General features: G+C 36.4%; 2 pseudogenes across 1 annotated transcript; one reads left to right on the plus strand and one right to left on the minus strand.

Annotated features, from left to right (window-relative positions):
• The first annotated feature begins 3385 nt into the window (after positions 1-3385).
• Positions 3386-59825, plus strand: LOC147396254 (protein transport protein SEC23 A-like; annotated as a pseudogene).
• Positions 23700-29637, minus strand: LOC147396255 (DExH-box ATP-dependent RNA helicase DExH11-like; annotated as a pseudogene). The gene is made up of 10 exons (XR_015181023.1): positions 29219-29637; positions 29035-29117; positions 28850-28929; positions 27679-27805; positions 27182-27554; positions 26842-26997; positions 26640-26750; positions 25917-25970; positions 25239-25485; positions 23700-24004 (listed from the first exon to the last, which is right to left on the minus strand). The product of XR_015181023.1 is annotated as a DExH-box ATP-dependent RNA helicase DExH11-like (transcript).
• Positions 59826-60768: the final 943 nt, after the last annotated feature.

A 60768-nucleotide genomic window follows, 5' to 3' on the forward strand; every position in this document is an offset into this window, starting at 1 on the left:
ACATGGGGTTTAGGTTATTTCTTTTTGAATTTTCCATTTGTATGAGGGTAAAGATGACATTTGTGAAGAAACCCTAAAAGCATTCTTTGATCCTTGTTTTTTTGGTAAATGGAGGTGAGAGAACAAAAGTACTTTTGGGAGGGTGAATAAGGAAGTGACATGTGTAAAGGTGGAGTAGTAGGTAAAAAGTAAATCTTGGTTCATTTGTAAATAACAAATAAAGCAAGGGTGAAAGTATAATTTTGAAATGGGCCAATGGGAGAACAAAAGTACTTTTGGGAGGGTGAATAGGAGAATGACATGTGTAAAGGTGAAGTGGTAGGTGAAAAGTAGATCTTGGTTCATTTGTAAATAACAAATAAAGCAAGGGTGGAAGTATATTTTTTAAATGGACCAATGGGAGAACTCCATGTATGTACTTGAAGATTCCCACCTTTTGAGGGCATAATGGGAAGTTCTCTCACCTTTATGGATTATTACCAAAGAGCAAATAACCTTTTTGGTTTGACTAAACTTTTTGAGAAGGGCATTCTTGAGTTTTCACAAAAGAAAAGTTGACCCTCCAATTAGATGATGCATTGGGCATTGGGGGCTTATGAGGTATCAACATGTGTCATCTTATGAAAGGGTGAGAGAATGGACTTGGAGTGGGTTTGGTATTGGGCTTAGAGAATGGATTTTGTCTTGGGATTAGGTTGGGCTAGAAAATGGATTTAGGTTATGGGTTTAGAATGGCATTGGGTTTTGAACTTAGGTTGGGCTAGGTAATGGATTTAGGTAATTGGGTTTAGGACTAAGAGAATGGGCTTGAATTTAGGTTAAAAGACGGACTTTGTTTTGGGCTTAGATTTGATTAGGGAGTGGACCATGGTGAGGGTATGGGTGATGGATCGGTTAATGGAGAATGAATACGAATTGGGAGTGGGTTAGGGACAAGGTTGAGCATGCAAACTATATGACATGATGCATGTATGCATGTATGCATGAAAATGATGTCAAGTGGCAATGCGGGCCTTTTGAGAGGCTTAAGTCCTAAATTAAAACCAATTTGAAGAAATATGAATTTTCCTAATGCGTTCGTGTAAATTGGGGTGTCTATAGTAGGCTCAAACCGTCATGATGTTTTTGGTGAGAGATTAAAGGAAAGAAATAAAAGTGAAGATTTAATGGGGTGAAAACGTGGAATTCATCGATGTCGACGTTTTTTCCTCATTCGTCGATGATCAATACGGGCTTGATTGTGATGGAGGTTGGTGAGAATGGGTTGAAACCCTAGAATGGACAAAGGGCTGATTTGGGGTGCTTTAGAGAAGAAGTGAAGGAAGTGAAACAAAAAGAAAGTTATTTTTCTTTTAAATAAAGGCTGGGGGCATTCTTTACATTTCATGCTTGTTTCTATCTTTCACGATAACCTGACTATTTGGACTCGAAAAATGACAAATGAATATTCTATCTCGAATATTTTTTCGTTACGGACCTATTGATGATATCGAATTTTCCTAATTCTCACTCTAACAAAATTTCACTATCTTGGGTCCCACTTGACACGAAATTCGAGGATTTTCTAACTTTCTCATCTGAACTCTACTTTGAGCGTGCTTATATGCTAAAGTATATATTTCGATCATTTTGAACCTAATGACGAAGTCAAAATTCGTTAAAATGAAAGGACTAAAATTTGGGTATTCTACCCTAAGTCTTTCTTTTAGAATTTTATCGAAATTCACAATTTGATTTCCTCGAGATACAAATTAAAAACTCGGGGTGTTACATATTTTTCATTTCAAATTAGAAATACATCTAAATATGATTTGAATTATGTTCTAATTATCAAAACGAAATCATTCTACCTAATAGATATTAGGTATGTGTTGAATATTTAAATAACAAGCAAAGTCTTATCCTCAATTATATTCATTTCGCGTTAAGAAGGATTTTGACAAATAAATAATATGTCATGTGCTTGATGTCCTATAATGTTACCTAAAGACTTTATTCCATTTCACGAAACACAATAGAAAGTACCCATGTAGGAAGGAGAGCTAGAACATATGAACGATGTCTTTTACAAAAATTGATTGTTATTACAGCATTCAAGATTATTAGAAAATGATGACGTACCCCTTGATTTCGATCTTTGAAGAGCATAACAGAAAATAACTTGAATACCCTTCAACCTTTAATGAAATAACCTTGATTTTTCTCGCAACGATCTGTCTTCTCTAAACTTTTCATTAATTTCTATGGAATCTTTTTTAATCTATTTGATGTTATCTTAAATCTCTTGCCAAAAACTCCTGATTCCTTTGTAAAAACACTTAAATCTTTCAATTTGAAAAATTCATTGTTTCCACTTTTCAAATATTCTTGATGTTTGAAGGTTGAAAGAGATAAGATCTTGAAGTTGAAGAGATGGGGAAAAAAAATATAAGCTGTAAGATTTATTTTTGTTAGTGCCATGTGAGTTGAGGTATTTTAAGTAAAAGCTAGTGTACAATTTGGTAAGCTACCCACCTCTCCGGAGTGCAATCGTATAGTTCTTGGGCCATGAAGATATAAAGGGCCTTAAGATTTTTCAGCCCAAGAACATCATTATGCTACCCAAGTACAGACTTAAAAGGTCCATATTGCCAGGCTGGCCCATTGATGTTCTTACAACTTACAAGGTGTGTTTCCCTTTTTATCAGAAATCTCACAAGAACAGAGACTGAGAGAAAGGAAAGAAAGGAAAAAATCCATGGAAGTTCAAATTGAGAATCATTAAATTTTGTAACCCTAAAGGTAAGCCATTTCAAACCATTTTGGCTCAATTCGATCGTTTACACGGTCGAATTTGACACAATCTTCATTAAAATAAGCTCGATTCAAGTTCTTCGAAAGCCCTATTCGTTTTTTCCCTGATTGAAGGTCGACTCAGACCCCTAACTACTGAATTGGGTTACGATTTAATTCAATTCTGACATGCAGGAATTTCGATCGAGAAAATAGAAATATGGGTCTCTCTTGAAAGCTATTTCTTTTTGTCCGAATTTGATCTGAGAAGATGAAATTTCACATTTTTTACGGTTCTTGATAAATTTCTTAGTTGTATCTAGCAATCTTGAACTGGGTTTAACCAATTTTCTTAAAAATAAATTAGGTTGTAGGGTTTTTGATTGGTCTGATAGCTAATTAATGGTTCTCCCTTGGTTTATTTCTCTTCAAACTCAAAGATTTAGCTTGTTTTCTTGTAATTTTGTAAGTGGTGAGGTGTTGAGAATATGAGATGGTTTTTATTTGAATGATTTTACATCAGACATTCAAAATATTTATTTTATGTTTGCTTATCCAAATTGGGGTTTGATTCTTGAAATTTAGATTGTTTTTTAGGACAAATAGTATTATAATGGCTACTCCACCACCACAACCTCCTCCTGGTTACACAGTTACTGTTTCACCTCCACACCCCTTCACCCCAACTCCTCTCCCAGAGAAAAGACCAACCCCCTTATCCTCAACTGTATCAACCCCAACCCAATCCCTGGGTTTCCTGTCACCAACTGATCGTATTAAAACTGGAAGTCTAGCTCCTCAATTTAGTACTTCTCCCGGTCCCCCATTTTCTCGTCACCACTACAGCCTGCATCTGTGCCTTTCTGGTCTTCTTCTGCATCTCCTAAGCCATTCACTTTTTATTCGGGTTCATCTTTGCCTACATCTTCTCCTCATTATTTGAATGGATCGGTCAAGTTGCATCCACAAGCTTCCAATGGTATGTAGGAATCGATGCTCGTTGATGAATCACAATATGTCCTATTCTCCACTAGCAAGGTATCAATTTCTAACCCCCACCATTGGTTGTGTTTCTTGCTTGATAAATTTATGCAATGTTTATTCTTTTTTGCCGCTTTGCAAATGCTTAAATTTTGTAGTCAGGGCCTACTTATTTATATGTAGTACCGTTACTGTCTCGCTCAGGAGCGCTCTACTGATAGATAGTGTAGTACCGAACTTGAGTTTCATGTAGTTCCGTCAGTGTAGTCAGGCTCCCCCGGAGAAGCCTTAAAAAAAACACACACACAACGGACCGGACACAAACAAAAGAAACAAGAAGAGGGCCATGATGATGATCCTATGTTCGTTTTCGCCCTGCCCCGATGATGCGCTCCTAGCTCGCGGAGCTACATACCGGAAAAATAAAAAGACTCTCTCTCTCCATTACTTTGAGAAGAGAATCGTTGGTTTGACCGACGGACTACGTGGGAATACGAGATCTAGGCAAGCCGCTACATGTTCTCCCCTTACTTCAAAAATTCATTTGCTATAAGAATCTTATATTTATTTTGTTTTACTTAAAATGTTTAACTTTATCTTTTTATATTCTTGGTATTGTATCCTTCTGCCACTTATGCTTATGATCATAGTCTCCAAGTTGGGGTTCAAGAATAAGTCGACAAGGGGAAATTCGGTAAAATCGGGAAACATCGAAAAAAAGTTGGGAAAAAATAGAGCTAAGTTAGGGCTATGTAATCGTATCTACTAGCTGGTGTTTTCATATTATTTCATAAAGTTACATATTAAATTAGAATGATAAATCAAGAATTCCCATGTTAATATCATTTAGGCATCTATCCACAACAAGTAACCACAGATTCACAACATATTCAAGATTTATACTATTCAAAAAATAAAAAAGACCACAATCATGTGTCCAAATTAGGATTCATTAACACATCAAAAACATCAAATCAATGTCATTCTCATTTGTATTGTCATTATTTTACGCATTATTCGTGATTTAATTGTGAAGTTCATGATTTAATCAGGAATTTCATAAAAGTTACGTATTATTAAAAAAGTTGTGATTAAATCAGTGAAGGAAAAAGTCACTATTTAATTGCGATTATTTCAATAAGTTGGAGACTTTGGTGACTATGCTTATGATGCCTCTTATACTTTCTTGTTCAGAGGATTTTGTGGGTTATTTCTGCTCATAATTATATTGATTTTCTTTTTTACCTTTCAGGTATTGAAACAAAAAAATTAAGGTAATGTCCCAAGTTTGGGATTTGGTGCATTTGTTTCTCTTGGGAGGGAGATCTCACCAGGCCCTCAAATAGTACAAGATAATCCACATTGCTGCGAGGATTGTGGAGCTTATGCAAATATGTATTGCAACATTTTGCTTGGCTCTGGGCAATGGCAATGTGTAATTTGTGGGAAACGGAACGGAAGCAACGGTGAATACATAGCTTCAAGCAGGGAAGACCTTAGTAACTGGCCAGAACTGTCATCCTCATTGGTTGATTATGTTAAAACTGTTAATAGAATTCCTGGGTATATTCCAGTCTCTGATACATGTCTGTGCCGATTTTTCTTGTTATAGACGAATGCTTAGACGAAGCACACATGCAACATTTACAGAGTTCCTTGCATTCTTTTGTCAATTCCTTGCCCCAGACTACAAGAATTGGAATAATATCATATGGACGGACAATGTCGGTTTATGACTTCTCAGAGGGATCAATGGCTTCTGTTGATGTGCTTCCGGGCGACAAATCACTGACTCAGGAATCATTGAAATCATTGCTTTATGGGACTGGCATATATTTGTCACCTATTCATGCCTCACTTCCTGTTGCACACTCCATCTTCTCATCCTTGAGGCCTTACAAACTGTACTTTCCCGAAGCCTCAAAAGACCGGTACATGGGAGAACAGCAGTTGAAGTTGCTCTTGCAATAATTCAAGGACCATCAGCAGAAATGTCTGGAAGGATAGTTAAAAGGTTAGGAGGTAATTGTAGAATTATTGTTTGTGTTGGTGATCCTAACACTTATGGCCCGGGATCAGTCCCTCATTCATTCAGTCACCCAAATTATCCGTACATGGAGAAAACCGCATTGAAGTGGATGGAGAATCTTGGTCATAAGGCTCATCGTCATGATACGGTGGTTGACATTCTTTGTGCCGGAACATGTCCGGTGAGGGTTCCTGTTCTCCAACCCTTAGCAAAAACATATGGGGGTGTTATTGTTCTTCATGATGATTTCGGAGAAACTTTTGGTGTAAACTTGCTAAGAGCATCTATGAGGGTAACAGGGTCCCATGGGCTGTTTAAGATACATTGTTCTAATGATATTCTTGTCACTCAAATTATAGGGCCTGGCGAAGAGGCACATTTAGATGCTCAAGAAACCTTAAAAAATGAAGCTGTTATTGCTATCCGGATGCATAGCGTTGAAGAGACTCAAGGTTTCTCATTATCTATGGAAACAAAGAGAGACATCAAGAGTGATTATGTTTTCTTCCAGTTTTCCATTCGATATTTAAATGTCTATCAAGCAAGCATCTTGAGAGTGATTACTGTCAGATTGCCAACTGTGGATAGTGTGTCAGCTTATCTTGAGAGCATTAATGATGAAGTGGCTGCAGTTCTTATTGACAAGATGACCTTGTTACAAGCTAAAATATCTTCTGATGCAATTGATATGCGAGGAATGATTGAAAAAAGAGTTAAAGATATAGCTTTGAAATTCGGGTTCCAAGTACCCAAATCAAAGCTTCATCGGTTCCCCAAGGAGCTTTCCTCACTGCTGGAGAATTTATTTCATCTTAGAAGGGGCCCACTTTTGGGAAATATTATTGGTCATAAAGATGAAAGGTCTGTTTTACGTAATTTGTTCCTCAATGCAACTTTCGACTTGTCGCTTCGTATGATGGCTCCTCGCTGTCTAATGCATCGGGAAGGGGGCACTTTTGAGGAACCATCGGCGTATAATCTTACAATGCAGTCTGATGCAGCGGTCGTGCTTGACCATGGCACAGATGTCTTCATTTGGTTGGTATGCCACTCAGAACCATCACTGTTTTAGCGTTGGAATGTTAGTTTCCATTCATTATCTTCCACTGTCTATAAACATAAAAAACTATTACGAGCTCTATTGCAATTTGCTGGGTAGACCATAGGAAACCTCAATTGTCATGGTCGATTAGCCTCATCTTTGGTTGTACTCATGGGGACGTTAGTATCCTCCCATTCATTTTATTCATGTTAGATACCATTAAGAATGTTAAAACATTTTTCTTCCATGGGGGCAATTTGGTAATTTCAAATAAAAAGATAATTAAGATCTTTAGTTTTTTTTTCCTCTCAAATGAGCTGTTCAACGATTCAAGAATCTTCTTTCTCTTTATCTCTAACACGATCTCACGATCTTAATGCGCTTTCACACTAAATGGAATTTTTCAAACATTATTGGGAAATTATCTCGAATGACTTCATGAAAGTCATCAAAGAGTTACAAGAGAAGAATTTTCTTGACTACAGTCTTAACAACACCTTTGTGGCCTTGATTCCCAAGAAAGTCAGGGCGGATAAGCTAGGAGACTTCAGACCTATTAGCCTGGTGAGTTCAGTATACAAAATTATCTCCAAGGTGCTAGCTTCAAGATTGAAAGTGATTCTTCCTAATCTTATCAATGAAGAGCAAAGGGCTTTCATTAGGGGAAGACAAATTCTTGATGGAGTGTTGATGGCCAACGAATGTCTTGATCCGAGGATTAAGGACAAGAAAGAGGGGATGTTTGGGAAAATAGACTTACAAAAGGCTTATGATCATGTGAGTTGGGACTTCTTGAAATATATGATAGGGAGGATGGGTTTTGGAACGAAGTGGATCCGTTGGATCATGAAATGCGTACAACAGTGTCTTATTCAATTCTAGTTAATGGGAGTCCGGCTGTGTAACACCCCAATGAAAGCGCCCTCGATCCGCGGGGTGCGCGGATCCGCTTTTGACCCTTGAGGTTTGGGAGTCGCCACCTAGTTATTACGGTCTAGGAACCGATCAATGACTCTAAACGGATAAAAACTAATCTAAAACCAAAAAAAACTGAATTCGGGGATCAAGTTACGGGGTTGGAAGGTGTTAGGCACCAACCCCGCCCGGCCGAAGCCGGTCTCTACTAAATTCCCAAGTAAATTACATTGCTAAAACCTAGATAAGAAAATAAAAGGTTTACCTTTCCGATGGCAAGGACTTGGTTCCCTCAGATCTGACAAAAAGAACTCCTTGTACCGTGCTCCCTTGCTACGTTCTGCTTCCGGATTTGACTTCGGATCTCCTAGGCAAGGTATCTCCTTATTTTTGAATCTGAACTCTTCAAGTTCGTTGCGGATTTGGGGATGTTTTAGAAGGCTTTTGGGTGTTTTCTAGACTAAAATTGAAGGAGGGATGTTAGCTAAGGAGTTGGGGCTCCAAAACTAGGGTTTATGGGGGGCTAGGAGAGCTTCTAGACCTACTTCTCTTAGGGTTTATAATTTGATACGAAAATAGGGTGTGAGCACCTCTATTTATAGATGTTTTTAGGGGTTGATTTGGATAGAGTTAGTATTTAATTAGAGATCTTTTAATTAGAGTTGTGTTTTAATTTGACTTGTTTTAGGTAGAATTATGTTTTAATTAGAATTGTTTTAGGTAGAATTATTTTTAAGTTAAAACTCTATTAGATAGAGTTATTAATCAATTATAATTCTATTATGACTTTTGATCTTACTTGATTGACTTTTAATGTTTTGACTTTAGTCTTAATTGATTGACTTTTAATATTTTGACTTCAGTCTTGCTTAATTGACTTTAATTTTGACTTCAGTCTCACTTGATTGACTTTAATACCTTGACTTCAGTCTTGCTTGATTTACTTTTAATTTTGGGAGAACCCCCCTCTAAAATATCTTTAATTCTTTGGACCCCCAATGGAGGGGTCCTTAAAGAAATATCCCACGAACCCTCAACAATTTTACCCGAAAGTCCGATTGATCGATTTTTTAGATTCAAAATTTTAAATTAATTTCATTAATGTTTAAATTTAATAATTTAATATTTTATTTATTAATTTCAGAATTTTTTATCATGAGAATTGTGAAATTACCATTTTGCCCCCGGAGAGGACTTTTCATGTTTAAGTCTGTTTTTAATGTTCTAGGATGTTTTAGAATCGATTTTTCGTAAGGAATTCAATGGAAATATTAGTTTTTGTTATTTATGAAATTTTTTGTGTGAAATCGTTGTGAACTTTATGAGGGGCATTTTCGTAATTTTGTCAAATTCTATTAAAATTGGTGAAATGATTTATTTGGTTCCGATTTATCATTTTATGTGTTCGAATGGGTTTTCCTAAGCGTAACGTAGGCTCTAAGGTTGTTTTGAGGTTAGGGGTATTTTGGTAATTTGGTAATTTTTAGTGATTTTTATCGTGAAGCTTCTTTTTGGTCTGCAAGATGATGATTTCTATGTTTCTGGGGTCGTACTTTTCTAGCGTAGCGTGGTTTCTAAGGTTTTGTCAATTCGAGATACCTCATCTGGATTTCTGAAACAAATCTGGTAACAAAGTAAAGAAATGGAATACACATCCATCATTGGGAATCCTTGCGATCGGGTTGACGAGTTGATTAATCAGGCGGATGCAAAAATGGGGTGTCTACAGATGCCCCTCTTTGGCAGAGGGTTGAAGCAAACTAGATAGCAAATCTATTTTGATAGATAGTGCGATATCTGAATGCCAAAGCTAGTGACGGTTCATTTTGCAGCCTGATTTAGCAATTCGTCAAGGTGTTCGGATCCTTGAGGGTAAAGCTCTCCCCGAATTAAAAGGTTGTCAGGTCCTTGAGCGCAAACTCTCACTGACGGTGTCAGATCCTTAAATTTTAGAGAATTCTCCCTGACTAAAAAGTGCAAATGTGCAAGTGTGTGCATTGTGTGAAACTGAGTAAAACCTGAGCATAAATTGAGCATAGTCTGAGTATAAACTGAGCATAATTTGAATATAAACTGAACATAAACTGAACATAAACTGAGCATAATTTGAATATAATCTGAGCAAAGTTCCTGAGAAAACCCTCGGCGGTATCTGAGCATAATTCCGAGAAAACCCTCGGCGGTATCTGAGCATAGTTCCGAGAAAACCCTCGGCGGTATCTGAGCATAGTTCCGAGAAAACCCTCGGCGGTATCTGAGCATAATTCCGAGAAAAACCCTCGGCGGTATCTGAGCATAGTTCCAAGATAACCCTTGGCGGTATCTGAGCATAGTTCCGAGAAAACCCTCGGCGGTATCTGAGCATAATTCCGAAAAAACCCTCGGTGGTATCTGAGCATAATTCCGAGAAAACCCTCGGCGGTATCTGAGCATAGTTCCGAGAAAACCCTCGGCGGTATCTGAGCATAGTTCCGAGAAAACCCTCGGCGGTATCTGAGCATAATTCCGAGAAAACCCTCGGCGGTATCTGAGCATAGTTCCGAGAAAACCCTCGGCGGTATCTGAGCATAATCCAAGATAACCCTTGGCAGCATAGTTTCGAGAAAACCCTCGGCGGTATCTGAGCATAATTCCGAGAAAACCCTCGGCGGTATCTGAGCATAATTCCGAGAAAACCCTCGGCGGTATCTGAGCATAATCCAAGATAACCTTTGGCGGCAACTGAGCAAAATCCAAGATAACTGAAAGCGCCCTCGATCCGCGGGGTGCGCGGATCCGCTTTTGACTCTTGAGGTTTGGGAGTCGCCACCTAGTTATTGTGGTCTAAGAACCAAACTGACTCTAACATGGATAAAAAGAACTAATCTACCACAAAAAATCTGAATTCGGGGATCATGTTACGGGGTTGGAAGGTGTTAGGCACCAACCCCGCCCGGCCAAAGCCGGTCTCTACTAACTTTCCAAATATATCACATTGCTAAAAACCTAGATAAAAATAAAAAAAATTACATACCTTTCCGATAGCAAGGATTTTGTTCCCTCAGATCTAACAAAAAAAAATTCCTTGTACTGTACTCCTTTGCTTCGTTCTGTCTCCGGATTTGACTTCGGATCTCCTAGATCAAGGTATCTCTTTGTTTCTAAATCTGAACTCTTCAAGTTTGTTGCGGATTTAGGAGTGTTTTTGGAGGGATTTTGGGGGTTTTCTAGACTAAAATTGAAGGGGGGATGTTAGGTAAGGAGTTGGGGCTCCAAAACTAGGGTTTATGGGGGGCTAGGGGAGCTTCTAGACCTACTTCTCTTAGAGTTTATGATTTGATACGAAAATAGGGTGTGAGCACCTCTATTTATAGATGTTTTTTAGGGTTGATTTGGATAGAGTTAGTATTTAATTAGAGATCTTTTAATTAGAGTTGTGTTTTAGTTAAAGTTATTTTAGGTAGAATTGTGTTTTAATTAGAATTGTTTTAGGTAGAATTGTTTTTAAGTTAGAACTCTATTAGATAGAGTTATTATTTAATTAGAATTCTATTATGACTTTTGGTTTTATTTAATTGACTTTTAATGTTTTGACTTTAGTCTTAATTGATTGACTTTTAATATCTTGACTTCAATCTTGCTTAATTGACTTTAATTTTGACTTCAGTCTCACTTAATTGACTTTAATACCTTGACTTCAGTCTTGCTTGATTGACTTTAAATTTTTGGAGAACCCCCCTCTAAAATATCTTTAATTCTTTGGACCCCCAAATGGAGGGGTCCTTAAAGAAATATCTCACGAACCCTCAACAATTTTGCTTGAGAGCCCGATTGATCGATTTTTTGGTTCAAATTTTTAAATTAATTTCATCAATGTTTCACTTTAATTATTTAATATTTTATTTATTAATTTCAAATTTTTTAATTATGAAAATTATGAAATTATCGTTTTGCCCCCGGAGAGGACTTTTCACGTTTCAAGTCGGTTTTTAATGTTCTAGGATGTTTTAGAATCAGTTTTTCGTAAGGAATTCAATGAGAATGTTGGTTTGTGTCATTTATGAAAATTTTTATGAGAAATGATTGTGAACTTTATGAGGGGCATTTTCATAATTTTGTCAAATTATGTTAAAATTGGTGAAATGATTTATTTGGTTTCGATTTATTATTTTATGTGTTTGAATGGATTTTCCTAAGCGTAATGTAGGCTCTAGGGTTGTTTTGAGGTTAGGGGTATTTTGGTAATTCGGTCAATTTTTAGTGATTTTTATCGTGAAGCTTCTTTTTGGTCTGCAAGATGATGATTTCTATGTTTCTGGAGTCGTATTTTCCTAGCGTAGCGTGATTTCTAAGATTTTGTTAGTTTGAGATACCTCATCCGGATTTCTGAAACACATCTGGTAACAAAATAAAGCAATGGAATACATATCCATCATTGGGAATCATTGCGATCGGGTTGACGAGTTGATTAATCAGGAGAATGCAAAAATGGGGTGTCTACAGATGCCCCTCTTTGGCAGAGGGTTGAAGCAAACTAGATAGCAAATCTATTTTGGTAGATAGTGCGATATCCGAATGCCAAAGCTAGTGACAGTTCATTTTGCAGCCCTATTTAGCAATTCGTGAGGGTGTTCGGATCCTTGAGCGTAAAACTCTCCCCGAATTAAAAGGTTGTCAGGTCCTTGAGTGTGAGCTCTCACTGACAATGTCAGATCCTCGAATTTTAGAAAATTCTCCCTGACTAATGTAAAAGTGCACGTGTGTGTAATGGTGTGATGCTTACTGAGTAAAAATGTGTCAGGTCCTAGAGATCTTCTCTCACTGACAATAATGATTCAAAATTGAGATGCACTTATGCAATGAAAACAATCATGGCAAGGTTTAACAATGTGGTAATTGGAGTCATAACATTGTAGGAACTTCATTAAATCCTATTTGAAATTCTTTTTTAGAGTTTGAAAAAATGAGTTTCATTTATCGAATTCGAACCTATTGTAACCACGCTTCTCGGGCTAAAGGACTTAAATAATCTTGTTAATTCAATATGATTCAAACAAAGCTGGAGTCTCGTTTCTCGGACTCCGACTAAGGTTTAGAGGAACTTAAACAATCTTATTAAAATTGGAGTTTCGCTTCTCGCACTCGAACATAGTTTTGTAGGCACTTCAAAAAACCTACTCATTCTATGATTCAAAGAGTTGGAGTCTAGTTTCTGGACTCGCATTTAGGTTTGTAAGCACTTCCAAAAGCCTACTCATTCTATGATTCAAAAAGTTGGAGTCTCGTTTCTCGGGCTCGAACTTAGGTTTATAGGCACTTTGAAAAGCCTATTCATTCTATGATTCAAATAGTTGGAGTCTCGTTTCTCAGACTCGAAGTTAGGTTTGTAGGCACTTCAAAAAGCCTATTCATTCTATGATTCAAAAAGTTGGAGTCTCATTTCTCGGACTTGAACTTAGGTTTGTAGGCACTTCAAAAAACCTATTCATTCTATGATTCAAAAAGTTGGAGTTTCGTTTCTCAAACTCGAACTTGGGTTTATAGGCACTTCAAAAAGCCTATTCATTCTATGATTCAAAAAAATTGGAGTTTCGTTTCTCGGACTCAAACTTAGGTTTATAGGCACTTCAAAAAGCCTATTCATTCTATGATTCAAAAAGTTGGGGTCTCTTTTCTCGGACTCAAACTTAGGTTTGTAGGCACTTCAAAAAGCCTATTCATTCTATGATTCAAAAAGTTGGAGTTTCGTTTCTCGAATTCGAACTTGGGTTTATAGGCACTTCAAAAAGCCTATTCATTCTATGATTCAAAAAGTTGGAGTTTCGTTTCTTGGACTCAAACTTAGGTTTATAGGCACTTCAAAAAGCCTATTCATTTTATGATTCAAAAAGTTGGGGTCTCGTTTCTCGGACTCAAACTTAAGTTTGTAGACACTTCAAAAAGCCTATTCATTCTATGATTCAAAAAGTTGGAGTCTCGTTTCTCGGACTCGAACTTAGGTTTATAAGCACTTCAACAAGCCCATTCATTCTATGATTCAAAAAGTTGGAGTCTCGTTTCTCGGACTCGAACTTACTAAGCTATGTTTCTCGGGCTTAGATTTATAGGAACTTAAACAATCCTATTAATTCATTTTATGATTCAAAATCGAGTTCAAAGTTTGAAAGATCAAGCCTTTATTGGCTTATCATGCATCTGGATTCATAATTATCATTGGGTTTCACCAGACTTTTAAGCTTTTGTAAGATTTTCTTTTTATCATGTGATTAAGAACAAAAACTTTGAAATTAAATGACCTTAAAAAATGCCCCTAGTTTCAAGGTTGGCTTTAACTGGGACTTGACTACGAGACTGATGGAATGGATTACGCTTGAAAAATATGGACTCTGATGTATGATAGATAGAAGAACTGACATTCTCTTAAATTTAAGACTCTTAAGATTATCATATGTGCAATAAAGAATTGATCATTTTCTTTCGAATTTCTTTTGAAAAATGCTTGAGCTGGACTTAAAAAATCTTGATAAATATTAGAATAAAAGATCTTCCTCTTCAAAGTGGTTGATGATTCTACATCTTCCATTAGCGAACACTTGAACAAGTAAACATACTTTTGAAGATCCTACAATGTTCAAGATGGCTTCTGATTTTTTTCGACTTCAATATTGTCTTTGTCGGATGTGAGCTCTTGGCTAAAAGACAAATATCGTGGCTTGAATGGTTCTGCAGTTTCTGCACAAGCTTCCTTCTGAATTTTTCTTCTTGACGGGACCTTTCCTCCCATTTGATAATGCCCTAATTTTTGCCTAGATCGCCTCTTTAGGTTTTCAATCTAGTGGGCTTTGTTTTTCTTTTTCTAATGATGCCTTGATTTTTGCATAGGTCGCCTTTTCAGGTTTTCAACCTAGCAGGCTTTCTTTTTTATGGTTATGCCCTAAATTTTGCCTAAGCCGCCTTTTCAGGTTTTCGACTTAGCGGGCTTATCTTTTTTTCTTGATGATCTTGTATAACCAACTCGACAACTTCTCAGTTCCCTGCACCTTAACCGAGTCAATTAGCTTTTAGGAGGACTTAATAGGTGGGCTTAGGATATGGTTTAGAAAGAAAAGATATAAGGCTCAACTTCCCAAAATGCCCCTAGTTTGATATTCTCTCTTTTCTATCAATTATTTTGATTTTTTTTCTAAATGCCCCTAGTTTGGCATTCTTTTCTTTTTATCAATTCTTTTGATTCTTTTTTCTAATGCCCTTAGTTTGGCATTATTTTCTTTTGAACATTTCAATAGTAGATTTTTCTTTTGGATGACACTTTCCTTAAGAGAATACATTTTTCTTTTAATGACCGGGCCTGAAGTAACTTCTCAGGTTGCCTACGTACCCCAAATATATTTATTTTTTCTTTTAGGATCAGGTCAAAACGTAGTTCATACTAAGATTCCCTCCAAAGGTTGGTCGGTATGATTTAGAAAGAAGAGGCTATTTTATTTTTCTTTTAAAAGGCTGCGAGGGGCTAAAGAAGGTTTTTTTTTCTTTTTTGGTAAGATAGGATAATTGTTCGACCAAAGGAGGCCTCCTTTGATGAATGCTGCTCGACTTGGTCAAAGTTTCAAGAATCTGATATTTGGATTGCTCTGTCGAGTAAGGTCTTCTTTTGAGAATGAATATTCTTCAGTCTTCTTCTGAGAAGGAATAATCTTCGGTCTTTTTCTGATAAAGAGAAATCTTCTATCATTTTTTACAAAGTTGAGTGTGATTGACTTTTTTGTATTTGACGTTGACTCGTTCAATCCTTTCTAAACTTCAAAAAAAAAATTTATATTCTTTCGTGAATGAGAACTCTTCTTTCTTAAGTGAAAAACATGATGAATCCCTTCTTTGCAGATCTTAACACCTTTGTTGATGGTTTCAAATACATCATTCTTGATAATATTTGATTTTGAAATTCACCCTCAACTTTAGGATTTGATCTATTTTGGTGCAATCTATCCATATATTCTCACGAGACCATGCAGGAACGTTGTTGAATTTCTCAAGTAAATTTATTATTCTTCTCATGTTCCGCTAAGGAAAATGCAGTACCCAGTTGCACTTCTTGAGTGTACTATTTAATTCAAATATTTATCGAGTTTGATTAATGAGCTCTAAGTCAATCCTCATATTAGATATTATGCTCAAATCATTATTACACGCATGATAATCAGAAGCTTCTATATTTTATTGGAATTGAAAAACATAGATTGACAAACTCGACTAAAACTTGAAAATTGAAGAAAGACTAACGTAACTGAAACAACTAACTGGATTTAAAGACTAACAAAATGAATTGAAACTCAAAGAAAACTAGGGACAATTATCTACAAAGTGAGAAGGTCTTTCTGAGTGGATAGACTACTTGGATTGACATTAGTACTTTGACTAAACGACTCTTTTAAAGGACCCAAAATGACACAGATGAGGGTTTAAAACGTTTAAGGGCACCTATGATTAACCATCGATTCTGAAGGTTTGTCTCTTAACCACATGATTAAAATTTTGATATAAATTGGCCCTTCGGTGGAAAATATTGAATCCAAATGCAGTATAAGTCTATAGTGACCAAGAAAGTGAGAAAGGTTAGATGCGGGTCTACCCCTGATTGGGATTGAACCTTTGATCAGATAAATTAATTTGATCTTAAGATCGAATCTTTCTTGATAAAGTGGTCTGGATCTTTAAAAGTGAAACCAATTAGTCCAATGATTTGGTATCGATCAGTTTGATCCATTTGTCCATTGGGTCAACTGGTTTAAGTGGTTCAAATTAATCGGTACATTTCACCAATTGGGTCGGACCGATATTGCGGGTTTTGTTTGATTATTCTGGATCGGTCCGCCCATTTACCTGTTGGTTGGATTGAATAAAGCAACCCAGGAACACCCATAGTCAGTTCGGGTCGTGACCTATAGGAAGGCTTCTAGACTCTAGGTTTACTACGTGCAATGCAATTTTATCTAGCCACCCTTGCCCAAGCATACCTATATACCTTTCGATACGTGGTGACTTGGTTTGATATACCGTATAGGTGATAATCTAAACATCAATTCACTTCTCTGAAGTCAAAAACAGCCAGTTCGATCTCCAATTGAGAGGTGGCGCACAATGCTGAGCAAGGGCCCACTTAAATACCTCTTGTCTAGAATAGACGTAGTCTATCCCCCTCGTACAGTAGGGTACAGTGGGGCAAGATCTTGCTTAGGCACCGGTTTTGACCAAGAAGTACAATTGATATACTTAGACTATCTTTTATACCTACGGGTACGAGTCAAGAGTTGTAGCTTTCATAAATGGTTTGGCATCCCACGAGGGGACCGACCACGTACTAGTACTACGTTGGCAATTGGGACATGTGACTGTGTGACTTACAATAGGTTAAAGGCTCAGGTCGCTCCAGCCTGGGTGCATCAACATACTTCTCAGAATCACCTGATCAAATGGTATTGATGCCCCCAGTTTGATATACCCTAAGGTACGTGACTGGAGTTGTGGATTTCATGAATGACGTCGCATCTCCGAAGAAACCGGGCCACGCACTAGTGCCACGTTGGCTAAATGGGACGTGTAAGTGAGTAAAACAGTAAACGTGCATGTGGTGTGTGCAAAACAGGGTGGGGTGTGCCCGGGACCTTTTTCAAACAAATGGGCCCATGGATCCAATCAAACCAATCATACATTTAATCAAAACCAAATTCATTCAAATCATATGAATATTCAATTAAGATCACATTATTCCCATCACATAAGCACATTAACATTACGATCAACATCAATCATGTATTTCAAGCAAGATCATGGTAAATTAATCAATAAATATGGCATATGATAATGATCAAACAAACATTGCAATAGGCATAATTTTTATAATTTTTAAGGTCCAATCAATGATCACTTTTGGGTGATCCAAAATAAATCGAGATTCCAATAGGTGTTACATTGATGATAGAATGACAATGGTTGAGATGAGCTCACTCTCAAGAACATTAATTGTGCCAACATTAGATAAATTCAGATTTTCTGTAAATTAGGAAAATACAATCTGAACTTACATCGATGATATCTAAGGCTCCCGATAACGAAATCGAGTGAACTCAAGTTCTAAATTAATCTACTCGAGGAGATCTACATTTTATTAATAGGTGCCTAGACTTAATTCTCATCAGAATGTTCTGTAAAAAAGTTTTAACGTTGCTGTCCCAACTTTTATTCAGAAATAATTCCAGATTTACAGATTGAACTTGCATCGATGATATCTAAGGCTTTCGATAACGAAATTGAGTGAACTCAGATGCTAAATTAATCTACTCGACGAGATCTACATTTTATTAAGAGGTTCCCAGACTTAATTCTCACTAGAATATTCTGTAAAAAAGTTTTAACGTTGATGTCCCAACTTTCATTCAGAAATAATTCCAGATTTACAGATTGAACTTGCATCGATGATATCTAAGGCTTCCGATAACGAAATTGAGTGAACTCAGATACTAAATTAATCTAATCGACGAGATCTACATTTTATTAAGAGGTTTCCAGACTTAATTCTCACTAGAATATTCTGTAAAAAAGTTTTAACGTTGCTGTCCCAACTTTCATTCAGAAATAATTCCAGATTTACAGATTGAACTTGTATCGATGATATCTAAGGCTTCCGATAACGAAATTGAGTGAACTCAGATTCTAAATTAATCTACTCGATGAGATATACGTTTTATTAAAGGTTCCCAGACTTAGTTCTCACTAGAATATTCTGTAAAAAAGTTTTAACGTTGCTGTCCCAACTTTCATTCAGAAATAATTTCAAATTTACAGATTGAACTTGCATCGATGATATCTAAGGCTTCCGAAAACGAAATTGAGTGAAATCAGATTCTAAATTAATCTACTCGACGAGATCTATATTTTATTAATAGGCTCCCAGACTTAATTCTCGCTAAAATATTCTCTAAAAACGTTTTAATATTTCTGTCCAACCTCCATCATTCCATAATTTTCATAGGTTAATTTGAATCTTTCATTATTTAGGAGTCATCAAAAAGTGATCCTTAATTGGAAAAAAAATGCAATACCCAAAATCATCTACAATCAAGATAAAAAAATAAATAAAGAGAAAAAATAAATAAAATAAATCCAACTAAATAAAAACAAACTAGGTCATCTTTGCAATGCTCCCATACTTGGGGTTTTTCAAGTTTGATCCTCAATAGTCCCCAGCTGAGTCGCCACTGAAAGCGCCCTCGATCCGCGGGGTGCGCGGATCCACTTTTGACTCTTGAGGTTTGGGAGTCGCCACCTAGTTATTGTGGTCTAGGAACCAAACTGACTCTAACATGGATAAAAAGAACTAATCTACCACAAAAAATCTGAATTCGGGGATCATGTTACGGGGTTGGAAGGTGTTAGGCACCAACCCCGCCCGGTCAAAGCCGGTCTCTACTAACTTCCAAATATATCACATTGCTAAAAAACTAGATAAAAATAAAAAAAATTACATACCTTTCCGATAGCAAGGATTTTGTTCCCTCTCAGATCTAACAAAAAAAACTCCTTGTACTGTACTCCTTTGCTTCGTTCTGTCTCCGGATTTGACTTCGGATCTCCTAGATCAAGGTATCTCTTTGTTTCTAATCTGAACTCTTCAAGTTTGTTGCGGATTTAGGAGTGTTTTTTGGAGGGATTTTGGGGGTTTTCTAGACTAAAATTGAAGGGGGGATGTTAGGTAAGGAGTTGGGGCTCCAAAACTAGGGTTTATGGGGGGCTAGGGAGCTTCTAGACCTACTTCTCTTAGAGTTTATGATTTGATACGAAAATAGGGTGTGAGCACCTCTATTTATAGATGTTTTTTAGGGTTGATTGGATAGAGTTAGTGTTTAATAATTAGAGATCTTTTAATTAGAGTTGTGTTTTAGTTAAAGTTATTTTAGGTAGAATTGTGTTTTAATTAGAATTGTTTTAGGTAGAATTGTTTTTAAGTTAGAACTCTATTAGATAGAGTTATTATTTAATTAGAATTCTATTATGACTTTTGGTTTTATTTAATTGACTTTTAATGTTTTGACTTTAGTCTTAATTGATTGACTTTTAATATCTTGACTTCAATCTTGCTTAATTGACTTTAATTTTGACTTCAGTCTCACTTAATTGACTTTAATACCTTGACTTCAGTCTTGCTTGATTGACTTTAAATTTTTGGAGAACCCCCCTCTAAAATATCTTTAATTCTTTGGACCCCCAAATGGAGGGGTCCTTAAAGAAATATCTCACGAACCCTCAACAATTTTGCTTGAGAGCCCGATTGATCGATTTCTTTGGTTCAAATTTTTTAAATTAATTTCATCAATGTTTCACTTTAATTATTTAATATTTTATTTATTAATTTCGAATTTTTTAATTATGAAAATATGAAATTATCGTTTTGCCCCCAGAGAGGACTTTTCACGTTTCAAGTCGGTTTTTAATGTTCTAGGATGTTTTAGAATCGGTTTTTCGTAAGGAATTCAATGAGAATGTTGGTTTGTGTCATTTATGAAAATTTTTATGTGAAATGATTGTGAACTTTATGAGGGGCATTTTCGTAATTTTGTCAAATTATGTTAAAATTGGTGAAATGATTTATTTGGTTTCGATTTATTATTTTATGTGTTTGAATGGATTTTCCTAAGCGTAATGTAGGCTCTAGGGTTGTTTTGAGGTTAGGGGTATTTTGGTAATTCGGTCAATTTTTAGTGATTTTTATCGTGAAGCTTCTTTTTGGTCTGCAAGATGATGATTTCTATGTTTCTGGAGTCGTATTTTCCTAGCGTAGCGTGATTTCTAAGATTTTGTTAGTTTGAGATACCTCATCCGGATTTCTGAAACACATCTGGTAACAAAATAAAGCAATGGAATACATATCCATCATTGGGAATCATTGCGATCGGGTTGACGAGTTGATTAATCAGGAGGATGCAAAAATGGGGTGTCTACAATAACCCTTGGCGAGACTGAGCAAAATCCAAGATAACCCTTGGCGGACTGAGCAAAATCCAAGATACCCTTGGCGGCAACTGAGCAAAATCCAAGGTAACCCTTGGCGGAGACTGAGCAAAATCCAAGATACCCTTGGCGGCAACTGAGCAAAATCCAAGATAACCCTTGGCGGAAACTGAGCAAAATCCAAGATAACCCTTGGCGGCAACTGAGCAAAATCCAAGATAACCCTTGGCGGAGACTGAACAAAATCCAAGATAACCCTTGGCGGAGACTGAGCAAAATTGGCAAATGAATGAATGAATTTTGGAGAAAACTGATTAGAACGAATCGGAGAACGAATACATCTGGAAGATAATGAATCTGGAAGAGAAATGATTGATTCCAAGAATGATTGAATCTGGAAAAGAATCTGGAGAACGAAAGAATGTTATATCTCCTATGTGAGATCCAATATGCTTTTGTTTGAACCTCAAGGATTTATCAAAAAGTTTTATGAATTTAAAACCTGAGTTTTTATTTCTTTTGAACCTCAAAAGTTTTTCGAAAGAACTGTTATCAAGAGGGTAACCTTACTTTGGGGTTCCTATTATTTTTTTAGGATTAACATTGCTCGAAGACAAAATGCCCCTAGTTTGACAATGACCATGGCCTTGAAAATAATTGAACACATCATAAAAAAAAATGCCCCTAGTATAAGGGGGAAAAGTTACACTAAAAAAGAAAGAAAATGCCCTTTGTATGAAGGTTTGAAATAATTGATTACCACAAGCGCAATAAAGACTCAACTTTTAATTTTGATTAATTTTATTAAAGGTTTTGAGTCAGGCTCAAGAGTACAAAATTATTTTCTTTCGAGACTCATAATAGAATTCACCTTTATCTCCATTGGTTCACTTAGGGAAGTAAACATTTTCAGATCGATCGTAGACAAGATACTTGTGGCTTCTGAGTCTATGTCGGGTTTAAGATAAGTATTGAACTTGATTATTCGGACTTCTGATGTTTCAGCTTAGACTGCTCTCAGCTTAGGATTTTTTCTATTTTTTCTTTATTGCTCTAACTTTTACCTAGATCGCCTTTTCAGGTTTTCAATCTAGCGAGCTTGCTCTAGCTTTTGCCTAGATCGCCTTTTCAGGTTTTCGATCTAGCGAGCTTTTTTTTCTTCTTGGCTCTGATTGTTGCCAAAGTTGTCCTTTCAGATTTTCAACCTTGCGAGCTTGCCTTAATTTTTGCCTAAGTCGCCTTTTTCAGGTTTTCAACTTAGCAGGCTTTATCATTTTTTATCTTTTTAATTTTTTTTTTTGTCTCTGAACTTCTGGAGTTGCTGCCTGATCATGCTTTGCTATCTTCCTTGACTTTTCGCACGGTACTTAAGAGGACTTTTATAGGTAGGCTTAGGACTGGGTATAAAAAAGAAAGGGATTTTGAGGCTCAAAAACTCAAATGCCCCTTGTGTGGCATTTCATTTAAACTTTTTTCTTGAATTTTCTTTCCCATTTTGGATGATATTTCTTTCTCTTTTGAATTTTTTTTTTTTAATTTTTTTATTGTGTGGGGAACTAGATTTTTTTATTTTGATGTGGTCGGGCCTGAAGTGACTTCTCAGGTTGCCTACGTACCCCAAAATTTTGGGATCAGATCAAAACGTAGTTCGAAGCTTCCCTCCCCTAGGTTAGGTGATCGGGCTGAGAAAGAAAAAAAGCATCATTCATTTCTTTTTGAAAAGGCTACAAGGGGTCACTACAAAATATGAGTTTTTTAGAGGCGGTTTTAAAATCGCCACCAATTTTGAATAAACCGCCTCCAATATATTTAAGGGCGGTTTTGTTAAACCGCCCACTATAGTGGCGTCGCTGATTCTTTTTAGTGGCCGACTAAGGGCGGTTTTAAAACCGCCTCTAAATATTAATTTAAGGGCGTTTTTTAATATTTTAGAGGCTATTTGAAAACCGCCTTTAAAGAATATGATTTAATGGCGGTTTAAAAACCGCCTCTAAAGAATATGATTTAAGGGTGGTTATTATATTTTAGAGGCTATTTTAAAACCGCCTCCAATAATAATAATTTAATGGCAGTTTAAAAACCGCCTCTAAAGAATATGATTTAAGGGTGGTTATTATATTTTAGAGGCTATTTGAAAACCGCCTCTAATAATAATGAATTAAGGGCAATTTTAAAACCTCCTCTAAAGACAATGATTTAAGGGCGGTTCTTATACTTTAGAGGCAGTTTAAAAACCGCCCTTAATAATAAATTTAGTTTAAAAAAAAAACAACATTAGAGGCAGTTCAAAACCGCCTCTAATGTTGTAATAAAAATTTAATAAAATATTCATTCCAAAATAAAATCTGCAATTATATTTTAAAAAAAGAGCTACTATTAACACCCCACATTTCACTTATCACATGTTTATAAAACGATGCCAAAACCTGTAAATGTGCTGTGTGGAGGTCTCCACCACATAAACTACAATCTACCAAACATGCATTTGCGAAATTAAAAAATAAAGTACGCATTCACGAATATTTTCACTATAAAAAAAAAGACAACTCTATAAATTATAAACAAAATAAGTAACTCAAACATTGATCAATAGTATTTTAAAACCTAATAATTTGTATATGAATATCATCTCTTCTAGTCCATATTTTTTACCTTAGCTGCATTTTAAGTTGTTAAGTGGATTGTTCATGCATTAAAGAGTACTCAATGAAAATTCATTAATACATTACCTATAGTTATAAATAAAAAAATTGGTAATGGTAATTTAATTTTTTTTAAGGAAAAAAAAAAAGAAAAAACAAATTGCTGGTCACCTTGTAGATTTAATTATAAGTGCAACAAGAAGTTGGTGAAGCTACTCTCTTAACTGCTCGAAGCTTGAACCACCTGGTAAACACAGCGACAGAGCCTTATAATCCTTAAATGTCCAGCTTTGAGAACCCCAATGGCTGCTGCAATTTCAAAACAAAGGTCGAACATGAGACAATGGGGATGTCGAGGTGAAGATCAAGGATGATTAATAAATGTCTAGGCTCTAACCAAGCACCTCAATCAACAAGGAGGCATTTGAGGAAAGAGAATCACCGACAATAGTTTGATACAATAAAATTGAATTACTAATTCTAAAATGAAGAATTATAAATCTAATTGGGGAAAATTTGAGAAACTCACTCAATAGTTACTGTAGGTTGAGCAAGCTTTAGCATGAGTTTTTGTTGTTGTTCTGGAAGTTTCTTTTGAGCATGGAATTCAGCAAAGCTTCTCTTCAACATGTCCTCCACCTGCAATGACGATTATCTATCAGAAAGCATTTCAACCAACTTGATCATCCAGCTTCAAAAGTGTGTCATTCTTATTAATAACTTTTTCACCTATAAAAAATTCATTGCAAGTACAAGGACATAAAAATCCATCTATGGACAAAAAGATTACAGCTTCAATTACTAACAATCTTAACTTCCAACACAAGATGAGAGAATGGTCACTAAGCCTGACATGTTCATAATTAGGAGAAATATGAGATAACTTATGAAACTAATTTTTAATTATAGGTTCCACATGTTGCATTCAGTGGCTAACATTGCACAAGCTACAGAAAATGAGTCAAATGCATTAATGTTCTTTCTAATCCAAAACTGCTCTCTGTCCAGCATCAAAACCAAGGGGGTTCCATGAGCAGATAAAGTGGAATAGATATTTAAATTAGTTCCAAAATCATTATAAAGGATCTCTCTCGCACAACCATTTCATATTGGAATGTAGAAAAGGCAACATATATATGACCCATAGCAACCAACACTAAGACCCTTGATCATGACCCTATAGACTACAGTTGATAGAACAAATGGATATAACACTGCATGTCTTACAATAAATAAAAAATCTATATCGTAGACTACATTTAAGCTACTAAGAAAGAACTACAAGATCATTGTTAAATTGCACATAGATATTTGATGCTAAGTCATTTATAGAAATGGATTACAACAAACATTAAAAAAAAACCTTCTTCCTCAATTACTCGTCAAAAGCATAAATGTAAAATCAATATATGTCCGCAGTCAGCTTTTTGATGATACGTTAAGAAAAGGAGGTCCACGTGGTTAAATTGAACCCATCATGAAATCAGTTTCTACCATAACCGTAAGAAATCCAGCCTGACATTTAAGAACTTGATTACAACTGAACCTGAATGATCTAACTTGTATTGACATTGAATAAAGCTGATGCATGAGCCCTTGGACCCCTTGAAAGAGGATGATTACATAGACATGCATTTGTAATCATGGAGCAATCACAATTACTAAAATCAAGGAAACCACAGTGAAACTCATTTGTACACAAAGTACAATATAGAGAATGAAGAAGCCAAGAATATGCCACTTGATTTATAATTATGAATCACAACACAAACACTAGATAACTAATTTTAGACAGTAGGAGATGCATCAATTTTTAAGAATAAAATTACAGGTAGCATAACTTTTATGCAAACATAACTGAGTTTTGAAGTACCTTCAACTCTTCGACACGAAGGAGATGAAGAGGTCAATCGAAATTGAGATTCAAGCTTCGTTGCACTACCAACCATGACATGTTTCAAATCAATCTCGCCTAAGATTTCATCACGACACATGACAACTACTGTACCAATCTTATCAAGTCCCCGCCTGCCAGCACGACCAGCCATTTGAGTGTATTCTCCAGGGAGTAATTGTCTAAATTCTTTCCCATCAAACTTCCTCAAAGAATCAAAGACAACCTGGAAGAAAATTGGTAAAAAGGAATGGAGATTAAAGTCATACAATCTCTCCTTATAATACAGTAAGTTGTAACATATTAAAAAAAATGGATACTTTTTTTTGGGTAAGGATGAACATTAATGCATTATAAGAATGAAGAGCATTGCACATGGTTTAAAATTAGTTCAGTCTATCAATTTCCTATTTTTTCCCTTGTCCAAGAGTACAAATTTTTTTGTAGGGACAATTAAGAGTGCAAAAAAAATAGTTGTGGGGGCAACTAAGAGTCGAAAAAAATAATTGGGGAGGGCTGGGGGGGCAATGGTGGCAGATTTTTTTATCCACCACTGCGAACTTGTAAGGTTAGAAAATATATACAATAAAAGCAAGTAGAAGTGTAATACAAGGAAAATATTAACATATCCATGCTGTCAAACAAGAAAAGACTTACGGTGCTGGCTGGGGCATTCACCCCCATGGCAAATGTCTACGTTGAAAATAACACCTACATAAAGCACAAAAGCAAATAATAATTAATTGAGAACCTGCCAACAATGACAACAACTCAACTGCATGCCAAAACAAAATCAATGGACCTTTAAATGTAAACTCTTCAGGGCATTACCAGTAAGATTGAAATTGTTCATAAAAGATAAACAGAGATGCTCAATGTAGAGACCCCAAATAGCACAAACAATGTCCATATCAGGTAAAATCTCAGGAAATGGCAAGATTCGAGAAGGATAGGACCAATTGACCAAAATACAAAGGGATGTGTATGGGGCAAGGGTAAGGCAGCAAACTGTGATAAATGTCGACATTCAGAATGCCTACCAATTTTTGGTATTATGGTTAACCAAGGTAGGTACTCTCAATAAGCGGCTAGCTTTATATGATATCCATATCCTACAAATTTGAGTGTTTGTAAATATGCAAAAATTCAATTTATAGGAAGAACAGCAATCTGTTCATTTTGTAATATTTTGGAACCGTAAATCTGTTTTAAGTTCTTTCATTTTGCAGAAACATCCTCTTGGACATCCTATTGGGAGTTTCAGACATCTTCCCATATATATTGTTTGCTGGATTAGAGAGTGTGAATGAAAAGAAAAGAATCCACATGCAACCAAAAAATTTCAGTCAGCTATGGCATGCAATTTGTATAGAGAAGTACCTTAATCACACCACGGTAAAAGAGCATCTCAACTACTTCTTTAACAATTAGAAGCAGTCCCGCATGGTGCACACCGATCCCTCTAAGTAGAAGGTTTTGAACTCTGACAACCTGTAGCAAATATTCATATACTGTATCTGTCTCCTGAAGTTTATTAAATTAATAAGACTAGAAAAGTGAACTAGTCTGAGCACTAGAAAACCTGTGGAAGGTTCCTGTCCGAACCCTTCAGGTGAGAAAAGGCTTTGTCACAGAATACACGAATATCACTTTTCTCAGACCTACTTGTAAGGTCTGTCCCAGTCAAATTATCTGCTGATTTGTCACAACGATTCTTTGAGAAGCAAAAAATAATCACCTAGGGTCACAAGCCATGGCAGAACTATGTAAGTTATAACATCGTACAAATAACCGATATATCGATGTGGTAATTTCCAGTACGCAGCATGAGTCATGCATTTCAGAAAAACAAAATATCATTCATGGAAGAAATAGAAAGTACAGGGATGGCACACATCCATCTCAAGAAGATCTTTCCTTACAGGTAAAAGGGACTTCTTTGAAAGCTTGTTTATAAGCAACAGCCACAAAGAAGCTTCTGATCTCCATGATCCCCAATTGTTTTGGTTCGCCCCATTTGTCCCTGAAAAATTGCCTACAGTTTGGGGTCCAGAATGTTTCTGCTGTTTATCACGACTAGGATTTTGCCGAGCTTGTGCAGATCCTGAATATGTTCCAAACCACTTCCAGCTGTACTTGGATTTTTCTTCTTGTAAGCATCTTTAACCGCTCTAAATCCTAGAGGCTGAAAATTTTCATTCTCGCATACTTTGTATAGTTCTCCAGAATAGAATAGACAATGTTCCAGAGGAACAGGTCTTTTTGTGGTCCTGACAACCAACGCAAACCAACATGCTGGAAAAATGAGTTTAAAAAAATTATGACAATGTCAAAAAAAACATCCACTGTAGTTCTTCAAATGGGGAATATGAGCAGCACCTTAGCAAAAAAATAAAACTGTGAATATAGTAAAATTAACAGGATTTCATTGTTATTGAGGATGGTAAAAGACTTTTTGGTACCATAAATGGCTTCTTACCAGTGACACGAATTTTCTTTTGCTTCATCCGACCAATCCAGTCGGCAAATTCTACTGTGTTCGGTACCTATAAAACATCAACACCCCAGTTGATATACCAGCAAACTCAATAAACAATAAAACATATATATATATATATATAGGGGCGTTCAATGGCTAACTTTTTGGCAAAACTTTTTTCAAAACATGAGTTAGAGGTTTTGGAATGGGCTGATTTTTGGTGAGGATGATCTCTACGGTGAGGAGATCATCATCACCAAAAATCAGCCCATTCCAAAACTTCTAACCCCATCAAAAACAGTTTACAAAAAATGGACGGTCCACGATTTTTCAGCTTGTAAACATGGTTAGAAGTTTTGGAATGGGCTGATTTTTGGTGAGGATGATCTCATTACCGTAGAGATCATCCTTACCAAAAATCAACCCATTCCAAAACTTCTAACTCATGTATTGAAAAATGTTTTGCCAAAAAGTTTGCCATTGAACGCTACCCATATATATATAGGGTCGGGTTCCTTGGACAAAGTTCTAGACAAAGTGTTTTGTCCTACATGGGCTAAAATTTTTGGAATGACCTGATTTTTTGTGAGGATGATCTCTATGGTGAGGAAATCATCCTCACAAAAAGTCAGCCAATAATTAAGCTCATGACTGCTAAGTTCATGGGATGTAGAGCTGTATCTATGGTGCTGAACTTGGAACTGCAAATTTTGTTTATATATAAGTTAACAGTGGAATGGATTTAGTCATTAAATTAATCTATTTGAAGAACTGACTAGGAATCAAATAACAGAATATAAGCACAATAAAAGAGTTTAGGTTAGTAAACATGCATATCTTTAATATCTAATTTACAATAGGTATGAAATCGAATGAATCTTGCAGAATCAACTCATTCATAATAGTAGGTCATTCTTTATCAAATAGTTACATTTTTTTTTTCTGATAGACAAAGATAATTTTACAGAAAACTTCTTCCGTAAAGGCAACCCTATGACAGTAATCCGGACTATTCAGTTGACCATCAAACATAAACAAATTATAATAAATATTTAAATTTTTTTTGAAAAATACAGCAACAAAGGACTTGAGAAGAGGGGTGACTACTTACATGATTTAGAGAGAATAATACAACAAAAATTTTGGAGATTTGGTTCTCTCGGATCAACCAAATACTGTAAATAAAATTTTCTGAAAAAAAAAATTAAATTAATTCGAATTAATGTTGTACCTAACGATTAAAAAAAAATTCATACAAAATCAATTGATACAGAGAAAATGAGAAAAAAAAAATACCTGTTCCAACTATCGACAGATTGGGGTTTTGAAATTTCTTCGTATTTTTCTTTTTCTTCTTCTTCTTCTTCTTCTTCTTCAACCTTGATAAATCATTAGAGAATTGGAGAATTACAGAATGGGATAGAAATAAATAGTGGGAGTGGGACATAGTGAGAGAGGAGAAGAGGAAACGAAAATTTACCGCCAAATTGGAACCCGCGAAGAATCTATGTTGAAAATGCCTCGATTCGTCGTCTCTGTAATGGCGGAGCATCGATTTGGGGTTTCTAATGGCGGTTCACTAAATGGCCGTTGGAAACACCTCGATGATTGAAGAAAATCACAAGCCCTAGGTTCTTCCTTCTTCAGAGGCGTTTCCGTTGGAAACGCCTCCAATCGATCGGCCATTATCTCTGAATCTATAAAATTTCCGGCGGTTTTTGAAATATCGCCTCCCATCACTCTTGATTTCGTGGCTGTTAGGAGAAGACGCCATTAAAAATCGATCAGATTTACAGAGAAAAAAAAAAAAAATCGTGGGTTTTGGAGGCGTTTTTCTGTAAAACGCAGGCAAATCCCTCATTTTTATGGCTTTTTACATAAACGCCCTTATTTTTAGCCTCTAATTCTTGTCTTTTTTGTAGTGGGTTGAGAAAGGATATGTTGAACAGGGTAACTAACTGGGTATATGAGGATTGATTCGGCCAAAGATGGCCTCCTTAAATGTGTAAACCACCGCTTGATCTGGTCAAGTTGGTTGGTTCTGGTAGTTCACCTCCATCATGATCTTGAAGTCTGACGACTTTTCTAGACAGTATTTCCTTAATGAATGAATTTCTCCAATTTAGACTTTCTCCTATAGTCGATGAGGAGTGTTCAATTTTCTTTGAAGTCTGATAGTTAAATCTTTGACTTGTAAATGATGAGCTTTGACCTTCTTGTCAAATGCACAAGTGACTCTTCTTAGATAAGCTTGCACGTGGTACAGGGCTTTAACTCGTTTTCTTCGATCAAGTTTAATTCTTCATACTGCTGACGAACCCAATCTGTTTCTAACAAATGATTTTCCAATAAGACCCTGAGAGACGGAATTTTCATTTCAACTGGCAAGACTGCTTCCATGCCATACACTAAAGAGTAGGGAGTAGCTCCAATAGAGGATCGAATTAGGGTTCGATATGTCCACAGCGTGAATGATAATTTTTCTGACCAATCTCGATGTTATTGACTCATTTTCCTGATGATAGTCTTGATACTCTTACTAACTGCTTCAACCGTTCCATTGATCTGAGGACGGTAGGAGGATGATTTGTGATTTCGGATCTTCAACTTTGAACACGGAGTAATGATTTAAGCTTTGAAGTACGACCCATTATCAGAGATCAGTTCAAAAGGTATCCCCATATCGATTGATAATATGTGATTTGCAACTCAAGATGTAGTAAGGATAGTGCTGATGTATTTTATAACGTCTTCTTTGATTCCATCGATATAGACGAGTCAATATATAATCCGTGTTAGACAACACCCAAACTTGCACCTAACATATCCTCATAGGCCCACGTGAACAAGTCTTCGAAATTTCTAAGAAAATTCATTATCCCCTTGTGTTCTTCTGGAGATAAGATGGTTTCTATTTGAATCTCTTTAGGAATTTATTTCTGTTCCGAGGTCAATAACCTTTGCTTTCTTGAGCCCGACTCTTATCTTTTTTGTTCAGAAGAAAAATATATCCTTGAAGCTAGATTATTAGTTAATTCATTAATGCGCTCGAGATATTCAAAAATTTCTTTTGTACTATCAATTCAGAAGGGGCGACAGACACCTCTATAAACTCGACGAACTAACTTGACTCAATAAGAAAGAGTAGGCTCAATCTAAGGAAGACATGACGTTGCTAGAAAAAAGGATTCGAGCTAACCCAAATGACCCATGAAAACTCAAGATTACCCAAAACGGGCTTGATGAGAACTGAGACATTACTTACAACAGGTAGGATTGAAGCACTATGATTTTCAAAGAACAATTGGATGATGTTGAGAAATTTTGAGGTCATTTCTGACTGTTGACTTGATATTGACGTTTACTCTAACTGATCGGATTTACAACCCTACCTAGACGATGGACGATTGAGCTTAGATACAATGATAACCCTTAAACCCCTTTGAAGATGAATTTACCAATTTCAGTGTCACCCCCTTGATAACATTTTAAATGAACCCTGAGATTTTATTGAATTTTGTGCACCAATCCATTAAAAAGTTCATCCATTTAATGATTATTCAGAAGAAAAATAATTTTACTGCACTCTTGAAAAATATTGACAAATAATGTTTTCATTGAATAACAACTTCAAACATATTTCAATAATTTTTCATGCAAATATATATCTTTTGTAAATCATTTTTCCTTCATTTTCTTTTCTTTTGGAAAATATTTTCTTCTGGAAAACATTTTTTCTTTGAAAAATAATTTTTATTTGGAAAACATTTTCTCTTGGAAAATCTTGTTCTTATGGAAAATATTTTCTAGAAAACATTTTTTTTTCCTAGAAAACATTTTTCTAGAGAATAACACTTTTTCTAGAAAACACTTCTTTTGGAAAACATTTTTTCCTAGAAAATACTTTCTTTTTCTTCTTTGAAAATTCGATTTCCATTTTGATTTAAATGGCCTGGTCCATCATGATTATTGGATCGGGATGGACTGGGTCATTATTGTAAAAGAATGGATTTTTTTATTGGATCGGTGCACCCATTTTACTTTTCAAAGCAACATTTTTATCCTTGAGATCAATTATGCACTCGGATCTCATCACTCACATCACACTTACATACATTCATCAATCAACGGACTCCACTCAATAAACAACCCGGGAACACCCACGATAAGTTCGAGTCGTGACCTACTGGGAAGGTTTCTAGACTCTAAGCTTACCACGTGCAATGCATTTTCATCTAGCCACCCTTGCCCAAGCACACCTATATACCTTTCGATATGTGGTGACTTGGTTTGATATACCGTATAGGTGATAATCTAAAACCTCAATTCACTTCTCTGAAGCCAAAAACAGCCAGTTTGATCTCCAGTTGAGAGGTGGCGCACAATGCTGAGCAAGGGCCCACTTAAATACCTCTCGTCTAGAATAGACGTAATCTATCCCCCTCGTACAGTAGGGTACAGCGGGGCAAGATCTTGCTTAGGCATCGGTTTTGACCAAGAAGTGCAATTGATATACTTAGATTATCTTTTTATACCTATGGGTACGAGTCAAGAGTTGTAGCTTTCATAAATGGTTTGGCATCCCACGAGGGGACCGACCACGTACTAGTACTACGTTGGCAATCGGGACATGTGACTGTGTGGCTCACAATAGGACAAAGGCTCAGGTCGCCCCAGCCTGGGTGCATCAATATGTCTCTCAGAATCACCTGATCAGACGGTATTGATGCCCCAGTTCGATATACCCTAAGGTACGTGACTGGAGTTGTGGGTTTCATGAATGACGTCGCATCTCCGAAGAGACCGGGCCACGCACTAGTGCCACGTTGGCTAAATGGGACGTGTAAGTGAGTAAAGCGGTAAACGTGCATGTGGTGTGTGCAAAACAGGGTGGGGTGTGCCCGGGGCCTTTTCCAAACAAGTGGGCCCATGGGAATCAAATCAATCAAACCATCAACATATGGATATCGAATAAATATTGATAAAAAATACAGAAATATCCACAATATCCAATTTGAAATCAAAGCATGTATATATCCATTAAGATCATGGTATTTCAGATAATCAATCAATGAACATAACACAGAATAATCGATCAGATCCAATATTGAAACATGCACACAAAAATTCTCTTTTTTTTATTTTTTTTTCCTTGGAATTTTTTTTTCATTTTTGAACTTAGGACTCAACAAATTTCTCAATGAGAACTTGGGTTATCTCGACTAACACATTAAGATTTCAAAATTGCTAAGGTTCATTAGGCCACGTGGTTCCCTCATTGATAATCTAATTCCATGGCTTTTACAATTTTGATTAGAAAAAATTTGGATCCGAAAATAAAATTCACTTTATTTTTAAATCCAAGGTTTTGAAAATGGGTGACATTGAAATTTCAAATTTAAAATTAAAGTTCAAAGAAATTTTTTTTTTTAATTTTCCTTTAAAGTTTTTCATAATTTCATCCGCCACAAGCACACGGCGTTAGATCATCTTTTCGGAGTGCCACGTGGTGAAATCAATGACTCTTAGTAAGAAAGAAATCTTACTAAGTTAGTAAAACTAACCCATTTTTTTTTTTAATATTTCATGTTGCTGCCACCCCAAAGACAATCAGTTTTTTTTATGCAACTTGTAACACGTACACAAAAAGCTAACTCATTTTTTTTCATTATTATGTTGCTGCCACAACATGCTACCAACACCAACAACTCAATTTTTTTTTTTAAAAAAATTTCATTTATATGTTGCTGCCAGCACCTCAACTCACACATCCCTTTTTCCCCTTTTTTTTTATATAAAACAAATTTTTTTTTTAATTTTATGTTGCTGCCAGCACCTCGCAAAACAATGCATTCTTGTGTTTTACTTCTGCCAGCACAACACAGCACTCACAAAATTTGTTTTTTTTTTTCAAATCCTTTTAAGAATTACCAAATTAAATACCTCAAGACATTCAATGGCTGCTAGTCATCAAAGTGCGTGGGGGTGGTGCACTCTCAGCTGAAACTAAGAATAGATTTTGAACACGTCACATTCATTAACCATGAACCAGTTTTGATTAAAAAGGTTAAAAATAGAATCACTTTAAACCGACGCTTTGATTCTTGTTCTTCAAAATCTCCCTCCCTCTAGACTCCACCAAAATCAAGAATAAACACTAGTGGCAAGTAGCAAGATTAAATATTGAAAACTCAGGAAAAAAAAAATGCCATTGCTCAGTAAGCTTCTCGGCTATGCTGCAGCTTTGTCTGGACAACGTAGCTTCATAGATGAAGAATGAAGAGGAGACGACAAGACTGATTACAAGCATAAGAATAACTAGAGATGGAAACCAAGAAATAGGACAGAACTCGCGATGGGTTTCGTTGCTAAAGCCATCTCTTATGCTGAGTGCGGAGACGAAGAAGATAGATGAAGATCTATCATAGCAGTTGCGTTGCCCGTCTATTCTTCTTCAATCTGGTCATCTCTCTCTCTCTATTTGGTATGTCTGGAGATTAGAGAGGAGTCTGAATTGTATCTGACCATTTCCCATTTTCTGATTTGGGTTTCGGATCTAAATCTCTTGTTGCACATGAAAGACTAAAGCTTGTTTTCAGTTCGACAGAGAGATCCGAAACGTTTCGAAGTGCAGAAAAAGAAAGTGATTTCGGTTGGTGTCAAGAAAGAGAGGATACAAAGCTGAACGTCTTCGGGGAACACTCTTAAAACACAATTGAAGAAGAAGATGATGATGACAAGAGAGTTTCTTCTACGATGCTGATAGTAGAGAGTGAGAGAGAGAATTGAGAGAGAGAGAGAGGGACGTCTCTCTCTCTTGCTGGTTTTTTAGTGCGGAGAAGAAGATGGATTCTTTTAAATAAAAACTATTTTAAAAAGGGTGAAAAAGAAATAAGTAAAAAACCTTTCTACTAACAGCACCCCGTTGAAATCATTAGTTGATTCACTACGCACACACCACCAAAAGCTTCTGCCGGCAGAAATTTTTTTTTTTTTTTTTTAATGTTTTTTGATTGCTGTCAACAGACAGCACCATTATCTGATTAACACAAACTAACAAACCAATCAACAAAAAAAATAAAAATAAAAATTTTATCAACCAAAGGATCGACCACACCCCTACAAATAAAAACAAATTAAAAGCGTATCTCCCTTTCAAGATAAACGTCCGAGGATAGATCGAAGTATGCCTAATCCAAAAAAAAAATCAGCAATCTCTCTGCTCCAATAACCATTAATTCATTAATAACTTTTCAGAATTTTGCATTATCTAGGATCACCCTAATATGACCCTCAATTGGACATAGAAATAATAAATAATGCTTGATCGAACCATACCAAATACTATGTCAAGATATCAAAGCCCAAATACATACTCAATAATCAAAAAAATAAAATAAAATAGAACGAAATAATAAAAAAAATGAAATAAAAAAAACTACCCAAACTAAAAACATTCTAGGTCTCTCTTAACAATGCTCCCATACTTGGGGTTTTTCAAGTTTGATCCTCAATGTCCCCAGTGGAGTCGCCACTGAAAGCGCCCTCGATCCGCGGGGTGCGCGGATCCGCTTTTGACCCTTGAGGTTTGGGAGTCGCCACCTAGTTATTACGGTCTAGGAACCGATCAATGACTCTAAACGGATAAAAACTAATCTAAAATAAAAAAAAAACTGAATTCGGGGATCAAGTTACGGGGTTGGAAGGTGTTAGGCACCAATCCCGCCCGGCCGAAGCCGGTCTCTACTAAATTCCCAAGTAAATTACATTGCTAAAACCTAGATAAGAAAATAAAAGGTTTACCTTTCCGATGGCAAGGACTTGGTTCCCTCAGATCTGACAAAAAGAACTCCTTGTACCGTGCTCCCTTGTTACGTTCTGCTTCCGGATTTGACTTCGGATCTCCGAGGCAAGGTATCTCCTTGTTTTTGAATCTGAACTCTTCAAGTTCGTTGCGGATTTGGGGATGTTTTTAGAAGGCTTTTGGGTGTTTTCTAGACTAAAATTGAAGGATGGATGTTAGCTAAGGAGTTGGGGCTCCAACACTAGGGTTTATGGGGGGCTAGGAGAGCTTCTAGACCTACTTCTCTTAGGGTTTATAATTTGATACGAAAATAGGGTGTGAGCACCTCTATTTATAGATGTTTTTAGGGGTTGATTTGGATAGAGTTAGTATTTAATTAGAGATCTTTTCATTAGAGTTGTGTTATAATTTGACTTGTTTTAGGTAGAATTATGTTTTAATTAGAATTGTTTTAGGTAGAATTATTTTTAAGTTAGAACTCTATTAGATAGAGTTATTAATCAATTATAATTCTATTATGACTTTTGGTCTTACTTGATTGACTTTTAATGTTTTGACTTTAGTCTTAATTGATTGACTTTTAATATTTTGACTTCAGTCTTGCTTAATTGACTTTAATTTTGACTTCAGTCTCACTTGATTGACTTTAATACCTTGACTTCAGTCTTGCTTGATTTACTTTTAATTTTGGGAGAACCCCCCTCTAAAATATCTTTAATTCTTTGGACCCCCAAATGGAGGGGTCCTTAAAGAAATATCCCACGAACCCTCAACAATTTTACCCGAAAGTCCGATTGATCGATTTTTTAGATTCAAAATTTTAAATTAATTTCATTAATGTTTAAATTTAATAATTTAATGTTTTATTTATTAATTTCGGAATTTTTTATCATGAGAATTGTGAAATTACCGTTTTACCCCCGGAGAGGACTTTTCATGTTTTAAGTCGGTTTTTAATGTTCTAGGATGTTTTAGAATCGATTTTTCGTAAGGAATTCAATGGAAATATTAGTTTTTGTTATTTATGAAATTTTTTGTGTGAAATCGTTGTGAACTTTATGAGGGGCATTTTCGTAATTTTGTCAAATTCTATTAAAATTGGTGAAATGATTTATTTGGTTCCGATTTATCATTTTATGTGTTCGAATGGGTTTTCCTAAGCGTAACGTAGGCTCTAAGGTTGTTTTGAGGTTAGGGGTATTTTGGTAATTTGGTAATTTTTAGTGATTTTTATCGTGAAGCTTTTTTTTTATCTGCAAGATGATGATTTCTATGTTTCTGGGGTCGTACTTTCCTTGCGTAGCGTGGTTTCTAAGGTTTTGTCAATTCGAGATACCTCATCTGGATTTCTGAAACAAATCTGGTACCAAAGTAAAGCAATGGAATACACATCCATCATTGGGAATCCTTGCGATCGGGTTGACGAGTTGATTAATCAGGCGGATGCAAAAAAGGGGTGTCTACACCCAAATTTTTAATTATATCTCAACGAAAAAATAAATAGTGAAATTTTAAGAAAATCTTGAAAGTGGGATTTAGGGGTAAAACTTTAGAATGTTTTTGATTATTTTTAATGGAATCTGACCTCATTATTAGATTCAAAATGATCGAAAAACATAGTTTAACCTGTAAGCACGCTCAAATGCGAGTCCGAATATAAAAGTTGCAAAATCCTCGATTACCGGGTCGGACCAGGCTAAAACAGTGACTTTTTATTAGAATAATAATTTTTAAAATTTGATCATACCATTGGGTTCATAACAAAAAATTATTCAACATGGACTATTTATTTGTCATTTTTAGAGATCAGGAAGTCGAATTATCGTCAAAAACGAAAACGACATCAAGTTTAGGGGTCACCTCAGGCCAAAAATGTAAATTTCTGTTAGAGACATAATTTGTAGAAATTGACTATACCATTAGATCCGGAACAAAAAATTAGGTGAAATAGAGTATTCATTTGTCAGTTTTGGAGTCCAGATGATCAAGTTATCATCGATCGAAACAATTGACAAAATACCGAATTCGTCCCACATTTTATTTAAATAATATTTTTAATTTTTTTTTATATATGTCATCTTCCCCAACGCGTCCATACGACCGAGACATATAAAAAACAAATTTTTTTTTTCTGTTCGATCTTCCATCTCAGATCTCTCACAAACGGCTCGCCGTCGACGATCGACGTAGAAGGGAGAAATGTCCGCAGCTTCGACATCTACAAAACCCACCCAACCTTCCTTCGTTTCACTTTCTATTTCACCCGATATCGTCAAAAATCAGCCGTATTTAGATACGGAAATTTCAAAACTTTGACCTCGGATTTCGTCCGTTTCGGGGTCAAACCGTCTTCCGACGCAGAAGGGAGAAACGTCCGTAGCCTCATTCTCTACACAACCCAATCAAATTCCTTCCATTTTCTCGTCTTTTCACCCCGTATAGTCAAAAATCAGCTGTATTTTTATACGGAGATTTCGTAACTTCAACCTCGATTTCCATCAATTTCGGGGTCAAACCGTCTTTCATCGTAGAAGGGAGAAGAGACGAGCACATCGAGATCTTCAAAATCACCGGGCCGGTTTCGAAAATCAGCCGCTTCGAAGTTTGGTCCGTCTCGATTTCCGCGCCGTTCTCCTCGATTTCCGCGCACGTGCTTCAATTCTGTCGCCTAGTGATAGTAAGGAACTCTCAATTTCTATTAGTAATCTAGATTGTGAAAATTGCATTTAGGATTTTATCGAAAAATTTGGATGTATTTTTAAAATATAAAATTATTTTGTTATTTCAAAAATTCACGCCAGAAATTGCATATTTGATATGTTTAATTGTATTTTTAATAAAAATAACGTGGGGGTAGGGTGTTTTAACGGGTTATTGCCATAAATTGGGTCTTGTGCACTGCTCGAACCCCGTTTTGATATGAAATTTGTATTTTTTTTCAATATATTGATTGATAGAAATAAATTCTAAGTTGAAAAATGTGATTTAATATTCAATGAACTCATATTGAGTTGATGAATATCAGAAAATGGATATTTTATGAAGAGATTGAAAACTGTAAAAGTCGAAAAAAGGGAAAAAGGGTATGAAACGGTAAAATGTCAGAGTCACACCCGAGGGGTGATGTCTGCATTTTACGTTGTTGTGTTGTGTGCAGGTTGGTGAACAGATATCCAGGGATAATATTATTGGTTGCATGTTTATTTCCTTTCTGTTAGCGCGAGGCGCTGTTTACGTTTCCGTTATGTTATTTATTTTAGGCCGGGTGGCCACACTTGCATGGTAGGAAACTGGATATCTATTCTCAACCTTGTATTGTTAATTTCTCTTTTGTTTTCAAATGAAAATAATATATATGTAGCTATTTTGTGAGCTGTTAAAGAGTCTGTGAATGCCTGAAGGGATAGTGCGTCATATCATCCGGAGTGGTGTACTATCCTGGGATGTACGGTAGGGACCACCAAGCTCATACGTGGTATGGGACGCGTATGAGAGTGGAGTCACAACTGGAATCCGGATTTATTCCTCTCTATCTTTACCAGTGAACTTGTAATGTAAAGGTGGTCGTATACGAATGGTTTGTATATTTGGGAATCACATGCACGCCTGATAGGCATAGACGAAGATGATTAGTCAGTGATCACTAACAATCTATAGTAGTCGAACGTTCTGACACATCGAAAAGAGACCCATTGCTTACGGTCACGTCAAACGGCCAGCCTGAGCCGGATAAATGGTCAACCAAGCGTGGTAAACAGCGACCAGCCACAAAATCAGGAACTAAAAGCCCGAGAAGAATTGTAACATCATGTCCCGACTGGGAGCGATCCAGTCATGAATCCCAACTCTCTAATTCCAATACTCCACCATTGTGTATTATGTATTTGTTGTTTATTTTGATATATAAAATGAAATCCATGTTTATTATTTCCCTTTGATCAATTAGATTTGTATAAAAAGATAATGTTATAGTGAGTACTGCTGATCGATGTAATGTGAGTTTTAAAATGTTTAGTTGTTCATCCCTGGCTATATGTACCAGTTAATTATAATTTCTTCTGTAAAACTTTGACTATTTTAAAATGATTCAGTATGCTTATTCGTTCATGTTAGGAGGGGTTATTGGCAGAAATTGTTTGTTTCCCTACTGGGTAACCATTGTTACTCACCCTTTCTTTCTCCATTTTTAGTTTCAGATCCGAAGTTTGGCGAGGCAGATATAGAGCACGAGTGAGAATCATCTGGTGGGTCAGATAGACAGCCAGAGTTCGTCACTTGGTGAATATTGGGGTTATTACCCCTAGTGGTGTCGATTTATCCGAGAGTATTATACATGTTGTTCTGAGTGTTAGGATTTCTGTTAGAGAGAAATTTTGTATAATCCTGTATCCCGGTTATTCTTCCGCACTCTGATCTTTCGTACGTTATTAGACTTATATAGGCTTCCGCTAGTATTATACTTTATATCTGTATGCAGGATTGTATGCCGTTTATCAGGTGCTGATTAAACGCCTTGGAATGCTAACATAAACAGAGGAGACCATGCCGAAATTTTGAGGTGCCACTTAGTACCTCGAGATCTGACATGGGGATTTGTGTTAGCGTTCGGCGGGACGTCACAGATGGTATCAGAGCATAGTATTAGATCCGTATGGGATACAGATTTGCTATGTTTATTGGATTTGGCTGATACCACAGATATTAGAGCGATAATCATAGAGTGTCACTAGGAATTCGGTATCCGAGCTCATTAGTAATTCAATATTGGAATTACGAGTTCTTCCGTGTTTAGATGTCTATAGAGCCTAGTAAGCCTTGGATAGGATTCTAGGTTTGTTCTGTTAGTAATGGAAATGGAGTCCATTACTAAGTTCAAGATTGCGGTAGTAATTCTTGGTTGCGTAAGAGCAGTTTTGGCCTTATTCTGATAAGTTTCTTGTTATGGATAAACACAAGCGAGAGAAGTGGACGAGGTGTAGGCCAAAACGCAACAGAGACAAGATAGAATCTGGATCAGACATTTGACCTGATATCTCAACTAATGTCATTCATCGGATAGGTGGCTGAGTCTCATGACAAGTTTAGAGAAGAAATATGAATAATACAACCACCACCACCTCGAAGCCAAGTGGAAATAACGCAATTAGTATGTAATAAGATAAACAATTACGAAATTAGCAAATTCTTATAAAAATAACAATACGTGAGAAGTGATATTATAGACATACCAACTCAATGGATGGAAGAATTTCATAAGAAAGCAACAACATATACTACTAAATTCATCAAAAGAAAGAGTTTTGGTATATTATGAATGTGGCAAATCGGGATATAAAAGGGAACAATGTTCGGGTCGACGTCAACTAATTAAGGATGTGTGGCTAAAAAAGATGCTAGGCAAACCAATTCAGTAAACAATAAGGCCACAAAATTTTAATAAAGTTGATAATGTACTCGTGCCACCCCGAACAGACAAGATTAGCGATTGGAAACGAGAAATGGTACAAAACTTACCACAATTGCAATGTGCACCACTAAATCTAAGAAATGAGGGAGCGTTAGACTTCTTCGCAAGTGGCTAATATTATTCCACCTCAGGAATCACTACGACAAGTCGTGCCTTTGAAGAATGAGAGAATTCCCCAGTCCAAAGGACATGTAAATCCAAGGATGTGGTAGTAGAATTTTCAACGATTACGTCTATCAAGATTTGGGGACTTTTCCGATCCGATTGAAGTCAATGAGTGGATTTTAAAGACCTGAAAGATTTTGAGTGTCATGTAGTGCCGGAGAGATCAGTTGGTGATGGTGACTACATTCCAATTGGATGGGGATGCCAATCATTAGTAAGATGTTGAGATGAATGTATTGGAAGATGGATCGTTTGAGTGGGTAGACTTCGAAAGGATATTTCTCAATAGATTTATATCCGGGATTGCTCGAGATATCAAGCACTAGGAGTTTTTGAGATTAGTGCAGAGTAATCTATCGATTACAGACACTATGATATGATGTTTATTAAGTTGTCACGATATGCGCCCGAGCTTATCCTGACAGATTTGTAGAAGATTCGTAGATTCATTAGAAGACTATAACCCTACCTAAGGGTAAAGAGGTCGATAATTGAGACTACCAATTATAGAGATACAGTCAATCGAGCTTAAAGGATAAAACAAGAGGAGATAGAGTTTCAGACCTCCAAGGGGCAAATGAGTTGACCTTAGATTTCTTTTCTTCCCAGATCAGATTCGGCTAAGAGGCCGATTTATTCGAGGTTAATCTTCCCCGGATCCGTGTATCCACAATATAGAACTCCTCCACTATCAAGTTGTAGAGTTGCCCAATCGCCGAGTTTTAGAGCACTTGGAACTCCAATGATACCAAGAGGGCCAAAGGAATCAACAAGGCATGTTCAAAGTCTATAGACCCTAGTCTACTAACTGCCTACTCCATAAAGATCTACGAAGACAAGATTGTTAACATGTTACGCGTGTGGTCAGGTGGAAAATATTAGGAAATAATGCCCTTTATCACAGTCGCGAGCAAGGATTGTGACCCAGGAGAAAGTACCTATCTCCAACGAAGTTTTGGAAGGTACAGTTTCTAATTATAATGTTAGAACGTGGAGTTTTACTCAATATTGATTCTTCTAGATTATATGATTCTGTGAAGAGTTTGCACACTTGCTAGAGCTAGAAACCACTGACACAGGTCAAGTAATGAAATTATTTATACCATTGGGAGGCCTTGCGAAAAATGAATAAGATTTTTGGAAGATCATTTAAGAATTTGCAAAATAGGTATTAGAATAATTGTAAAGTGTGAAAAGACAAGTGATGTTCAATTGGTACGTTAGTCTTTATATCAATAGTTTAGTCAATTACTTATATATTACGTTAGTAGATAAGTAGGTGTTTCTTGTATATCCTTCATATTGAGAGCTACTTCCTCGAATATCAACACAGGGAGTTGCGTATCTCTCTTTTCGATTGAAGATGGCTTAACTTTGGGAGGCCTAACGACTGAACTATTAGATAAAGCAGCTCTTGCTTTACAACTTCTTGAATCGATTCTCCTCCTTTGAAAAGATAGATCATCTTTTTTCCTTTTATCTTTCTATCCTCGGTGTCGATTCTAACTCTTCTTTTGCTTTCTCTTTTCACGATCGCTTTCCAGTAAAAGAATTCATTATTATCGTTCTCGTTATGTGATCAATGCCTTCTATAGACAAGCGCTCACTTCAAAACTTCGATCGTGGTTCCTTTTCACTCCTTGAAACGAAAGAGTTATAAGTAATGATTATGATTCCGTAGAAGCAGCGGCTACTACCTACCTGTGCCCACATCCATCCTAAAGAGATTTAGTAGAGTATAAGTTAGGAGGTGGGTCGATGTCAAATGTGAGAAAGAATAATCTTGTGACAATGTTGCATTAATGATGACTTAATGGAATTGTGAGAAAATAGATGTATGATTTGTCCCCTCGAGTAAGATCTTAAATTATAAAGGTTATGACAGAGGTTTTGAGGAAATATCATAATAAGTAGAAAATATAATATTGAATTAAATATAAAGATAATGGTGTGTTTGCGGTAAGACTATGCATTGAGGAGTAATATTCATAGCAATTAAGAGTAAAATATAATAGACGGTGTAATTGGTGAGAGAAGTAAAGATAAGGATAGAGAAAACGTGAAAAGATTGTTGTTGATAGACATTGGTGGGGAAGTGATACAAGGCAAATTGATTGTTATCTTAGGGTTAACAAATACTGGATTTGTTGGAGTATGAATTTGAATTAGAGTAATAAATTAATGAATATACGGAATATGGGAGACATAAGTCTACGAGTTATAAATGAGATTGGCTTGGGACTAAGAATAGATAGTAATCGAAATAAGTAGTGTTTATTATACATGTCGTGTTAGTGGAATCGCGACAAAGTTTGATAAGTATGATTCCAATTTCGAGGACGAAATTTTTATTAAGGGGGGGGGAGAATGTAACACCCCGAATTTTTAATTCATATCTCGAGGAAAAAATAAACAGTGAAATTTTAAAAAGATCTTGAAAGTGGGATTTAGGGGTAAAACTTTAGGATGTTTTTGATTATTTTTAATGGAATCTGGCCTCATTATTAGATTCAAAATGATCGAAAAACATAGTTTAACCTGTAAGCACGCTCAAATGCGAGTCCGAATATAAAAGTTGTAAAATCCTCGATTATCGGGTCGGACCAGGCTAAAACAGTGACTTTTTATTAGAATAATAATTTTTAAAATTTGATCATACCATTGGGTTCATAACAAAAAATTATTCAACATGGACTATTTATTTATCATTTTTAATGATCAGGAAGTCGAATTATCGTCAAAAACGAAAACGACATCAAGTTTAGGAGTCACCTCAGGCCAAAAATGTAAATTTCTGTTAGAGACATAATTTGTAGAAATTGACTATACCATTAGATCCGGAACAAAAATTAGGTGAAATAGAGTATTCATTTGTCAGTTTTGGAGTCCGGATGATCAAGTTATCATCGATCGAAACAATTGACAAAATACCGAATTCGTCCCACATTTTATTTAAATAATATTTTTAATTTTTTTTTTTATATATGTCATCTTCCCCAACGCGTCCGTATGGCCGAGACATATAAAAAACAAATTTTTTTTTTTATTTTCGATATTCCATCTCAGATCTCTCACAAATGGTTCGCCGTCGACGATCGACGCAGAAGGGAGAAATGTCCGCAGCTTCGACATCTACAAAACCCACCCAATCTTTCTTCGTTTCACTTTCTATTTCACCCGATATCGTCAAAAATCAGTCGTATTTGGATACGGAAATTTCGAAACTTTGACCTCGGATTTCGTCCGTTTCGGGGTCAAACCGTCTTCCGACGCAGAAGGGAGAAATGTCCGCAGCCTCATTCTCTACACAACCCAATCAAATTCCTTCCGTTTTCTCGTCTTTTCACCCCGTATAGTAAAAAATCAGCCGTATTTTTATACGGAGATTTCAAAAATCCACGCCATTCTCCTCGATTTCCGTGCACGTGCTTCAATTCCGTCGCCTAGTGATAGTAAGGAACTCTCAATTTCTATTAGTAATCTAGATTGTGAAAATTGCATTTAGGATTTTATCGAAAAATTTAGATGTATTTTTAAAATATAGAATTATTTTGTTATTTCAAAAATTTACGTCAGAAATTGCATGTTTGATATGTTTAATTGTATTTTTAATAAATTATACGTGGGTAGGGTGTTTTAACGGGTTATTACCATAAATTGGGTCTTGTGCACTGCTCGGACCCCGTTTTGATATGAAATTTGTATTTTTTTTCAATATTATTGATAGAAATAAATTCTATAATTGAAAAATGTGATTTAATATTCAATGAACTCATATTGAGTTGATGAATATCAGAAAATGGATATTTTATGAAGAGATTGACAACTGTAAAGGTCGAAAAAAGGGAAAAAGGGTATGAAACGGTAAAATGTCAGAGTCACACCCGAGGGGTGATGTCTGCATTTTACGTTGTTGTGTTGTGTGCAGGTTGGTGAACAGATATCCAGGGATAATATTATTGGTTGCATGTTTATTTCCTTTCTGTTAGCGCGAGGCGCTGTTTACGTTTCCGTTATATTATTTATTTTAGGCCGGATGGCCACACTTGCATGGTAGGAAACTGGATATCTATTCTCAACCTTGTATTGTTAATTTCTCTTTTGTTTTCAAATGAAAATAATATATATGTAGCTATTTTGTGAGCTGTTAAAGAGTCTGTGAATACTTGAAGGGATAGTGCGTCATATCATCCGGAGTGGTGTACTATCCTGGGATGTACGGTAGGGACCACCAAGCTCATACGTGGTATGGGACGCGTATGAGAGTGGAGTCACAACTAGAATCCGGGTTTATTCCTCTCTATCTTTACTAGTGAACTTGTAATGTAAAGGTGGTCGTATACGAATGGTTTGTATATTTGGGAATCACATGCACGCCTGATAGGCATAGACGAAGATGATTAGTCAGTGATCACTAACAATCTATAGTAGTCGAACGTTCTGACACATCGAAAAGAGACCCATTGCTTACGGTCACGTCAAACGGCCAGTCTTAGCCGGATAAATGGTCAACCAAGCGTGGTAAACAGCGACCAGTCCACAAAATCAGGAACTAAAAGTCTGAGAAGAATTGTAACATCATGTCCCGACTGGGAGCGATCCAGTCATGAATCCCAACTCTCTAATTCCAATACTCCACCATTGTGTATTATGTATCTGTTGTTTATTTTGATATATAAAATGAAATCCATGTTTATTATTTCCCTTTGATCAATTAGATTTGTATAAAAAGATAATGTTATAGTGAGTACTGCTGATCGATGTAATGTGAGTTTTAAAATGTTTAGTTGTTCATCCCTGGCTATATGTACCAGTTAATTATAATTTTTTCTCTAAAACTTTGACTATTTTAAAATGATTCAGTATGCTTATTCGTTCATGTTAGGAGGGGTTATTGGCAGAAATTGTTTGTTTCCCTACTGGGTAACCATTGTTACTCACCATTTCCTTCTCCATTTTTTAGTTTCAGATCTGAAGCTTAGCGAGGCAAGTATAGAGCACGAGTGAGAATCATCTGGTGGGTCAGATAGATAGCCAGAGTTCGTCACTTGGTGAGTATTGGGGTTATTACCCCTAGTGGTGTCGATTTATCCGAGAGTATTATACATGTTGTTCTGAGTGTTAGGATTTCTGTTAGAGTGAGAAATTTTGTATAATCCTGTATCCTGGTTATTCTTCCGCACTCTGATCTTTCGTACGTTATTAGACTTATATAGGCTTCTGCTAGTATTATACTTTATATCTGTATGCAGGATTGTATGCCGTTTATCAGGTGCTGATTAAACGCTTTGGAATGCTAACATAAACAGAGGAGACCATGTCGAAATTTTGAGGTGCCACTTAGTACCTCGAGATCTGACATGGGGATTTGTGTTAGCGTTCGGCGGGGCGCCACAAGCTGGCTTCTTTAGGGGTTTGAGAGGGTTGAGGCAAATGGACCATTTATCTCTGTTCTTGTTTCTTATAGTAGCAGAGGCCTTGTGTAAATTGTTTAGAAGAGTGGTTGATTTAGGAAAGCTATCGAGGTTTAGGGTGAACATTGATGGTCCTCTGATTTTCCACTTACAATTTGCAGATGATACATTGGTGTTTCTGGACCATTCGAGAGATCAGGTGAGAGTGTTGCGTGTCTTATTGTGTTGTTTTGAGGCTATTTCAGGATTACATATCAACCTGCAAAAGAGTAAACTTTTTAGGGTTGGAGATGTGAATGATAATCATTTGATGGCCGCAACTTTGGGTTGTGGGCATGATATTTTACCCACATCTTACCATTGGGAGCTCCCTACAATAGTAATAGAATTTGGGAAGGTGTGATTGAGAGATTGGAGAAAAGATTGAGCTTGTGAAAGGCCAAATATTTATCAAAATGAGGGAAAGTTACTTTAATCAAATGCACACTGACAAGTATCCCGATTTACTTCATCTCCCATTCTCACTTCCTAAGTCCATAGAAATCAGATTGGAAAGGCTTATGAGAAGTTTTTTGTAGAATGATAAGAATGGTAGGAGGAAGTACCACCTGATAAAATGGAAGTTGATATGCATGCCTAAGAAGAATGGAGGGGTGGGAATTAGGGGTCTGAGATGGGTGAATAGAGCGCTTTTAGAGAAATGACTTTGGAGGTTCGGTGAGGAGAGGGGTAGTCTGTGAAGGAGGGTCATTATGGCTAAGTATGGGGTGAAGAGGTTAGGTTGGTATAGCGGTGAGGCTAAAGGCTCGTATCGGTGCAGTGTGTGGAAGGGGATCCTCAAAGTAAACGAGGACTTTGAAAGTGGAATTAGATTCAGAGCGGGCACAGGCGACAAAATCAGATTCTAGGAAGATATTTGGTGTGGCACACCGTCTCTGGCAACTCAATTTACATCCTTGTACGCCTGTTCTCTTAAGAAGAACTGTCTGATCTAACAGTGTTTGATTCGCAACAACTCCACTTCTACTTGGAAATTGGGTTTAGAAGAAACTTTAATGATTGGGAGTTAACAGAGGTGACATTTTTCCTTGATCTCTTGTATTCTTTTCATCTCAACGAAAGCGTTCAGGATAGGTGAGAATGGACGAGGGTGAAGGATCTGAAATTCTCTATCCACTCTTTCCATAGGTGATTAATCCCTTTCGCTGAGCAATTCTTCTCGGAGTCCATCATTTGGTCCAAGTTAGTTCCTTCTAAAATCTCATTTTTTTTGCTAGCTTCCTTAGGGAGGGTTCTTACGATGGACAATTTGATTCCTCGGGGATGGATCACTCACAACTGTTGTCCCCTTTGTTGGAGGGATAGGGAATCGATTGACCATATTTTGATTCACTACTCTTTTTTCATAATATTTGGTCCCTTTCCTTAGGCTTTTTTGTATTAACTGGGTCTTACCTTGGAAGTTCTTCTTGTTGTTAGTAGAATGGGCTTTCTCTTCCAAAAGAAGACTCCTCTGGGCCATGCTTCCCTCGGCTATTGCTTGGGGGTTGTAGAACGAGAGAAATAACAAAGTGTTCAAAAGTAAGGCAAGAAATTCCCATGGCGTTTTCTTAGAGATCTTGGACTTTTTGTACCTTTGGTCAAATCTGAATATAGAGTTTGTGGGAACTACTTTCGATGACTTTGTTTTTAGATAGAATTCCCTATGTAATCTTTGATGTTTTAATTTCTTTTTTGTTTGTTTTTACTATCTTTGAGGGGATACCTCGACCTTCTCTTCTTGTATCTTGTTCTTCTCTTTTCTTTAATATATTTTATACTTATAAAAAAAAAATTCTTTTTCACTCTAACTTGATGCCCAATTTCACAAGCCCAATATCTGCTGTACAAGTTTGTGAGCAGATATGAACAGCCAAGCTAGATGTAGCCATAGGTAGCCCTAGGGCTGTCAATGATCCTACCTTTATCTAATATCTGATCCGAAAAACAGGATTCGAATTTAGATTTTGGATATTTAGATCGGATTTGGATTACAATTTAAAGATTCGATAAATTTCATATCAACGTTAATTCGATCCGTTAAAAATCTAAACCGATTATTGCCTTCTTTAAACAAAACCCACCCATCTCCTTCTTTATACAAAACCCCCTCATCTACCTCTTTGTTAAAGAAAAGATGTTCCATTCAGGTACTCTCTCTATCTCTCTATCTCTCTTTCTCTCTGTATTTTAGAATCAGAGATGAATGTTTAGCTGATGAGTGGGAATTAGGGTTTGAAGGAACTTATAGAATTTAGGATTTTTTAGTTTAGTCGAGAGATGAATGTTAGTTAAAGAGTTGGCAACACTACCACCAACTGCAGCGCCCATAGTGACCCATGCAAGGTAGCCATCCCTACCCATCTCTCTTTCTTCACAGAAAACCATGAAGGATCTCAACTTCAATATTTACTGATATACCTCTCTCTCCCTCATCTGAATCTGACATGGTTCTAAAACTCGACCATACGAGTTAACTCAGGTGGTGGAAAAGTTGGTTGAGTCTACTAATCTCTAGCTATTTTCTCCTCTCCTCTCCCCTCTCTCTTTAATCAATGGCAATTTCAAAACCCTAATTTTTCAATTAGATCAGTTCGGATCGGTTTTGGCCTAGGTTGATTGAAAACTTAACTGGATTTGATTTGGTTCATAGGGTATAGTTTTCAGATTGGCAACGGTTCAATATTGATTCGGTACCAAACCAATCCATTGCCAGCCCTGGGTGGTCCCTATCCAATCTGTCCATAAGTTGTTTTAACTTTTATATATGCAATAAATTTAATCATTTTTATACATGAATCCATGGTTGAAGCCATGAATACTTAAATCCATTGGACAATTTAATAATTTTTTCAAATAAAAAACATGTTTAGTCCATGGTTGAAGCCTTTGATCCAATTTTTTTCAGAAGAACTTACCTCTATACCCCAAATCCAAATTCCAACATGTTCTATTTTCCTCTCTTCCGTTCTTCTTTCTCTGAAATTTCTGAGTTTTCCTCTCACGATTGCATCCCACTCTCTCTTTAGGTTGAATTACAAAAGAAATATCTTAAAATAGAGTTACATCGGTTCTCTCTAAGAAAATTGTTGAGCATTGCGAGATTGTGTTAAAGAGAGAGAGGATTCTCTTATTGATGTTGAACAACTCATTTGAGATAAAATAGGAAACTAAATATCTTAATTATCTTTTTATTTGAAAAGACCGCGTCAACCCCGTGAAAGAAAAATGTTTTAACATTATTTAGGGCATCTAATATGAATAAAATGAATGGGAGGATCCTCACATCCCCATGAGTGCTTGGATGTTAGCATTCCCCTATATGTATATTTGAATATTATTATATAATTAAAACAAAAATTATAGTTGCTTCGGGCAATCTCTGACTCCATCATTTGCCGATAGATCCAAGTATTTACATGATTTTCTTACTCCTAAAATAGAACTTATGTTATTTTACTTTTATAACAAAGACAAACTCCCAAGAGCTTTATGAAAATCATTGAGAAAACATATCGAATCCCAGGCTAAATGACTTGAAATGGTTCCGATCCAAAAAAAAATAGGAAAAATCAGATTTTCGGATTCGGATTGAAATCTTAGATCCGAAATAATTTCGGATCAGCTTTGGATCTACCCCAATCCGATCCGAACATATTTTAATAATTTCTTTTATTATTCTTAACTTCATATAAATACATATAGATAAAATGTTTTAGTATTTTTGATTTCCCTCTATGTTTGTAGTAGGAAAGTAGATTTTTTAAAAAAATTGAACATTGATAAATTGAACTTTGACCTATTGTAAGCCACACAGTCACATGTCCCGATTGCCAATGTAGTACTAGTACGTGGTCGGTCCCCTCGTGGGATGCCAAACCATTTATGAAAGCTACAACTCTTGACTCGTACCCGTGGGTATAAAAGGTAATCTAAGTATATCAATTGCACTTTTTGGTCAAAACCGGTGCCTAAGCAGATCTTGCCCCGCTGTACCCTACTGTACGAGGGGGATAGACTACGTCTATTCTAGACGAGAGGTATTTAAGTGGGCCCTTGCTCAGCATTGTGCGCCACCTCTCAACTGGAGATCAAACGGGCTGTTTTTGGCTTCAGAGAAGTGAATTGAGGTTTTAGATTATCACCTATACGGTATATCAAACCAAGTCACCACGTATCGAAAGGTATATAGGTGTGCTTGGGCAAGGGTGGCCAGATAAAAATGCATTGCACGTAGTAAGCTTAGAGTCTAGAAACCTTCCTAGTAGGTCACGACTCGAACTTATCGTGGGTGTTCCCGGGTTGTTCATTGAATGGAATCTTATGAGACTTTGTGATTGATATGAATGTATGTGAATGATGAGATCAGAATGCATGTGAATGATGAAATGGATGTATGTGAATGATGAGATCAGAGTGTATGATTGTCCTCAAGGATAAAAAATGTTATTTTTGAAAATCAAAATGGGTGCACCGACCCAATAAAAAATCCATCTCTTGCAAATGACCCAGCCCAACTCGATCCAACAATCCTAATGGACAGGGCCATTTAAATCGAAATAGAAATCAAATTTTCAAAGAAGAAAAATAGTTTACAAAGGGAAAGTATTTTTCAGAATAAAATATTTTTTCAAAAGAAGTGTTTTCCAGAAAAAGTGTTATTCTCTAGAAAAAATGTTTTCTAGGAAAAAAATGTTTTCTAGAAAATGTTTTCCATAAGAACAAGATTTTCCAAGAGAAAATATTTTCCAAATAAAAACTATTTTTCAGAGAAAAATATTTTCCAGAAGAAAATATTTTCTAAAAGAAAAGAAAATGAAGGAAAAATGATTTACAAAAGATATATATTTACATGAAAAATTATTGAAATATGTTTGAAGTTGTTATTCAATAAAAACATTATTTGTCAATATTTTTCAAGAGTGCAGTAAAATTATTTTTCTTCTGAATAATCATTAAATGGATGAATTGTTTAACGGATTGGTGCACAAAATTCTATAAAATCTCAGGGTTCATTTAAAATGCTATCAAGGGGGTGACACTGAAATTGGTTAAATTCACCTTCAAAGAGGTTTTAAGGGTTATCATTGTATCTAAGCTCAATCGTCTATCGTCTAGCTAGGGTTGTAAATCCGGTCAGTTAGAGTAAATGTCAATATCAAGTCAACAGTCAGAAATGACCTCAAAATTTCTCAACATCATCCAGTTGTTCTTTGAAAATCATAGTGCTTCAATCCTACCGGTTGTAAGCAATGTCTCAGCTCTCATCAAGCCCGTTTTGGGTAGTCTTAAATTTTCATAAGTCATTTGGGTTAGTTCGAGTCCTTTTTTCTAGCAAGGTCATGTCTTCCTTAGATTGAGTCTACTTTTTCTTATTGAGTCAAGTTAGTTTGTTGAGTCTATAGAGGTGTCTGTCGCTCCCATCTGAAATTGATCGGATAAAAGAAATTTTTGAATACCTCGAGCGCATTAACGAATTAACTAATAATTTGATAGATTTCGTTTCTGAACAAGAAGATAAGAGTCAGGCTCAACCTTTAATCGAGAAAGGAAAGGTCATTGACCTCGGAACATAAATAAATTCCTAAAGAGATTCAAATAGAAACCATCTTATCTCCAGAAGAACACAAGGGGATAATGAATTTTCTTAGAAATTTCGAAGACTTGTTCACGTGGGCCTATGAGGATATGTTAGGTGCAAGTTTGGGTGTTGTCTAACACGGATTATATATTGACTCGTCTATATCAATGGAATCAAAGAAGATGTTATAAAATATATCAGTACTATCCTTACTACATCTTGAGTTGCAAATCACATATTATCAATCGATATGGGGATACCTTTTGAACTGATCTCTAATAATGGGTCGTACTTCAAAGCTTAAATCATTACTCCGTGTTCAAAGTTGAAGATCCGGAATCACAAATCATCCTCCTACCTTCTTCAGATCAATGGAACGGTTGAAGCAGTTAGTAAGAGTATCAAGACTATCATCAGGAAAATGAGTCAATAACATCGAGATTGGTCAGAAAAATTATCATTCACGCTGTGGACATATCGAACCCTAATTCGATCCTCTATTGGAGCTACTCCCTACTCTTTAGTGTATGGCATGGAAGCAGTCTTGCCAGTTGAAATGGAAATTCCGTCTCTCAAGGTCTTGTTGGAAAATCAGTTGTCAGAAACAGATTGGGTTCGCCAGCGGTATGAAGAATTGAATTTGATTGAAGAAAAACGACTGAGAGCTTTGTATCACGTGCAAGCTTATCAAAGAAGAGTTGCCCGTGCATTTGATAAAAAGATCAAGGTTCGTCACTTACAGGTCGGGGATTTAGTACTCAAAGAGAATCGGGCACCTATCTTTGACCCTAGAGGGAAGTTCAAACCAAATTGGGGAGGTCCGTACATCATCAAGGAGATACTATCAGGAAAAGCTGTCAGGCTTCAAGATCATGATGGAATCGAGTTACCAGAACCAACCAACCTTGACCAAATCAAACGGTACTACATTTAAGGAGGCCATTTTTGGCCGAATCAATTTTCCTATTACCTAATTCTTTATCTCATTTCTCAACCCCTTTGCAGCCTGCTCAAAAAGAGAAAAAATTGTGCCTTTTATTTCTTAGCCTGATCACCTAACCTAGGGGAGGGAAAAATCCGAACTACGTTTTGGTCTGATCCCAAAAATTTGGGGTACGTAGGCAACCTGAGAAGTTACTTCAGGCCCGACCACACCAAAATAAAAAAAATAGATTCCCCGATGAAGAAAAAATCTAAAAAGAAAAAAAAATGGGGAAGAAAATTCAAGAAAAAGTTTAAATGAAATGCCACACAAGGGGCATTTGGGTTTTTGAACCTCAAAATCCCTTTCATTTTACGCCTAGTCCCAAGCCTACCTATAAAAGTCCTCCTAAGTACCGTGTGAAAAGGTTAAGGAGGGTAGTAGAACATGATCAGACAATAATTCTAGAAGGTCAGAGGAAAAGAAAAAAAGATTAAAAAAAAAATGATGATGAAGCCTGCTAAGTTGAAAACCCGAAAAGGGCGACTTAGGCAAAAATTAAGGCAAGCTCGCAAAGTTGAAAATCTGAAAGGACAACTTTGGCAACAATCAGAGCCAAGAAAAAAAAAAAAGCTCGCTAGATTGAAAACCTGAAAAGGTAATCTAGGCAAAAGTTAGAGCAAGCTCGATAGATTGAAAACCTGGAAAGGCGATCTAGGCAAAAGTTAGAGCAATAAAAAAAAATTAAAAAAAAATTAAAAAAAAAGAAGAAGAAGAAAATCCCCAAGCTGAGAGCAGTTCGAGCTGAAACATCAGAAATCCGAATAATCAAGTTCAATACTCAGCTTAAACCAGGCATAGATTCAGAAGCCACAAGTATCTTGTCTACGATCGATCTGAAAATTCTTACTTCCCCAAGTGAACCAATGGAGAGAATGGTGAATTCTATGATGAGTCTCAAAAGGAAATATTTTGTTCTCTTGAGGTTGACTCAAAATCTTTAATAAAATTAAAAGTTGGATCTTTATTGCGCTTGTGGTAATCAAATATTTCAAACCTTCATACAAGGGGCATTTTTTTCTTTCTCCTCTAGATATGTAATTTCCCCCCTTTATACTAGGGGCTTTTTTTAATGATGTGTTCAATTATTTTCAATGCCATGTTTATTGTCAAACTAGGGACATTTTGTTTTTGAGCAATGTTAATCCTAAAATGAGAACTCCAAACCTAAGGTTACCCTCTTGATAGCAGTTTTTCAAAAAACTCTTAAGGTTCAAACTCAGGTTTTAAATTTACAAAACTTTGAGGTTCAAACAAATGCATTCTGAATCTCACATAGGAGATAGGACATCCATTCTGTCCCAAATCTATTCATGTCCAGATTCAACCACTCTTCTCCAGACTCATTTTCGATCGTTTCTCTCCCAGATTTATTTCTTTGTTCTCAGTTTTACTCAGTCAGTCTCTACCAAGGGTTATCTTGGATTTTGATCAGTTGCCGCCAAGGATTATCTTGGATTTTGATCAGTTGCCGTCAAGGATTATCTTGGATTTTGCTCAGTCTCCACCAAGGGTTATCTTGGATTTTGCTCAGTTGCCGCCAAGGGTTATCTTGGATTTTGCTCAGTCTCCGCCAAGGGTTATCTTGGATTTTGCTCAGTTGCCGCCAAGGGTTATCTTGGATTTTGCTTAGTTTCCGCCAAGGGTTAACTTGGATTTTGCTCAGTTTCCGCCAAGGGTTATCTTGGATTTTGCTCAGTTGCCGCCAAGGGTTATCTTGGATTTTGCTCAGTTTCCGCCAAGGGTTAACTTGGATTTTGCTCAGTTTCCGCCAAGGGTTATCTTGGATTTTGCTCAGTCTCCGCTAAGGGTTATCTTGGATTTTGCTCAGATGCCGCCAAGGGTTATCTTGGATTTTGCTCAGTTTCCGCTAAGGGTTATCTTGGATTTTGCTCAGATGCCGCCAAGGGTTATCTTGGATTTTGCTCAGATGCCGCCAAGGGTTATCTTGGATTTTGCTCAGTCTCCGCCAAGGGTTATCTTGGATTTTGCTCAGATGCCGCCAAGGGTTATCTTGGATTTTGCTCAGTTTCCGCCAAGGGTTATCTTGGATTTTGCTCAGATGCCGCCAAGGGTTATCTTGGATTTTGCTCAGTCTCCGCCAAGGGTTATCTTGGATTTTGCTCAGATGCCGCCAAGGGTTATCTTGGATTTTGCTCAGTCTCCGCCAAGGGTTATCTTGGATTTTGCTCAGATGCCGCCAAGGGTTATCTTGGATTTTGCTCAGTTTCCGCCAAGGGTTATCTTGGATTTTGCTCAGATGCCGCCAAGGGTTATCTTGGATTTTGCTCAGTTGCCGCCAAGGGTTATCTTGGATTTTGCTCAGTCTCCGCCAAGGGTTATCTTGGATTTTGCTCAGATGCCGCCAAGGGTTATCTTGGACTTTGCTCAGTTTCCGTCAAGGGTTATCTTGGATTTTGCTCAGTTGCCGCCAAGGGTTTTCTTGGATTTATGCTCAGTTTACGCTCAATTTAAATTTACTTCATTTTGACTCTTTTCCAACTCAAACTCTTTGAAATCTATCTCATATTTTGAGCCCACACACTTGCACAGTTGTTATATTAGTCAAGGAGAATTTTTTAATTCCAGGATCTGACACTGCCAGTGAGAGCTCGCGCTCAAGGACCTGACATTTTTTCTAGTTCGGGGAGAGTTTCATGCTCAATGATCCGAATACCCCGACGAATTGTTAAATCAGGCTGCAAAATAAACTGTCACTAGCTTTGGCATTCGGATATCGCACTAATCTACCAAGATAGATTTGCTATCTAGTTTGCTTCAACCCTCTGCCAAAGAGGGGCATCTGTAGACACCCCATTTTTGCATCCGCCTGATTAATCAAGTCGTCAACCCGATCGCAAAGGTTCCCAATGATGGATGTCTATTCCATTGCTTTATTTTGTTACCAGATATGTTTCAGAAATCCGGATGAGGTATCTCGAACTGACAAAACTTAGAAATCACGCTACGCTAGGAAAATACGACCCCAGAAACATAGAAATCATCATCTTGCAAACCAAAAAGAAGATTCACGATAAAAATCACTAAAAATGATTAAATTGCCAAAATACCCCTAACCTCAAAACAACCTTAGAGCCTACATTACGCTTAGGAAAATCCGTTCAAACACATAAAACAACAAATCGAAACCAAGTAAACCACTTCGCCAATTTTCACAAAATTTAACAAAATTACGAAAATACCCCTCATAAAGTTCACGATCATTTCATACAAAAAACTTCATAAATGACAAAAACCAACATTCCCATTGAATTCCTTATGAAAAACTGATTCCAAAACATCCTGGAACATTGAAAAATGACTTAAAACGTAAAAAATCCTCTCCGAGGGCAAAACGGTAATTTCACAATTTTCATAATTAAAAAATTCGAAATTAATAAATAAAACATTAAATAATTAAAGTGAAACATTAATGAAATTAATTTAAAAAGTTGAACCTAAAAAATCGATTAATTGGACTCTCAGGCAAAATTGTTGAGGGTTCGTGGGATATTTCTTTAAGGACCCCTCCATTTGGGGGTCCAAAGAATTAAAGATATAATAGAAGGGGGTTCTCCAAAAATTAAAAGTAAATCAAGCAAGACTAAAATCAAGGTATTAAAGTCAATCAAGTGAGACTGAAGTCAAAATTAAAGTCAATCAAGCAAGACTGAAGTCAAGGTACTAATCGAGTCAATCTCATAAGACCAAGGTCAAAACCCTAAATCAAAACCCTAATCTAAATTAATCAAGTCAATCTCATAAGACTAAGGTCAAAACCCTAAATCCAAACCCTAATCTAAAACTAATCAAGTCAATCTCATAAGACTAAAGTCAAAACCCTAAAACCCTAAAGACTAAGTCAAAACCCTAATTGAAACCCTAAAAGAAACCCTAATCAAACCCTAAATGCTTCTAAAAACTTTATAAATAGGAGCCTCCACACCCTATTTTCGTATCAAAGAAGAAACCCTAGAAAAAGTAGGTGAAGAAGCCTCCACAACCTCCCCAAAACCCTAATTTTGGAGCCCCAACTCCTTCCCTAACACCCCTACTCCGATTTTAGCCTAAAAAACACCTAGAAACCTTTCAAAAACACCCCAAAAATCCACCACAAATTCAAAGCATCCAGATCCAAGAAGGAGACACCTTGCCTCGGAGATCAGAAATCAGATCCGGGAACAAAACGAAGCAAGGAGTACGGTACAAGGAACTGTTTTTCAGATCTGAGGGAATAGTGCTTTTGCAGATCGAAGGTAAGGTTTTTTTTTATTATTTTTTTAATCTAGGTTTTATCATTAGCAATGTAGATCTATTTGGGATAAGTAGAGACCGGCATTGGCCGGGCGGGGTTGGTGCCTAACACCTTCCAACCCCGTAACATGATCCCCGGATTCAGATTTCTATGTAGATTAGTTTTGTTTTATCCATTGTAGAGTCATTTATGGTTCCTAGACCTAAACTAGGTGGCGACTCCCAAACCTCAAGGGTCAAAAGCGGATCTGCGCACCCCGCGGATCGAGGGCGCTTTCACAAGGGATTTTGAATCCATTTGAAAACACAACCACAAACTTTTCAATGGTAGAATAGACCAATCGAATACCAAAAAAAATTGGAAAAGACTAAAGGATGTAGAAAGACCATTATTTTATCATGGGACAACAAGATAACGTCAAAGATAGGTCAAAAAGCACCCAAAAAAAATGAGAACAATGGACATAAACAAGGAAAAATAACTTTTCTGCCTTAGAACAAGAAGAACAGACCATTATAACCTAGAACAGTAAAAACGAACTGTTAAGCTTAAGAATAGTGAAACCAAACCCCCAAAAGCTGATTTAGGGAGAGCAAAACACAAAAACTAACCGCTGGATCAAAGATCCGAGGTCATGGATAGGTTCTAGAGCAAAAAAAGAATTCTTTCTATACGGTGGTTTGTCGATCTGAAATCTGGATCATCATCAAATTAAGAAATACGTATATTGAGGAAACTATCCAAACAAGCTTCAACCGCCAAAAAACAGTTTTCAACAACATAGAAAAAGAACAAAAAACAGTCCAAAAGATTCACAACACAAAACTTTGTCAGATACTTGGGTCTGATGAAGGATTGCACATGGTTGACTACGACATCATGCTGACATCAGTAGATTCATAAACCCTAAAGCAATGGCTCTGATACCAACTTGAAATACTTGGAATACTTTCTTAGTTAGGGATTTCCCTACTAGCTTTTATATTAAGAAAGAGAAGATTGCAGATTTGGAGAATTTACAAGTATACTCTCAAACTCTACAAACACCAAAACTGCTAAGCACACACCCATTGATAAAAGAACAAACACCTAACAACAAAAGGGCATTTTGGTCTTGTGATATCAGGTAGCTTTAGTTTGTATAAGTTTTGTCATATTTGTTTGCATTTGCCTGTTACAATTTTCATATTTGTCTTTGGTTCCAAATTTTTTTTTTTTTACATTCCCACATGTTGGTGGCATTCAGGGTGCTGGACTTTCAGCACAGGATGGGAGAAGTGCAGCTATTTTAGCAGCTTGCCGAACATTGGTAGAGGAGCTCATTGAATTGCGGTTTCCAGCCCCACGTATCCTGGCATTCAAAGTTAGTTTTCTTCCATGTTGCATTCTAACCAGTTACTCTTTTTTCTTTTTTTGAACAACTGTAATTCCTTTATCTGTTAGTTTAGCAATTAGAATAAACCAAGCTTTTCCCCTCACGAGTATGTGTGTTACAGGAGGGGTGCTCTCAAGCTCGATACTTTGTTTCTCGGCTTATACCAGCACACAAGGATCCTCCTTATGAGCAGGTATGGGAGTTTTTTTAATTTACTGTTCATACCAGCACACAAGGATCCGACTTATTGAAAAAGTCACGATTAGATCATGAGTTTTACCTTCACAGAATTAATCACAATTTTTTCAATAAGACATGATTTTTGCAAATTTCTCGATTAAATCTCAATCTTTGCGATTAAATCGAAAAAAAAAATAAAATGATAGATGACTTTTATGCACAAGTAAGATAATATGGCCCTGATGAAGATGATGGTAACCGATAATGATGAAAATGAGGATGACATCGATTTGGATGATTCTTACTGGTACAATATAAACCTTTAAGATTTTGTAGACTTATTATGATTATTTGTTGTGGATGATGGATGATATCAATATAGTGTTCAGTGATTCATTATTGTAATTAATATGAGATTTGATGATATAATATGATATAATGTGATAACACCATCTGTTTCAAATAATTACAGCTCAATATTTTCCCAATTTATTTGGATATTTTCCCAATTTTACCTGATTTTTCAAAAATTTTGGTTGCCAACTTATTCTGGAACCCCAACTTGGTGACTATGGTTCAGAGTGTTGGTCCTCAAAAACAAACCCACTCATTTTAGAGGAACTAGTCTACATCCTACATAAACTTAGATCTTGAAGTCATGTAAATTTGTGGCTTCACTGACTGCAAAAGGCGAGATTCCCCCAACTTCAATCTTTGACAGCAGACCAGAGGGCCAAGTTGAAGAGCAGTTTTCTTCACTTTGATGATCCTAGCTTCTACGAATGGATGCGCAACTTGAAACTGGTGCCCCCAGAACCCAACTAAATGATTCGACAAATAGGGTTCTCTTGCTTTTACTTTCTATCAAAAGATGGTCTGTGGAATTGCATCCAAGAAGTTGCCAGTGGAAACCTCAACTGGGTTTTTTTTTTTTGTGCGAATCATAATTCACAGATCACGGATCATGCCCGAAAATTTTCTGCAGCACAGCTACAATAATTTTGTTTTTTTTTTCTTTTCTTCAAAATGTTTTGAAATTCTACGGCAGAGCAATAAAATCTCATTCCTTAATCATCCACCATTTTTTTGTTTTCATAAAGTTGTGACAATTTACAACACGATTGATCACTCATCTTTGGTACTGTTGGGGTGGTCCAGTGGCTGAATCAGGACAGATCTGGCCTTGATGGCAGCAATGTTGATGTTTTCAGAATGAAAGACCAGAAACTTGAGGGAAGATCATCCATGCCCACACTACTGCTCAGGATCTATAAAAGGAGTTGATGATCAATGGATTGTATCTTTGTATTTTTAATTGTATATAAGCATGATATTGTGATAAATGGTTCACATGATCTCACTGGTCTGTGAGACCAACTTAGTACTAAGGTATCTCTAAAATCACCTGAATGGATGATCACAAGAAGTATCATTTATGGGGACAAAAGAGAGCTCGAAGGAGGGAAGCCTTGGAAGTTTCTGTCCCATGTCTCACTACACTGCATTTCATTATTAGATTGGCCTGTGTTAATTCAATTCAAATCAATTTCGTATATGCAGAAAGAAATCCTTGAAGCATTCTTATGAATGATCATTCCAGTGTTGAAGTTCATGAAAGTTACGTAAAAGATTATTGAAAATTTTGAGGATTATGCAAAGTGATGATTTTGGATTTCTTTCCAAAACCCATGATCTTCAGCCTACCTAAAAATCCTATCTTGTTATTGCAATTTGGATGTTAAAGAAAATAAAATTTTAAGGAAGAACC

The sequence above is a fragment of the Akebia trifoliata genome, chromosome 8 (assembly GCF_017979445.1).
Source record: "Akebia trifoliata isolate Shusen 1 chromosome 8, ASM1797944v1, whole genome shotgun sequence".
Taxonomy (NCBI): domain Eukaryota; kingdom Viridiplantae; phylum Streptophyta; class Magnoliopsida; order Ranunculales; family Lardizabalaceae; genus Akebia; species Akebia trifoliata.